This window comes from Eleutherodactylus coqui, chromosome 2 (genome assembly GCF_035609145.1).
Source record: "Eleutherodactylus coqui strain aEleCoq1 chromosome 2, aEleCoq1.hap1, whole genome shotgun sequence".
Taxonomy (NCBI): Eukaryota; Metazoa; Chordata; class Amphibia; order Anura; family Eleutherodactylidae; genus Eleutherodactylus; species Eleutherodactylus coqui.
This window is the reverse complement of record NC_089838.1, coordinates 24,520,349-24,592,437: the sequence shown is the minus strand read 5'-3', so window position 1 is coordinate 24,592,437 and position 72,089 is coordinate 24,520,349. Positions and strand designations below refer to the sequence as shown.

Sequence of the window (72,089 nt, the reverse complement as noted above, 5' to 3'; positions counted from 1 at the left end):
TATTCATAGTACTGGGCTCCCTATATGGAGAAGAGAGGCCTTATGGGCCCTTAAGGCTCTTGGGCCCGAGTGCAACCGCATCCTCTATAGTTACGCCCCTGGCTCCCAGTATTCTCCCTTTGGCAGTTGAAAGCCCACTACATTACACTCAGTATACGGCCACTACTGTGGCCCCCTGTACATGGGCGTTGCAATATCCTGCGGCAGATTGCCGCCGCCCAGGGGAAGGAGCCGGCAGACGGATCTCCGCTGTCAGCCTATCTGACAGATAGGCTGACCGCGGAGAATCGTGGCAATTCTGCAAATTGCCGGCTGCAAGCAGAGAATCGCAATGATTCTCCGCTCGTGAACAGGAGGCCGGCGCTTTCCATAGCAACGCTATGAAAAGCTTCAGAGAGCGTGATTCGCCGGTGATTTACCGCCGGCAGAATCACGCTCATGGACAGGGGGCCTAACACTGTGCATATACCGCAATTCCCACAGCACTGTCACAGTGTTCAGTGATGAGGGGACTCCCCACGGGGATGAAAGAATCCCCTGCCCTTTCCTACTACGTCCGGATACCCCACCCCAGCTGTCTAGCCCTAGTGTGTATGTTTTTCGTAGGTTCTAATAGAGTATCAATAGTGATCTTTTAACAAGTCTAATCTCTGAAGGGCTATTAATTACTATTTAGACTTTATGCAGAAGTATGAAACAGTCTGGGTCCAGGATTATACTGCCCACTGTCTTGCCAAAAGTATTTGGATACCCTTATCAGTAGAATGGATCATGTCTAACTATGGTGTCAGCCATAGTTTGTAACGGGAACTGCACACTATTAGAGATACGGGTTATGTCGTGGCACACAAACCGTCCATTACGAAGCACAATGCATGAGCCTGTCTACAATGGTGCATGGAGCGTCGTCATAGAATAGCTGAGTGATGGAAGAGCGTTCTATGGAGTGAAGGATCACACTACTCCATCTTCACATCGGATCGACGTACCTGGGTGTGGAGGATCCTGGGGAACACCTTCTGCCTGACTGTGTTGTGCCATCAGTTAAGTATGGCTGAGGTCTTGTTATGGTCTGGGGATATTTTACATGACATGGTCTTGGCCCATTGGATGTAGTGACAAGAACCATGAACACGGAGGTGTACCCTGACATTCTAGAAAATAATGTGCTGCAAACAATGTGGTTATACTCTGAGAATGGTCAGCCATACTTCCAACATGATGGATGTTCCATGATTGGACCGACTGCACAGAGTCCAACCTGAACCCTACTAACATCTTTGGGATGAACTGGAGCGTTGGATCAGGAATTATGAACAGCGTCCATCTTCTATGAGAGAACATGCCAGACATTTGCAGGATGACTGGAGGGAAATACCAGCTGAAGTGTATCACATGTTACTAGAAAGCAAACCACGGAGAGTATCCAATGTCATTCGGGCCAAAGGAGTAACATATGGAAATACAGTAAATACTACCTTTAATTCCTTCTTGGGTGCCTAATTATTTTTGGTAAGATAGTGTACATTTTACCTACACTGGCACACTGTACCAAACCATCCCATTGAATGTGCGCCATGTAATACATCATTTCTCCTGTAGAAAGAATGTGTGGATACCCACAGCTTCTCTCGGTGTTAATAAGTGATCGCCAACAGGTCATCCTTTAGAGAAGGGGGTTGTCCAGATGGGCCAATCCCTTTAATTCACTCATGCAAATTATTAATATGCACTCAAAAACATAGGCAATTAACCTCCGCAGGGTAGTTATACTCAGACTATATGATTTCATTATTCTTGAAGGTTTTGAGAGCTGATTTCATTAGTTATGTTACCTGTCCTCTTGGCGGAGAGAATACGGCTCCATGTTGTTGTTTACTGATTGTCATGGGCTTAGCGAGGAAACAGATGGCCATGTAGTAATGATGAACCCTCCCTAGATGACTGCAATCCACTGAAGCCCCTTTGTCATGCACGTAATTTTGATAAATGAGGCGAGCAGCAAGTGGGGAATAAATATCTGATGCTGAACAAATCACTGGGGTTACTAAAAAGAATGTCCAGACTGCAAATTTGGTGCAGGTTGGAACTAAAATGTAATTGGATTTCACTAAGTAAATGAAACAAGGAGTCTGTATGGACCAAGGTAATTAGAAGGAAAAAAAAGCATTGCAAATAAATGCTAGAACAAAGTGAACTGAGACAAGGAAGGAATATTAATTGGGGAGGGTCAATACACAATTGTATATGCTCCGTGGATGCAATGAGAACCTAATCTCAGAGTGATTAGAAAAATATTAGCTAGAATTAATGGCTTGCAGTACAGTCTTCTAACCACTAGATGGTGCTGCAGGAAACAAATAACTATCATCATTGTAGAAGACAGCACCATCTGTTGGACATCGTTGGGTATTGCATTCTATTACTTGCAATTTGCCATAAAATTTTATTAAAGGGGGCAAAAAATGTTGATGACCTATCCGCAGGATAAGTCATCAAGAGTTAATTGCCGGGAACAAGTTGCTCGGGATCACCTGATTGCCGGGACCGCTGTTGGTAAATTGGGTTAGAGGTGCATCATAGGAAACGAAGGTAGAAGTAGCCTAGCTGGTCTCACTCCCATTGAAATCAATGGCGGGTGAAGCGGCTATTACACTTCCGCTACTTCCACCTTCGACATTGGGGACGGGCGTGGAAGTGTAATAGTGGCTTCAGCTACTATTGATTTCAATGGGAGTGAAACCACAAGGGCACTTCCACTCCCATTTCCTGTGATGCACATCAGGCCCCCTGGACTGAGGGCAGGCTAGGTGATCAGCTCACCACCAGGGATCTCAAGTGGTTAGTCCCCAGTGATTAACTATCGATGACCTATCCTGAGGATAAGTAACCCATAGTTGTTGTCCGGAAAAACCCTTTAACCCTTTCCAATCCACTGTCTGACGTCTAAAGACATACTGATTGAAGGCTGTACAGCTCTCATGTCGGAAGACGTCCGGCAGGGTATACTTACTGTATATTACTGGCCGCTCTGTTGTCGGGGGCCTCTCCAGCATGTCCAATACCACAGTACTGGCTCTAGCCAGCAGATGGCGCCTTTGTATAATGGCAGAAAGCGAAAACACCCTAGGAAACCCTGAATCCAAAATTGGATTGCAAAGGGTTAAAGTTTGATTAGTGGCAGGTGTGACTGAACAAGGTAAAGCCAATAACACTAAAGGCCTATTCATACGGGAGTATTTGCTATCTGTATTCAGTCCATTTTTTCACAGACTGAATACGGACACACACGGACCCATTGAATTAATTTGGTATTTTCAGATGTGCATTTTTTGGGTTTTTTTGCGGACTGATGTCATGCGTAAAAAAATTGCAGCATGTCCTATATTGGTTATGACCAAAATCGCCCAAGTCTATGAATGTGTTATAAAAAAAAAAAACTTAGTGAATATACATTAGCATCCGTGGGGTTTTATTGCGCACCTTGTTTTCTGTGGGATGTGACAAAACTGGCATTACTTGGGCATTCTTGCGTTTCTTTATGCATCTGTGAAAAACGTATCTCATGAAGGGTAGTGTTTCTCCTTGAGGAGAGCACTAAAGGAATCAATTCTATGATTCAGGCTTCTTTCCCACGAGCATATATCGTCCGGCGTTTTCATGGTCGGACGATATACGCTACCATCTGAGGCGTAGAAGCTCGTGAATACGGCATGGGCCCTGGCACATATACGCGAAGTTACCATGCCGTCGCCCCTTTCCCCTCCCTCACCCTCGCAGGCTCACCTCTGCTCTCCTCCCCGCTCTTTCTTTGCAGTGGGAGGGGGCAGAGCTAAGCTCCGCCCCATCCCACCTTCTCCCATTGCTGGCTGTGGACAAGGGGCGGGGACGGGGCAGGGCCTAGCTCTGCCCCTGTTCAGCCCCCTCCCATTGCAAAGAGCCAGCGGGGAGGAGAGCAGAGGTGAGCCTGCACCTCTATCTTTTGGGCCCAATGTAAAAACACCCGGTGCTCTATTGGCCGGCCGGGCACTTTTACATCTCAGGGATACAGCCATGTGATCTGATGCATTGGATTCCAATGCATCAGATCACAGCGTATATCGGCCGGCCGTGAACACGGCCGACTGATATACGCTCGTGGGAAAAAGGCCTTAAAAGGCGAGTAAGGAGACTTATAAGGTCATTAATGCTCCTCTGGGAAATATGCAAATAGAGAAGATGAAACAATACTTGTGCTTGGTAGCCTGGCTTTTTTTTTACAATTTCAAGTCATTGTTATAAGGCTTGTATAAAGAGTCTGACATTGACTTACAGGAATGCTGCCTTCCAATAGGTGCCGCTGCAGAGGTAATGTTCCAGTTTCCCTATTTGAAAAATGTATTACACACAGATGGACATAAAAACCTGCACATACATAGCAACATGGACATAAAAACCTGCACATACATAGCAACATGGACATAAAAACCTGCACATACATAGCAACATGGACATAAAAACCTGCACATACATAGCAACATGAACATAAAAACCTGCACATACATAGTAACATGGACATAAAAACCTGCACATACATAGCAAAAATGCATGTAACGTGCATGCACACAGAAAAAACAGTGTGTTTTCTATGAACTGAAATTGCATACCCCTGTGTGAATGAGCGCTTAAAGGGTTTTTTTAAGTTTTCTGCACGAAAAATCCTAATCCTTACATAATGGAAAGTTATGACACTTTCTAATGTAGATTTAAAATAAGTTCTCTGCTTGTTGCCATTGAGTGGAAACATCCTCAAGGACATTAAGAGACTGAAGACCTGACGTACTCCCATTTCAGTACAATGGATAAGATTTATATCAGTGGAGGCAATCGTCCACAAACTGAACACAACAGCATCACAAATCTCTCTCCTACCTGTACTGTAACTTCCGGCTGATAGAATTTATCACAGTAGGGCAAAGCGAACAAGTTCTCTGCTGTATGAGCATGACTAGCTCAGGAGGGTTTTCTGACACCATATCAAGTTAAGCAAACATTTTCTAATCTTCAACAGCAAGCAGAGATCTTGACAATAAAAGCTCATTTAAAGTAGATTAGAGTCAGAAACCTACAATGTACAATGATCAAAGGCTTTATTCCTTAAATTACCATATATATTCAGGCATAAGCCAAGGCACCTAATTTTACCACAAAAAACTTGGAAAACTAGGTGCCTCGAGTATAAGCCTAGCTAGACTAGGTAAAAAAAAGAAAACACAATACTAACCTCCCAGTCGGCGTCTGTGTCCCCGGCACGATGGTATCCCCGGCGGTGCGGCAAGCTGCTATGTAAATCTCCCCGCTGTCATCTCTCTACTCGGCTTTGAATTTCCTCGCCGTCAGCAAGTAAGTGCTGTGATTGGATCGAGCGCCAGCCAATCACAGCTGGCGCTCGATGAACCAATCACAGCCATTCAGTGATGTAATTCAGCTGTTCTCTGAGCCAATGCCCTCATGCAATGAGCTGATTTCTGCAGGAAGCAGACAGCTCCGTTCTCACTGCAGTGGCCAAGCTTGCTAATGCAGGCCAAGTTCCCAATGAATGGGCACTTCGCTTGCAATTCCAAGCCAGACCACTGCACTGGGAACAGAGCTATCTGCTTCTGGCAGAAATGATCTCAGTGCACAAGCACACTGGATTGGGAAGAGAAGAGGGGTGGGGGGAAGAAACCTGCTGATCTACTGTTGATGACCTATCCTAAGGATAGGCCATCAGTAATTTGCCAATGGACAACCCTTTAAAGAGTAGTGGATGTTAACAGGCTGACTTTTTCTATCATTTTTTGATGTGTACACTGTGGCTAGGTCACCAGTCATTACATCATAATCAGGGGGTAGATTACTATGCAAGACCACATAACGTAAATATACTTCATGCAATCGTGAAGGAAGTATTGAGCAGTCTCCTTATCCGTCGGCTGTCAGCTGTTTTTGACAGCTGATAGCCTCGAGCAACTGCCCTGATCAGAGTTAACTGTAATCCTGGCAATTAACAGTTTAAATGCTGACCGTACATCCAAACAGTCAATGTGGGAAACCCATCCTTGCTTCCTTTTGGCACCTCCTGCAATGCGATTGGGGGCATCCGATGGGCTAGCATAGCTTGCATGCATAGACACCTATCAAGCCCTTCCCGTGGCAGGACTTCATTAGCAACATGAAAGAACATTATGTACTGCAGTACTAAAGTATTGCAGTATATAGTACAAGTAATCAGATGATCACAAGTTCAAGTCCCCTGTGGTCTAAATAAACTAAATAAATCTTTTAATAACGTTTTTTTAACAGTAAAATAATGTTTAAAAATATTAAAAGTTAAAAAAAAAACCTTTTCCTATTTTCTCTATAAAAAATCTAAACAATTAAAAAACCCCTATATATCACTGCATACTTAAAAATCTGAAAAATAAAAATATCACAATATTTGCTGCAATGTTAAAGGCTGTTAAATAATAAAAGATGGAGTTCCAGAATTGCAGGGGGGGGGGGTTGCTACCTGGGCACCCAAAAATTTGAATAAAAAGTGATCAAAAAGATGTATGTTTCCCTATGTGGTACTAATACAAACTACAGCTCACTATTGCAGAAAAAAAACTCAGCCCAATTGACAAAAAATGTTTAAAAACTTACGTGCCTCTGAATATGGCAACGGAAAGCAATTTTTGTTTAAAAAAATGTGTTTTCTTTTTAAAATTAGAACATTAAAAAAAACTATATACTTTTGGTATCACCATAATCGTACTGAGCCATAGAACAAAGTTCATATGTAGAGATGAGCGAGTATACTCGCTAAGGCACATTACTCGGCGAGCGGCGGGGGAGAGCGGGGAGGAACGGAGGGGAGATCTCTCCCTCCCTCTCTCCCCCTCCCCCCCCCCCCACTCCCCGCCGCAACTCACCTGTCACTCGCGCCGGCCCCCGAAGCTCGAGTAATGTGCCTTAGCGAGTATACTCGCTCATCTCTATTCATATGCCATTTTCACTGCATTATGAATGCTATAAAAGCTAACCCCCCTTATCCACCCCCTTCCCCCCCAAAAAATGAGGCAATTACATTTATTTGGTGCACCTGTAAATGAGGGCTAGACCTATACATCGGAGCCGCAGCAAGAGCCATACAGCCTGGAAAATCTTCAGCACAGTGACTTCTCTTTTAGGCGATACGCATGGGGTTTCCTGCTATGGGATTTATGTAGCTGCTTCAAGCTGGGTTTTGGGTTCTCCGTTAGTTATATATCTTTCCCGTTTTGAGAATTGGACCTTGCATGTACTGTTCTGGAACTTTCTTCTGGTTATCTCATCCCGTGTCTATTCCTGAATACCCCATCATTTTGGTTTATTATATATTGTTCTTGTTTGCATCGGCACTTTCTATTAACAGATTCGCACTATGTATGCTGCGGCTCTGAGTTATAGTTCTTGCCCTCATCCACAGGTGTACCTGCAGCGACCATTCATCTAATTATGATGGCTGCTCTGTTTTCTACTCTGTCTTTGCGTGAAGCCGGTGTCTTGTATGCTCTAATAAAATCTCATATTTGCTCTCTATTTGTATTATTATGTGATTATTATATGTGATCCCTTGTTTTGCCTTGTAATTTATCTTAATTGGGTTCACAATTATTCGCACCCTATTTACAAGCCCATGGTGCCCATTGGACTTGAATTTGGAGATCATTGATAGAAGAAGCTGCTTAATTTAGAGAAACTCAACAGTAATGGTCAGTCAATCAGTAGTCTGCATATCCACACGTGTAACACTATGCTCATTGTCTTAAAGGTTATGGACCCCTTTGGGACGTCATTCATTGTTTTAAAGGTTATGGACCCCTTTGGGACGTCATTCATTGTTTTAAAGGCTATGGACCCCTTTGGGACGTCATTTATCTCCTGTCCAAAGGCTAGGGAATAACTTGCTGATCAGGTAAGGGTATCATTGCTAAGACTGCCACCGATCTTGAGAATGGGGTTTTACCCTCCCTGTCCTCCTTACTGCGGGATTACTGCAACCCCGAAGTGAGAAGGAGACTGAATGTAGTGCGGGGCACTCAAGCACACTTACGCTCCATTCACTTTCAATGGGATCACAGATGGCACTTCATCAGGTGATGCTCGGCTCTTTCTGTCAGCCACATTGAGGGCTGACCGTGCATGCTCGGTCAGGGCTCCATTCACAGTGACATCTCTGTGTGTGGAGAAGTGACCCCGCAGTGATGGGCAAATGGGACACGGGAGTCCCGTTCTCAAGATTGGCAGAGGTTTCTGTGGTAAGACCCCTACCGATCAGCATGTTATACCCTATCATTTAGAGAAGGGAATAAATTGTAATTGTGGTATAAGCCCAATAAATGCAGATATTTGGGGCTGACAAACATTTTTGCAGTAGGGTTGAGTTAGAAATTTTGCACCATTTGTCTTCTGCAGCTTCTACATATCACTGTGTATTAACACTGCAGTCCAAGTAACAATAGGAGATCCGTCTGTGAAGCTGAAATGAGGGCTTAGTTTTCATTCCTTATCTTTCCTCTTCTGCACCTGATAAAAACTTGCAGGACAGGAGAGAGTAGAGGAAAACTAGTTCTTCAGTCCAGCATCACAGATAGATCTCCTATTGAGACTCAGACTGCAGTGTCTATACACAGTGATATGTTGAAGCTGCAGAAGACAAACGGTGCAAAATTTCTAACTCAACCCTACTGCAAAAATGTTTGTCAGCCCAAAATATATGCATTTATAACTACAATACAAATTTCCCACCCTTCCCCCAAAGGTGTCAATCGCATTTAAGCTTTAGCTTTATGGGGACTGAGATCTTTTAACCCCTTAGTGACCACGCCTGTTTGCGCCTTAATGACCAAGCCAAATTTTGGAAATCTAACATGTGTCACTTTAACATAGAATAACTCCGTAAAGGTTTTGCATATACAAGTGATTCTGACGTTGTTTTTTCGCCACATGTTGTACTTCCTTTAGGTGGTAAAAATAGACTCATATAATTTGTGTATATTTATTAAAAGTGCCAAACTTAGGAAAATTTTGAAAAAATTGTCATTTTTTTCCACATTTTGAATTGCAATCTCAAATATCTCACATTTTTGCTAACATATATATTTCCATCTGTTTACTTTATTCTGGACGCACATTTGAAAAACTTTAGTTTTTTGGGTTTTTTTTAAACCATTTAGGAGACGTAGAAATTTAACATTGATTATCAGCATTTTGAGGAACATTTTGTTTTCCTGCACCAAGCCAAGATTGCAAAGGCTCATAGGTGTCAGAATGATAGATACCCCCACAAATGACCTCATTTTAAAAACTACACCCCTTAATCTACTCACTGAGGGGTTTCATCAGTATTTTGACCCTACAGCTTTTTTTCAGGAGTTAATGCAATTTAGAGGAGAAAAAAATAAAATTTCATATTTTTGCAAATTTGTCATTTTAAAGGCAGGATTTTTCTATAGTGCACATTAGATGAGCACCCAAAAATGGATACCCCTGTTTGTCCTGTGTTCAGAAACATACCCATTGTGGCCCTAATCTTATGTTGTATGCATAATGGGGCCCAAAATGAAAGCAGCAGCCAGTGGCTTTCAGAACAGAAATTTAGCTCAAAGGCATTTTAGGCCCCATTGCCCACTTGTAGAGCCCTTGAGCCGTCAAAATGATGGAGAACCCCCATAAATGACCCCATTTTGAAAACTAGACCCCCTAACTAATTCATCTAGGGGTGTACTGCATATTTTGACCCCCCAGTTTTTGAATGAATCTTAGCAAAGCAGAAGGAAAATATTACGATTTTCATTTGTTTGGCAATTGTGTCATTTTAAAAACAGTTGTTTTTTTTTGTACAGCACACATATGAATGAACACTTGCACTCCAAAATGGATCCCCCTGTTTGTCCCGTGTTCAGAAACACACCCATTGTAGCCCCAATCTGCTTACTGGACACATGGATAGGCCTGTAATGGAGGGAACACCCGTTGGCTTTCAGGGCACAACTGAATAAATTCCAGGCCCCATTGCTCACTTGTGCAGAAAAAAAATTTACTCCCTAAAAATAATCTGAAAATCTAACTTTTTAAAACTTTTTATTTACATTTATGTGATCTGCGTTATCCATTGGATAGCGCCGATCACCTTACCGGGGGGAGGGGCTTCCTGCAGTCCCCCCATGACAGCTCCAGCACACGCCCACAGCCTGCAGGGCTTTAACCCCCAGAGGCAGCGTGTTTTTACATCCCTGGGGATTAAAGCCCAGCAAAGCAGGAAGTAAAAAAGGTAATGGTGTGGTCACTAAGGGAATAATGTATTCTTTTCATTCATATTATGGGTAGATCTACCAAAAAAAATTCTAAAATCTCTATCAAAGTCTTAGAAACGTTTTGCTGCTTGATCTTTCCCAGTATAATATCGTTTTTCCACTGATAATGCGGAGTCTTATAAACTACGCGGACGCACTTTTCCCTGTCAATCCTCTCTTTGTCTTCGAGTAGCGTAGACTTTATTATTTTGGTTTCTAGTGACAAGAGACAACCTCCCCCCCATGCAATCTGCTGAAGGATCCTATTGATACATTGTTCCTAAGATCTTATCACCTGTAACTTGACAGCTTATTCTAGAAATGAAATATGTCAGCAGACTACAGAACCAGCGGCGGCACAATAGGATCCTTCCTGCGAGGCGGTCGAGGCGAGACAGCTATTCTTTTACTTTTCATTGTTGTTGGTTGGTATTAATATCCAGGAGAGAAAAAAAGTCTTGCACTATGGCTGCTCCAGCGGTTCCTCCAGTGATAGTGCCCGTCCTGCTGGAGGACATCTGGAGAGCCTTACATCTCTTCACATGCGATAGGTAATTGGGATTATTAATTAAAATGATGCCGGCCTTAATGAAGCTTCCTTTCTGATCTGACAAGTGGTAATTGTTATTGTACTTACTGATTAATGATGGATCTATAAGAGAGTGAAGGGGATATTACACCGAAGGAATTTACTTGGCGAAGGAGCATTAGTCGGAAATGCACGTTATTGTAAAAAAAAAAGTCCTATAGGAGATAATTAGCAGATCTATGTATGTCACCTTATCTTTAGGGGAACCCCACAATTTTGTAAGGGTTTTTGACATTAAACGCTCTTATTCTGAATTATTGATGGCCTATCCTCAGAATAGGTCATCAATATTTGATCAGTAGGCTGTATGGAGCTGTTATGTTGCTAGAAACACACAGCTCCATACACCTTGAAGAGGCCCAGAATGGTATTGCAAATAATGTTTCCATTCAAGTGAAGGGAAACTTTGCCTGCTATACCATTCTGGGCCACTGCATGGTGTATGGAGTTCTGTACTTCCTGCAAAACATCAACTCCATACACTATTGTAGTGATCTGGTAATCAGTTGATCAGACAGGGTTCTGGGTGGCAGACCCACGCAAATCATCTATTGATTACTTATCCTGAGAATAAAGGGTCAATTACCCACACTGATTATCACTCAAAAGATGTCTTTTGAGCGACTTTTGAGCGACAATTGTTGTGTCATTTACAGCGCAAGATGATGGCTCAAGATGAGCGATCACCTTGCGCTGCGAGCGGAGGATGCAGAAGACAAGCGGGGTGTCCCCACTTGTCTTCTGCATCCAGCTGTTTTCTGCACTGAGCCCCTGGCTGTTATACAGTCGAGCGCTCCGAGTGGGGTTTGGAGAACACAGCTGGACCGCTCTGTTCTTAATACCCAGCCTGTGATCAGGGAGCGGGATACAGCTGAAACAATAGTATCAGCTGTATCCCGCTGTGAATCCCCGATAAGGCTCATCGTTGTCTTTCAACATGCTGAAAGACAACGATGAGCGACAGCATAACGAAAAATGCACGATGTCAGTGCAGTTAGACACAACGATTATCGCTCAAAAGACGGCTTTTGAGCGAATTTTGAGCGATAATCGTTGTGTCTAAATGGGCCTTAAGCCATCAATAATTATGAATTGAAAGCTGGAAGACCCCTTTAAGCTCCTATGTGCCACTACAGAGGGTCGACCTGTAAGAGCAGCTCTACTCCCATGGACCCAGAGTGTTATTTCACTACATGAATGACTGCTTCAGGGAAAATGTATGATAAACTTTATAGAAACTGAATTATTAATGATCAGCTGATCAGCACTGTGGCTTTATTTAAAGGGGTTTTGTTTGCAAATATGACCCCTTTTATGAACAATTTTAGGGAAAATTGGGGTAAAGCTTATCTGGAAGGCCCATACATATGGTTGCAGTACAGGTTGGTTTTATGGTGCTCATAGTCTACTAAGGTCTTATACTGCACCTGTAGCATTATTTGATAGTACACAGGGATTCATCTCCTGGATTCTGTATTACGGAGGCACTATAGAGCAGCTTGCAGAGCACCTATGGATCCGTAATACAGAACCATACAGACATAGTTCACCACACAGACATGGCCATGGGCATGAACACTAAAAGTTTTCATACACACTTATCATAAGTCTGTCCAGGAGAGTAGGGCGCAGTTTTTTATTTACTCTTGCATGATAAAAGTACAATGAGAAATGCTCTGGGCATTGGCATAGCCGTAAGGGTGCAGAAGCTACAACCACATTGGGGTCTCCATGCGCAGTGGCTCCAAATGGCTTTCTGCTACAAAAAAAGATGAACCCTTTCCAATCCAATTTGTATCCTGGTTTTCCTAGGGGGCTCATTCTTTTTCTGCCATTATAAAACGGTGCTATCTGCTGGCTAAAGTCAGTACTGCATGAGGTGACACGTTGGATAGGCTCTGACAGCAGAGAGGGTGGCAATATACAGTAAGAGAACCCCAACGGACTTCTTCCAACATCGGAGCTGTACAGCCTTAAATCATAATGTCTTTAGACATCAGACAGTGGATTGGAAAGGGTTAATTCTGCAATGATATCTCCCATTAATGCTGGCAGATCCAACTCATTAGATAGATGAACACTTCACTTTCCAAACAGTGTAGAAGTATTACAGATAAGTGCTATATAAAGCAAACATAAGTAAGTGTGGCTGTCTCCTAAAGTGTGCTGTTTCTTAAGTGTGTGACTTGAGATTAGTGACTTTGGATTCAGGGACTTTGGAAGAGTCACTTGTATTTATTTACTGTTTATCTATTTGCATTTTTGCATATATTACTTTCATCTAATCTATCTGTATGATTCCCAGTTAGCATGTGCTCCATGATTGATAATGCCATCCACTGTACATCTTGTACCATGTATGCAGTCCTTGAACAGCCATTCGAGGGTGCATACTGCTGTACAAAATGTGATTGTGTTACGTATTTGGAAATCCAGATCCTGGACCTAAAAGTGCAGCTTGTAACACTGAGATCCATTGTCACACCCCAACAAGTTGGCAAAGTTTGCAAATGAGGGGGATGTCATTACAGGATTAGCATTGCTACAGCACATCATAGCCTCTGCCCGCCAGGGGGATGTCTGCTCCAGTAAGAAGGGGAATAGGAGCACAAGATAGGCTAGACAGGTCCGGGTAGTGGGGCAGACAGGGCAATCTGCCATAATCTGCCTGGCGCTTGAGTTTGACACATTGCAGATCAAGTTCACAGATTTCTGGGAGGGGCTGTGAGGTAGAAAGCTAGAGGTAGGTGTAGGGTCCTTAAAGACCATTTCAGGGAACTAGGATGTAAACTTAGGGCGAGGACCTCCAAAGTAGTATTTTCTGAATACTACCTGTACCACATGCCACACCAGAAAGGCAGCAGAAGATTAGGGAGGTAAATAAGTGTTTCAAGAGTTGGTGTAGGAAAGAGGAGTTTGGGTTCCTGAAGAACTGGGCTGACTTTGCTGTCGGCTACAGGCTCTACCGTAGGGACGGGCTGCATCTCAATGGGGAGTGTGCAGCTGTGCTGGGGGAGAAGATGTCTGTAAGATTGGAAGAGTGTTTAAACTAGGGAATAGGCGAAGGGCAACCAGAAAGACAGAGGGGGAGAAAGTGTAGACTGTGACCTGGGACTAAGTAATGGAAATGGGGGTGGAGCGATCGGAGGGGTTAGAACTAGCAGAACAGTTAATAGGGATGCAGTTAAAATAAAATAATACTCAAAACCTTCTTAACTATATGGTGACTAATGCTAGAAGCCTGACCCATAAAGGAGACAAACTGAAAGTAATAATGTCTGAGGAAAACTATGACATAGCAGGAATAACGGAGACCTGGTTGGATGAAAACTGTGACTGGGGGGTTAACCTACAGTGTTACAGTCTGTTCAAAAGGGATTGTAAACTCAATTTCAGAGGTCACTAACTCGATTAACGAAACATTCTACTTGGAAGAAATTTACTCCCATAGATACGCCACTAAACTGTCTTGGTCTGCATCCTGGGAAACATGGTTAGACTACATCTCATCAAGCTGCCAATAGTGAAAGCACATGGGTCTGGATGTAGCATCTGAGGCGGAGAAGGTGTGGCACTGGGTCTGTTGGACACAACTAGAGGAGAGCTCTACCCAATCAGCCCATGTACGATTCATTCTGAAACCCTACAGCCTTTCACAGAAACATTTTTACGAGTTTGACTCGGAGCTCAGCTAGAACTGAGTCAGAGGCAGACCAGCCTCCCTAAACACAAGCAAAGAGAGGAGCTGCCAGTCTTGATAATGTGGGTAAGAAGAGTCTGGCATGGTTCTCATCTTTGACACAGGAGCTCCAAGAACTTAGCTCAGAGTCAAACTTCTAAGTATGTTTTTCTGAAACACAGCAGCATTTCAGAATAAAGCACACATGGGCTGAATGGACATACCTGTGCCAGATTCATGTTGCCTGTGGTTAGGGCAGCATGTACCTGGTGACAGGTTCCCTTTAAGTAAGATGTCACAGCATTCAAGGTGTAAAAATTTAAAAGTCTTTATTCCTCCAAGGACGTAACTGCAACAATGTTTCGACCAGAAGGTCTTTGTCATATAATCATTTAAAGGCTCTGGTCTGTGGTCTGCACATATCCAGGGGGTCTGGTCTGTTATATGTTTAAGGGGTCTGGTCCATGGTCTGTTATATGTTTAAGGGGTCTGGTTTGGGTTCTCTATTTGTTTAGGGGGTCTGGCCTGGGGTCTGTATTCATTTTAAGTTTATGATGAAGGGGATAATGTGCACGTTGTATGTTTCAAATTCTGTAGGTATGTGTACCGCCATATAAATGGGAGGGGCATAAGATCAAAAATGATGCCACTCATTACACCACTTTTCAAAACTCTCTAAGGTCCCTTCTCAAAAGTTGTCAACTTTGTACTACATTAACTTTTAATTGGAACCCTATTGTCCATGCAGTCACATAGTTGAGATTTGTGTCATTGATCCCTTAAGTCATGGCTACTTAATGTCTTCCGTAGGTGCTGTGGACATACAGCTGAAGCTATGTAAATTCTGAATGATGGAGTGTTCATGGAAAGTCCTTGTGCTGTTAGTATTTACATCGCTGGGAATCCAGTACACGGCCATTAAGTCCCTAAGGATGACCATTACATCACCTTGCAGGAGCATGGCGGCTGAGAATCGCTGTGGACACATCAAAGGTGACAAAATCACTTGTTTTCTGTCTTATAACAATGATGTATAGCTCATTATTCTGCATCCAGTCATTGAGTTGACATTTCTCATTCTTTCAATACCAACAACTATGGTCTTAAATGGGTTGTCCGGGACTTTGGGCGTTTTTTCTATTGATGACCTCTCCTTAGAAGATGTTCCCACCCACAGATGATCGCTGAGGGTCTTCTGCTTGGGATCCATGACAATCAGCTGACTCTAGGTAGCGCTGTCAGCACACAGACAGCGCAGGAAGCAGACTGTACTATAAGTAGTGCAACGGCCTGGGTTGGTAGCGCAGGCATAACTCCCATTGAATTCACCGAGACCTGTGCCTGCAGTACCAAAGCGGGCCGCTGCAATGTTGTCAGTACTGTCTGCTTCCAGCACTGACCATACTGCAGTAGCACTAGAAATTGTATGATCAGCGGGGATCCTCAGGGGTGGACCCCCGACAACCATCTATTGATGACTTTTCCTAAGATAGGTCAATAGAAAAAATGCCTCGACAACCCCTTTAATCCCCTATGACGCTCTAGCTGCGGAGAAGCTACAACTCCCTGGCAACCAACCTCTGTCAGGACATGCTGAGAGTTGTAGTTTAGTCACTGAACCCAAAAGCAAAGCTTGAAATGGGATCCCACACCCCAACATGAACTATATATGCAATGTGGAGGTAATAAATTGGGACAGGTTAACATTGCTTCTTCCTGCACCCAAACTACTGGGCACCTCAGTAGCTCCTCGTACCCTATCTATACTCAGGACTGACACCTGCCCCCTAGCACACATACTTGTCACTTGTGTACCCAACTTACCCTACCATCTTGGTTAATCCTAATTCCCTATCTCTTACAACCAGGCCATGCCTTCCCCAACTTCCACAGGGTAGCACCCACCTGATGCCACTGCACCTTATAAATATGTAGAAAATGTGACAAAACATCATGCAATGAGCTGACACCGGGCTGCAGCAGCCACAATTAGAGATACCGTAGCTCTGGCTGTGGCTGTAAACCACTTAAATGTTGCTGTCAATTCTAAGAGCGGCATTTAAGTGTCCCAATCAGCATTTAAATGTCTTAAACAGCCCCTTCCTAGCAGTGGGATTGCAGGGTGTCGTTCAGATGTCTTGTCTTGTAGCCGTGTATTTCTGCCTATTAAAATGTGCCTGTGGCAGGGCCTTGCAGAATGCCTGCAGAAATTAAATATACTGCAATACTAGAGTATTGCAGTATATTATATTATAACTGATTCAATAATCGCTAGTTAAAGTCCCCTTGGGGCAGTGATGGCGAACCTTTTAGAGACCAAAAGACTGAGTGCCCAAACTGCAACCCAAAAACCACATATTTATCGCCATGTGCCAACATCTCAGGGGGCGGGGCTTATCTATTTTGAAACAGCCCTGCCCATTTCCACCACATGTAAACATACCCCAGCAGTAATAGTGACCAACCCCCCAGCGGTAATAGTGACACCACCCCAGTATAATAGTGACACCACCCCAGAATAATAGTGACACTCCTCTTCCCCCAGTATAATAGTGACATCCCACAGCAGCCCCCAGTATAATAGTGACACCCCACAGCAGCCCCCATTATAATAGTGACACCCCACAGTGGCCCCCAGTATATTAGTGAGACCCCACAACAGCCCCACTATATTAGTGAGACCCCACAGCAGCCCCCAGTGTAATAGTGAGACCCCACAGTGGCCCCAGTGTATTAGTGACACCCCACAGCGGCCCCAGTGTATTAGTTACACCCCACAGCAGCCCACAGTGTAATAGTGAAACCCCACAGCAGCCCCCAGTATATTAGTGACAACCCACAGCGGCCCCCAGTGTAAGAGTGAGACCCCATAGCAGCCCCCAGTGTAATAGTGAGACCCCACAGCGGCCTCCAGTATAATAGTGAGACCCCACAGTGGTCCTCCACCACCCACCCCCTCCGAGACCCACATACTTACCCCCTCCTCCTCCTGGGAGCTCCGCTCCTCTTCTGCTCGGTGATGATCCCGGCACACACTGTGATGTTAGTGTGCTGCCAGACGCCTCCTCCCCCTGCTCTCGCGGAACCTAAGAGGAGATGTCGAGGGAGGGGGGAGGAGGATCCCGGCTGCACACTGATGTCACAGTGTGCGCCGGGATCTGTGCAGCTAGCAGCGCAGTGAGTGAATACCGGCAGTGGAGCCACGGCCCCTGCTGGTATTCACTAGTGGTGAGCAGCCGATGGCGGCACGTGCCAGAAGGGAGGGCTCTGCGTGCCGCCTCTGGCTCGCGTGCCATAGGTTCACCATCACTGCCTTAGGGTCTTAAAAAGAAGGTAAAAAATAAGTGAAATAATGCTTTGTCAATAGTTACAAAAATATTAAAAGTCTACGAAGGTGATTTTCCCCATTTTTAAGATAAAAAATATATTTATTGGTATCACTGTATCTGTAAAAGTCCAGTATATTAAAATAACAACTTACTATATATACTTGGGTATAAGCCGAGATTTTCAGCAGAAAAAAAATGTGCTGAAAAAGCCCCCCTCTGCTTATACTCGAGTGAGGTAAAAAAAACCTCAATATTCACCTGTCAGCTGGCGTCTGTTTCCCCGGTGTGCTGCTGTCCCCGGCGGTGCGACCAGCTTCTGCAGTCTTCTCCCCGCTGTCTTCTCCCTGGCTTGCTTTTGAAATCCCCGCTGTCGGCGCTGTGATTGGCCAGCGCTCGATACAATCACAGCACTGACGGCAGGGATTTCAAAAGCAAGCCAGGGAGAGGACAGCGGAGGGAAGACTGCAACAGCTGGCCAACGGGGACAGCATCGCGCCGGGGACACAGACGCTGGCTGATAGGTGAGTTTTCCTTTTTTTTAACCTACTATATACTCTAGTATAGCTAGGCTTATACTCGAGTCAATAGGTTTTACCAATTTTTTTTGGTAAAACTTATGGATTCGGCTTATACTCGGGTCGGCTAATACTTGAGTATATACGGTATGTATTTTTCATGCCATCATAAAAAATACCACCTCAACTGCATGAAAAATGTAATAAATTGAGCAAAAAGATTGTTTGTACATAAAGGTACTAATAGAAAAAGATGCAAAAAGAGAAATAAACATACAACAAAATGATATACAGATTTGGTATTGCCATAATTGTACTGACCCACAGAATACAATTATCATGTCATTGTAGCTGCAGTGTGTATGTCGTAAAAAAAAATACCTTCAAAAATGACGCACTTGTGTGGTTTTTTTTTTCATTTCACTGCCTTTTTTTAATGTTTTTCAGTACACTGTATGTGACATTATTAGTAGCAGTAAAAAATACCGCCCATCTTGCGAAAAAGAGTAATTTCTGCCATCTGTGTTTTGGATTTCATCTTTCACCATACAAAATAAATAAGGTGATAACTCTGGGTCAGCTCGAGTCTGGCGATACCAAGTTTATACAGTTTTCTTAGGTTTTGTCATTTTTGTACATTAAAATACTATTTTTTTAAAGAAAGATTTGCTTTTATCTTGCCGCATATCGAAAGCCATAATATTTTTATTTTGCCATCGACGGAGCTCTACGAAGGCCTGTTTTTTGCTGGATGAACGAGTTGTATTTTTTAATGGTACCATTTCTTGATTCATACGATGTTCTGATTGCCTTCTATTCCGCTTTTTGAGGCGAGATAGGTAGAAATAGCTATTTTCGCCATGTATTTTGTTTTCTTTTTTTTTCCTATATAGTAAAGGGGGAAAGGTGGAGTTTTAATGTTTTTTATTTTTATTCTTTTTTGATTAGTTTAACTTTTTATTTTTGTCCTTCTAGGGGGCAATCACCATCTTTTATCATTCTTATAATACAATGCTATACTTCAGTATAGCAGTGTATTATAAAACCTGTGAAGCTCAGGCAGAGGCTGAGCCTTATAAGCCACCATAGCAAGCCACCCGGACCCCACGATCATATTGCAGGGGTCCGTTGGGTGACAGAGGGAGCCCCATCCCTCTGTCAGCCTTTTATATTCCATGGTTGCATTGAAAAAGGTTGGGTGCACGCGCTCTACCATATAGATAGGAGAGCACGCGCGCACATAGACCGTCCAAAAAGAGCTGCCCGTTCCCTCACATTTAAGCCTCCTAACATAGTTTGTGGTGCTCAAACATGATGACAAGTTCCCTTTAAGTTCTGGAGTTGACCATATAATTGGATTGAGTAGAATAAAACAGAAGCCACATCCTTGAGATTAGGAACACTCTTGTATTCATTTTACCCGTTCTAACAACATGCCCCTCAGTCCTGTCAAATCTGTAATATTTCCATAAAGCTTACGTCTCAGGATTTTGATGTCTTCTTCTGTCAGGGAGAGTCATTACTGTGTTTATTTGCATTGTGCTGCTGCACAAATGGCGCTTTTTGGCCATTATTCTCCTGATTCCTCGCTGTATTGTTGACCTTGCAGATCATTAAAATTTTATAGTCTGTAACTCCACAAACATCATTAATGCAGACCATAAATCCGGTCACATAAATTCTTGTAGGCTTCCTGGCCCCCTGCAGCGTTCTCCCTTTACAGTCATACTATTTATGCATTAAGTGTCGGCTCCCTTCCAATTATTATCAGCAGTTTCTTGGTTAATATTCTTATCATGATCATTTGCACAGGCAAGTTTAGCGCTTAGTACAAAATGAAGATTGTAAAAACCTGACATGAACGATGGGATTATTGAGGTGGAGGCACCATCCAAGGTAAGCTTGGGTGGTGTCTATCTCGTAAGGGTGCAGTAACATGAGCAAACCCAATGGTGGCACTTTATTGCATTGACTTGTCGAATAGAATTTAAGAATATTTTTATATATGAGCTTTCTTTTGTAGATAATGTTACAAGAGCTTTATGTGAAGACCTAAACGGACAGCAGGGCAGAAAACACCTCCTAATACTCGCATCTGCCAGGAGTGGATCTTCATTTCTTGGGCAACTTTTCAACCAAAACTCTGACGTCTTCTATCTATTTGAGCCCCTTTACCATGTACAGAGTATGTTTACCAATGCCAATGGGCTGCCTACAATCGACAGGAGATCTCTTCTTGGTGCCTATAGAGACCTGCTGCATAATCTCTATGATTGTGACTTCTATCTTCTGGAAAACTACATCAAGCCGGCGCCTAAAGATCACGTTACGTCTTCTTTTTTCCGAAGGGGTGCAAGTAAAGCTTTATGTTCTCCTCCTGTATGCAACCAGTTAGAGGAACTCCAAGAAAACCAATGTTTAAAAACATGTCGAAAGATTAACTTGACTTTGGCCTCCACAACCTGTCGATCTTACAAAACCATGGCCATAAAGACCATCAGAATTCCTGAGATCAACCATATGAGGACTCTAGTGGAAGATCCGAGACTGAATCTTAAAATAATTCACCTTGTCAGGGACCCCAGGGCTGTTCTGGCCTCACGAATAAGCACTTTTGTAGACCAGTATAGATCTTACCAAATCTGGAACTCATCAGGTCGAAAACCTCATAATATAGACCTCTTAATGATCAGGAACATGTGTATGGATTACAGTAATTCACTGGAGACTGCTTTCAGTAGACCTCCTTGGCTGAGAGGGAAGTATATGCTGGTACGGTATGAAGATCTCGCGAAGGATCCTATCAAGAAAGCCAATGAAATCTACAATTTTGTAGGTCTTCAATGGAAGGAAGGTCTTTCATCGTGGATTGAGGAGAATACAAATGCAACGGTTTCCCCTAATTCCAGTAAATTTGCAACCATCAGGAAATCATCAGAGACTGTCGAGAAGTGGAGGCTACACTTACATTTCAGTATAGTTCAAACCGTACAAGATGTATGCAACACCACCCTGTTCCAACTTGGTTATCAAGTGGTGGATTCCATTCAGCATCTGAAGAACTTATCTCAGAGCCTTTTGGAACCGAGAGTGTTTTTGCCATTTATCTAATAAAAAAAAGCAAAAACGAGCGAAATTCTTGGTGTCAGCGACAATTTCGAACCCGCAGACATTAATGGGATATCACAATGTTCAAGTCTGAACAGGTTCATAACAGCAAATGACAAGATATAAGATGAAGAAGCCTACGTGGCTCCAGGAACATTAATTCTAAAATGATGTTCTGTTCCTTTCAAGTCAGAAAAAAAATCAATCATTTTAGTAAAAGTAACATTACTTTTTTTATTAAATTTTTTTTCCTATTCTAGTTTTAAATGTGTTTTTTTCTAGATGATATATGTAGAGTACATCAATTTGATGCAGATATTACAAAATGGGTTCAATCAGGAGACTTTTTTCAGCTATCATCATATTTTACAGCACAGCAAAGAGAGCACATACCTCAGGTTTCTCGAAAGAGTCGGTATGAGATTTGGAAAAAAAAAGGGTAATTTTTACCCCAGAAACAATGCCACCTTTTTTAAAGGTTGTGTCTGGTATTACATTCACTTGAATAAAGCTAAGCTGCAGTACCAGATCCCGCCTGTGGACATGTACAGCGCTGTTTCCTGGGAGAAAAAAAGCATTCTGTTTTTTCTCTCAGCCAATCAGTCAAAAGGGGCGTGTTGATTACAATACAGGGCATGCTTTCGTGCCCCTTAGCTAACAGATGCCCTAGTTTAAAAGGGGTCTCTAACCAGAATAATTTTTCACTTATAAATAAGATCTGAATGTTGGGACCCCCAAAGACCACAAGAACAGTGCACTCCAAGTGCCCCATAGTGAATGGAGTGCACATGTGACCACTACCACATTCATTTTCTATGGAGATAGCCGAGTGATGCAGAAATAGTCATATCCCTTTAAAGTGAAGTTCTGCCTTTGACTAGTCAGTGACTATACAGTTTTGCGGTTCTAAAAACAGGGTGTCGACTGAAGTAAGTCCAACTTTAATAAATGTATTACTGAGCAGCCAATGTACATGTGAAGCTGGCTTCTGATTTATATGACGTACAAGGGTCCCAGGTTTTATCCGCAATACATGGATTCATTGTAAATAAGGAAGATGGAACAATATCTCTGCAGCGCCACCTATTGGATGGCAGCATTCCTGCAAATCAATGTCCGATCCTTTATATAGGTCTTAACAAAGATTTGGAATTGAAAACCAAGCCAGAATCCATACACAGACAGCTGTTTCGGGGGGTTTGTCTCTCATTAGTGGCTTGGTTGGTGAGAGGTCTACATTGTCCTTGATGTAGCCCCACAAGTAAATATTGCACAGAGTTAAGTCTGGCGATTACAGGGGCCACTGCATGAGGACCTGGTTTAAACTTTTGCTACCTTTTATTTTTTCTAATTGCTAAAAAATGTTTTTAACTTATTTTTACGTTTTTTTTGGTCTCCATAGGGGGGCTTGAATTTGCAATTATTTGATCGCTCCTGCAATATAATCTAATATCATAATATTACATATACCGCATTTTGACAAGCCACGCCACAGGCATCGTGGGCAGGAATGTGGGGGTGGGGGGGCCTCCAATCAAGACATTTAAATATTGCCATCACCTGTAGAGTTACAGGCGCGGCTGTTGCTGGCAAGTGTCAGCTGTCAGAAATAACCGGCCTTTGCCCTGTATATAGCAGGATTGGCTGCTTATCCCGCTCCATACAATCCCCGATGCTGGAGGGCATACATGTACACCCAAAAGCATCAAAGAGGTAAACCAGTTTTCCAGCAAGACCGGTTACAAAGAGCGGGCGGCCCGTACAGTGTGCAGCGAGACAGAAGACATTCCATTTCGGCGAGTCACGCTCATGCTCAAGCATGGCATGGTGAACCTCGGTTCCCCAAATTCACCGGCGGGGTTCACATTGAATTGCCGTTAATGTGGATAAAAGCTTGTGCTTCATATATAAATCACAAGACAGCCTCTCATGTACATTGGTTACTGAGTAACAAATTATTAACCCCTTAGCGACCAGCCTATTTTGTGCCTTAATTACCAATCGACTTTCATAGTCACATTGCAAGAGCCATAACTTGTTGACGTACTCATATGAGGGATTGCTTTTTTTTTTTTTTTTGGACGAGTTGTGTATTTTAATGGCACCATCTGGGGTACATATAATATGTTGTAGGTGGGGGCAGATTGGGAAAAACAAGAAATTCCACCTTGGTTTTTGGGTTTTGTCCTCACAACTTTCAGTGATCGGTAAAAATGACATACCGTATATACTCGAGTATAAGCCGAGTTTTTCAGCACAAAAAAAACGTGCTGAAAAAGACCACCCTGGCTTATACTCGAGTGAGGTTAAAAAAAACTAACAAAAAAACTCAATACTCACCTATCAGCCGGGGTCTATGTCATTCTGAATGGCTGTGATTGGTTTATCGAGCGGCAGCTGTGATTGGCCAGCACTCGATCCAATCACAACGCTGACGGCGGGGATTTCAAAAGCAAGCCGGGGAGAAGACTGCAGCAGCTGGCCGAACCGCCGGGGAGAGCATCACGCCGGGGACACAGACGCCTGCTGGGAGGTGAGTACTGCATTTTTTTTACCTACTATATACTCGAGTATAGCTAGGCTTATACTCAAGTCAATAAATTCTACCAATTTTTTGTGGTAAAAGTTATTGACTCGGCTTATACTTGGGTCGGCTAATACTCGAGTATATACGGTAACTTGAATATACAATTGAATGTGCCTCGCCACATACTAAGACTAGTGATGAGTGAGCATACTCGCTAAGGGCAATTGCTCGAGCGAGCAATGCCCTTAGCGAGTACCTGCCTGCGCGAGATAAAAGGTTCGGGTGCCGGCGGCAGACAGGGAGCGGCGGGGGAGAGCGGGGAGGAACGGAGGGGAGATCTCTCTCTCTCTCCCCCCTGCTCACCCCTGCTGACTGCCGCAACTCTCCGCTCCCCCGCGCCGGCACCGATCCTTGTCTCTCGAGCGGGCAGGTACTCACTAAGGGCAATGCTCACTTGAGCAACTGCCCTTAGCAAGTATACTCGCTCATCTCTAACTAAGACCCATAACATTTTTAGTTTTCTGATAGATTTCAGTGATTGCTTCTTTGTTTGTTTGTTTTTTTGCAGAAAGAGTTGTCATTTTTAGGGCTCCTGCACACTTGCGTTTTTCTTGCGCGTTTTTTTCACGCGATTATCAATGGGACTTTCTAATGTTAAAAACCGCATCGCAAGTTGGCGCTTTGCAATTTTTGTGCGATGCATTTTTAACATTAGAAAGTCCCATTGACAATCGCGTGAAAAAAACGCGCAAGAAAAACGCAAGTGTGCAGGAGCCCTTATTGGTACCATTTCCAGGTACATGTGACTTTTGCGAGGCAAACAAAAAAAAAATAGCAATTCTGACATTACTTTTTAAAATTATTTTCGAGGCATTCACAATGCAAAACACATAACAAAATATTTGAGTTGGTTGGGTTCCTACAAATGCAGTAATTCCTATTATTATGTTTTGGGTTTAACTGCATTTTTTTGTGGCATGGGTAAGGGAGTTTCTGATATTTTAGGTTTAGTCTCCATAGATGCTGTTGTTATGACTACAGCAATGGGCAATTACTACCCAGTTTATTTGGGTGTTTTTAGAAATGTCAAATAAAGGTTATATGTTACTGGGACACAACCCCATTTATCTATAAGCCTTTGGCAAGGTTTGGGACTTAGTTCCTACTAATAGAGGGTAGGACCCTGGGGCTCAGCTTTGCTTTTTTGCTAATAGCTTTTCATCTTGACCCAACCCCTTTACTAAGGCTATGTTCTTCTGCTTTATTAGCTCATGTAGCTCCTCTGTCCTATACACATACTTGTAAAAATCTTGGCTGCCCCTTTTCACCACTAGGGGGCTGTTCTGTATGCAGTTCCCATCCTGGCCAATAGAAACTATATACGAGAGTCGTACTGAAAGTAATGCAAAAGTGATCATAACTTCTTTATTAACGGATGTAGATCATTCAAATTGCACATGTAGCGGGAGTGACTCTTCCTCTATATAAATTTCCTACTCAATATAGTCTCCATTAAAAATGATGCATTTGCGTCACCTATCGCTCGCTGCTGAAGGTACCGCTTCATTCCAGACAATCGAGAATGATGCCCTTATCATCCCAAAGACCAGTCGCCATGACTTGCAGTGCTGTCCTGGCTCTTGACCTTTTTAAGCCTTGGAGAAGAAGGGTGCCACCATGTTTCCGGATTATAAGGATACTCCCATGTTTCATCTCCTGTCACCAGATTGAATGCTTCAAGCTGATCACAGGAGACTTCCACCCTTGGAATCCATTATTTACCAGCAAGGAAGAAAAAAATTCTGAAGCACCGGTATAGAGGAAGAGTCACTCCAACTACATGTGCCATATGAACATCAGTTAATAAAGAAGTTATGACTAGAGATGAGCGAGTATACTCGCTAAGGAACATTACCCGAGCGAGTAGTGCCTTAGCCGAGTATCTCCCCGCTCGTCTCCAAAGATTCGGGGGCCGGCGTGGGTGACAGGTGAGTTGCGGCGGGGAACGAGGGGGGGGGGGGGGAGAGAGAGATCTCCCCTCCGTTCCTCCCCGCTCTACCCCGCCGCTGGCCCCCGAATCTTTAGAGACAAGCGGGGAGATACTCGGCTAAGGCACTACTCGCTCGAGTAATGTGCCTTAGCGAATATACTCGCTCATCTCTAGTTATTACCACTTTTGCATTACTTTCGGTCCGACCCTCGTATATACACAAGTCAGTGCCCTAATGGAAGCTATAGCCAGCCCAAGTTTTTATAAGGCCTACAGCACACTAGCATTTTTTCGTCTGTGAGAAGTGCATTTGAAAAATGGACAATACATACGGTATACAGACCCATATTACTCAACATGGCAGCACACACTTAGGCTAGTTTCACACGGTGTAACTCAGCCTGATACTGCGCATGTGATGTACCCCCGGGATGCAAGACATCGGAGTCAAAAACACCTGCCATCACTTCAGTACACTTATGATACAGTTGAGGATAGTCTTCATTGGGAAACCTCACAAGGCACGCCATGCAGCGTGTTTTCCGGCCCCACCGAAAACAATAGATAGACCGCCCAAAGACGGGACATGCTGCGATTTTTGCCGGGAAAAGAGTGTGAGGCAATGGAGAAACTTTGTATTAAAGGCAACCTGTCATTACCTATGAGCCCCAAAAACTGCAGTATGAGGCTCAAAGACCAGGAAACCCTATCCAGGAATGCTTGGCAGTGTGCTTTGGTCTCCGGGTGCCCTATTTGCCCCATCCCTGAAGTCTATACACCAGCAGTGTGATTTGTTTCAGTCTGCCCTTTGCGCACACTGGCCCATTAATCTTTATGGGAAGCTGTGCGCATACACCGGTCCGAAAAGAGTCACGCTGCAGGCACATGGCCTTTCAGGGGTGGGGTGGCAGAAGAACGGGGCACCCGCTGATCATAGCACAGCCCAAGGGTTCCCTGACCTTTTGCACAGCATAATCTATGTTATGGGGCTCAAGGCCATGACAGGTTCCCTTTCAAGAAATGACGCCTCGAGTTATAAAAAAAAATTAGGAAACTCTCCAAATCCTTTGCACTGCTGGTTTGTTATAATGTGACAAATCAAATGGCAATATTAGATACAAACACATGGATTGATTATGGAACGTCCATACACATCTAAAGACCCACACCGTATCTCCTCATATCTCTCCATTATGGAAATGCCCATGCATCTAGGTCATTGATGTGATTGGTTGAAGAAAGGAGGGGGGGGGGGGAATATATATATATATATATATATATATATATATATATATATATATGAAACCTGTTAACGGGTGGTAAGATATAAGGGACCAAGAGCTAACATGAAGCCTTTACCGCTGGCCACCAATGGTCATGATCGGTTTATGGATCGGACCACCATGAGGGAATTACTTACCATCATGTATTCTATTCAGCTGGCTGATGAAGAGGTCTGCATAACTCTAAGATGCGTTACCTGCCAGCTCTACATAAAGCATTCTCCCTTTGATTTACATTATTGGCTTCGCTCCTTTTTAAACAACCTACCAACAGTTTGTGCCTGAGGCTTAGTGCCTTCTTTTTTTCACACTTCTACCACCTTTAGTGTACTAAGCCAGCAGCACCTTATTGCCCGATCTGCAGAAGGCCCTTTCTTAACCACTACACAGCTGTACTACACAGCTGCGCTCCCCTTCTGTCCGCACTTCCCTGTATTATTGGTGCTCTACCTAGTTTTTCCCCAACAGTACCGGATCAGTAAATAGCTGCTTGTTTATGATTTCCAGGTATAACAGTAGCTTCTACACTGCAAGTTAGTCAATAGGGAAAAAAGGTCAAGAAATACCAAACAAGATAGATTTAACCCCTTAGTGATGGAGCTTTTTTGCTTTTTTCCATTTTTTGTTTTTTCCTACTCCCTTTTAAAAAATCGTAGCTCCTTTATTTATCCATCGACGTCGCTGTATGAGGGCTTGTTTTTTGCGGGATGAGTTGTATTTTTCAATGGCACTATTTATTGTACCATATAATTTACTGAAAAACTTTTAAAAATTCTTAGCGGAGAGAAATGGAAAAAAAACGACATTTCACCATCTTTCGGTGCGTCCTGTTTCTACAGCACACAAATTGCAACAAAAACGACCTGATATTTTTATTCTATGGGTCAGTACGATTACTACGATACCAAACTTGTATAGTTTTTTTTTGCTGTAGTACTTTTATTTTTTTTTTAAGATATTTAATTTTTTTCAATTATTTTCTGCGGTCATTTTGTGCGCGCGATACCTTTTTTATTTTTTCGGCGACGTAGTTGTGCAAGGGCTCATTTTTTGCGGGATGTCCTGAAGTTTCCGGTAGTATCAATTTGGAACACATATGACTTTTTGATCACTTTTTTATTGCGTTTTTTCTGGGAGACAGGGTAACTAAAAAAGTGTATTTCTGGCGTTCTTTATTTTTTTTTTCACACGACGTTCACCGTGCAGGAAAAATAATGCACTACTTTGATAGTTCGGACTTTTACGGACGCGGCGATATCAATTACATATTTTTATTTTATGATTTTGATTTTTTAATAATGGATATGGCAAAAGGGGGGTGATTTAAACTTTTATAACTTTTTTTTTTTTTAGCAATTAAAAAAACTTTATTGATCTTTTTTTTTTTTACTTTACTTTGAAGTCCCCCTGGGGGACTTTAACATGCGATGCTTTGATCGCTCCTGCAGTATGACGTAATGCTATAGCATTACGTCATACTGCTTTTTTACAGGCAGTCTATGAAGCCACCCTGTGTGGATGGCTTGATAGGCAGTCTGCTAAGGCAGCCCTGGGGCCATTCATTAGGCCCCCGGCTGCCATGACACCTGCACGGATCCGCCGATCTCACCGCGGAGGGGCCGTGCGGGACCCCCAAACAGCTTTCGGGGGATTTAAATGCCGCTGTCAGAATTGACAGCGGCATTTAAAGGGTTAAATAGCCGTGAACGGCCGAGCGCAGCTATTGCCCGCGGGTGTCAGCTGTAATAAACAGCTGATGCCCGCGCTGTATGGAGGGAGATAGCGGCGCTACCGCCCTCCATACACGTCCTGCAACAGCAGGACGTATTTTCCCGATGGGGCGGTCGTTAAGGGGTTAAGAGTGATAGAATGAATGGCAGATCTAATCCCAGTTTTCTTTTGCTCTCTTCCCCTGATAGGCCACTATATAATGTATCAGGCCGGCTTTGTATTAGTGAAATTATCTTGTAATCTCCAGCAATGTCTAGTATTTGCTGCGGACAGCAGGAATGCTGCTTGTCAGTCATATTAATGGTGGTTTCCACCTCCAGATGACTGCGATGCCAAACCTGTACCCCTTGTGGGAAGGCCAGCACAGCCGCCGCATGTACCACAGGAATGAGAAGATATCTGATCACGCAAGACAGAAGGTTATTGGAAAGAGGATTACCAAGAGCTGAAAAAGGGAGAACAAAAAGGAGGATTTCAGAGAATGTACGATGGCCGGTAACTCGGTACGGAAGCCTGCTTGCTTTTGGACAAGACGTTCCAGTTTCTACATACGTAACATTTAAGCTGGATTCACACTAGCATTTAACCCTTTCCACCCCACTGTCTGACCTCTAAAGCCATTATGATTTAAGGCTCTACAGCTCCGATGTTGGAAGACGTCCGTCGGGGTTCTCTTACTGTATATTGCCAGCCTCTCTGCTGTTGGAGACTATCCAACGTGTAATCTCATGCAGTACTGGCTTCAGCCAGCAGATAGCACCGTTGTACAACGGCAGAAAAAGAGTAAGCCCCCTAGGAAAACCAGGATACAAATTGGATTGGAAAGGGTTAATGGCATTTTGGCTTTACATCTCTAATCTCCTCTCTGCCCCAAAAACAGAACAAAAAAGGATCACTTTTTACTATTAGTTTCAATTTTATGTTTTCTGTAAATTGAAAGTAGACAAAGCTTTTCATGCCATTAACTGAGTAGTGCTGCAGACTGTCCCATTGAGGAAAAAAGGCGCAAACAGAAACCGGTTTTGTTTTTTTTTTAAACTTATTAAATCAGTGGTGGCAAAACCATGTTTAATACTAATCCCACTGCTCCAAAACAAAAAGGAACAGACGGAAAGCTAAAACAAAAGTGTTAGACACTAGTGTAAGTTAACCTTTAACCCCTTAGTGACCACACTTTGCTTTCCCCCCCCCCCCCCCCCCCCCATTTTCGTTTTTTCCTCCACCTTTTTTAAAAATCGTAAGACATTCCGCCATCTTTTGGTGCGTACTTTTTCTACGGCGCACATACTGGAGCAAAAATGACATAACTTTATTCTATGGGTCAGCACAATTACGATAGACTTCTATAGTTTTTTTTTTTTTTTGCTGTACTAAATTATTTTCTGTGTCCATCTTCTGCGCACAATAACTTTATTTATCTGCCGACGTTGTTGTGTGAGGGCTCATTTTGTGCGGGGTGTCCTGTAGTTTCCGTTGGTACCATTTTTTTTTTATTTTTTAAATGGATACAACTTTTTATTAGTTTTCTTGGAACCAGGGTGACCAAAAAAAGCAGCACATTTCTGGCATTTCTCCCCCTCCCCCAGACGTCGTTCACCGTAAGGGGTAATTCATGCAGTACTTTGATAGATCGGACTTTTGCGGACACAGTGATATCAAATGTGTCAATTTTATTTAGATTTTTTTATTGTAAATATGGCAAAAAGGGAAGTTTTTTTGAACTTCCATAATTTTTTTTAATTATTTAAATTGTTCTTATTTGTACATTTTATTTTAGCCCCGAAGGGGCACCCCAACATGCGATGCTTTGAGTGCGCCTGCAGTATGATGTGATGCTATAACATTACATAATACTGCATTCTGACAGGCAGCCTATCAAGCCACCCCACGCCCCCAGCTGCCATGACAGCCGCACGGCTCCTCAGATCTCACCTCGGCGCCATTTGGGACCCCTGAACCTTGTTCGGGGGATTTAAATGCCGTGGTCAGATTTGACAGCATTTAAAGGGTTAACAGCCCCAAGCGCCCGAACGGGGCTGTTGCCTGCAGGTGTCAGCTGTAATAAACAGCTGAAACCTGCGATGTATGGAGGGAGATAGCAACGCTCTATCCCTCCATACACGTTATGTATGTATGTATGTATGTATGTATGTATGTATGTAAAAAAAAAAACACAACACCACGAAAGGATGGTCACTAAGGGGTTAAATTAGGCCTTCACAACTTGGCATAGTTAGGGGGTAAAATTAAAATCTCTTGGGGCTGCAGACAGTCGTTTAGCAGTTTACTTTGTAAGTCAACCACTAAACATCTATCTATTCTATGGTTAACTAAATAGTTAAACAAGTAACAATATTTACAATATACCCAAAAGGCCTAATGCACACGGGCGCTGCAGGATCTGGGGCAGCCGTTCACCTCCGGATCCTGCAGCAGATACTGCCCATAGATCTGCTATTCCATGCCCATGAGCGGAAATCAACTGCAATTTTACGCTCGCAGGTGGAAAGTCGCAGCATGTCCTATTCTAGGTCGAGCCTCGCACGGATGGCTTCCATTGCCATCGATGGAGGCGATTTGCCGTGGATCCACATCACCATGTCATTCTCTGCTCTGCACACGTGCTGCAGCCGACACAGCAAAGAAGTCTACTGACAGGTACGTGGGGGGGGGGGGGGGGGGGGGTGTCTTGTGTGGTAATCAAGCTACTCTATGCGATGTGCCACCAAAAACACTGGTACTATAAGTTTAAAAATTACTAGTGTTTACACTAGAGAACAATGCAATCTGCCAACACCTGCAAGCAGAACAATGCAGCTGTTTGCACAGCTAGGTGTGTTCAAAAACATGCTGGGCTCTGCAAACAATTCCTGAAGGCCCTTTTACATGCAAATGGTAAAGTGTTAATGGCAATTAATACTTTATGCAAATAGATTGTCAAAAGATTATATTTGTGTGTAAAATGGCCTTTACCTGCAACACACCTACTACAGCATATACATACAGCTCCAAATACTGTAGGTTGAAAGATTCTGCTGCACTGACAGTCATGTAACCGGCCATACTGGCTAATGTTATAAACTTAGGCCAAGACTCTAGAGTGAAGAGAGCCACACAGCAATGAGTCTTGGCACCCATGTTCCCGGTTGTCCTTACTTGGGCCACTTTTGGTAGGTACTAACCATTGCATGCCAGGAAGACACCACAAGACCTGCCATTTTCATGTTTTGGATATTCAGTGTAAAATAAAGATCTACAAGATTATAGCAATGGGATACTGGATAGAAATATTTAGGCACAAAGTTTATTTTTTGTCTCTTACCATAATTCACAGTTCAGGTGGGCGACTAACTACATATCTGAAAGGGATATTAAAAAGATACATAGGCGTGGGATGTAGAGAAAGAAAAGGGACCAAAAGAAAAAAAAAAAAAATTTACAGAAAACTGCAATTAGCACAGATTTCTTACATACAGGACCGGTGTAGCATTCATATCTTACCAAAGATACAGCAAGCAAGTTACACAGCAAACAATTGTACTCTTATAGAAAATAAGCTTCTTGCAATGTATAAAAATATGTAAACTACCACTTTTAGAGTTCTGTCGGGAGGAGGGGGGGGGGGGGGGGGAACAAACACAAATGCACCATGAAGGGAGTGTCAACCATGTGCAGAGGCTGAAGCAATGGTGAGCTTTAAAACCGTAGACTTCTATGGTGTGCTCTATAAAATAGTGCGGATGGTAGTCGAATCCACATTTATATCGTGTACCTGAGGGCAATCTGTAAGGCACTAAGAAGAGGAGTGGAAGGGACAATTAAGCTTAAATACATTTAAATTATTACTTACCTACCCTCAAACTAATGCTGGAGGTGATCCATACAACACTCACATATAATGACAGAGCACAAAAAAAAACAAAAAACACCTACATTATGTGGGGGGGGGAGACATACACCAAAAAAACAAAAACAAAACGCATTCTTGGGAGGTGTTAAGCAGAAAATGGCTGAAATTTTAGGACACGCAAAAAGAAGAGTTTAGCTTGGCTTGTTTGCACCTTTCTATTCCACCAGCTGATGACAAATTGCATTGATATATTAGAGGTGATGGCCATAGGATAAGATACCGTGTAATATACAAGCTCTGTACCAGGCTGCAAATCTATGTGCTGTGAATTTATATATAAAACCTAAAGAAAAACACACAAATGGAACACATGATTAGGTGTAATAAAATGTAACATCTGTGCTGCAGTTTCAATGAACCCTTCATAGTCCGTGTTCACCGCATGACTGCTGCAATCCCCGTCTGCTTGCTCAATGGACCGTGCCGGCGCTACAGAAACAAGTGTCTTGTGTGGTGTGCTCTTTGATCGGACCGTTCTGCAGCCACCAAAATCACTGCTGGGTCAGTTCTTGTAGAAAAGGAAAAATATATATATAAATATTGGCTCAGTCAGATTTATCCTTCTTCTTGCCAGAGACTTTACTGGAGACAACAGACCCAACGGCGGCCACGCTCCCGGTGACTGCCGACACGCCACCTTTCACGATGCCGACTCCTATGCTAGGCACTGACGTGACTGCCGTTTTTGTCACTTCGAAACTCTTGCCTCCGATCCAGGCCACTCCACCTATGGTGGCTCCAACGGCGCCTTTGGTCATGCTGAAGATGCCCCCCGTTACACGAGAGAGCATGCCGGGCTGGGCTTGAGGGTGGTCTTTAACGGTGTCTGTAAAGAGAAGAAATAATTAAGTTTCCAGGTCATTTGGCTTGTCAGATATGAGCTCTAATATAAGCACAAGGGTGTAATATTGGTGAGCAATCAGAATCAAACCAAGTCCGAGTGCATTGCAAGGCAGTTTACTCTGCGTGACTTTGCAGCCATGTTTGTGTATTCCTCCTACAGACAGAATTGGGTCGTTACCGACTATATACAATAAATATAAAATCTGGGATCCACTGGTTTTATTTTAAAAATGATTTTTTTTTGCTGTAAACGAAAGACAAATTAAATTGATGCTTAGAATCTGCATGAAGTGCTGCGTACGGAGCGGCGGTCTCCAACCAGTGGACCTAGGACTCCCTTGATGTTCTAGCATCACATGGTTGTAAAGTCATAGAGTCAGTTGCCTTGCATTAAAAGCCGGCGTCTGGGTTTTCTGGAATTATTGATGACCTTTCCTCAGTTATCAGATTTGGGGGGTGATTTCCGGCTCCCCCACCAATGCTGGAGCCTCTTCAGACAACTGATTGGTGCGGGTGCCAGGATCTAATAACGCATCAGTATTTTCGCCCCAGGAAAACCCCATTAAACAGATAAGACAATATTCCTTTGTGTTAAAAGAACACTTCAGGCAAGATTGATACCCGTGTTAGGTCTATGGCAGGACCTAAGGGGGCGGAGCACAAAACAGGGGTGGGGGACCCCACAACCCATAAATCTTGGCTATACAGTTAAATACTATCATATACAGGACAAGCAGTACCATTAGAATAGTTTAGTGCTGCCCAACTCTGCAGGGAACTGCAGCCAGCCCCATTTACTTTAAGGTAGCCAAAGAGCCGGAGTACATGCCCAGAGCAGTGAGGAGGACAGTACTAATCCAGCGCTCAGGATCAGTGGGCACATCATCTAGCAATATGCCATCACTTTAGAATCTTATAATGTTATATACTGCAGTCACCACTAGGGGGAGCTTACAAAAAGGATTTACTGCCAGTTTCAGTGGGAGCAAGTTAGCACAGAATTCCAGGCCTGGAAGTGAAAAGACGAGGCCAAAATAAAAAGTGCTAAATAAAACTTTACTAGAAAGGAAGAAAAAAAAAAAACCCCACACAACCAACAAACCCCCACACTAGAGGAAAATCAAGTAGAACAAGTAGAAGAATAAACATCCGGCTCACTTCCCTATAGCCCCAGCTCTCAGTGTGACAAGATCACATTTTGCAGATTTCTAAACACTTCATTAGAAGTGGAGGACAAACCCCTGGTAACGTGAAAGCCTTGTGTGTAGCTGGAGACGCCGGCTGCTCCTCTTACTACGGCGGTCTTCCTCAGCTCATCAGTCGCCTCCAGCTCTTCCCACAAACTTTCATTTCCAGTTCAATCACCGGCGTCTCAGAGGCCGCCTCGCTCAACATCTGTGAGCAGAACGCACCGCTTCTCAAAGTAGGTCTGCATCTGCCACATCAACACGACAGCCGGCACCCGCCGCTGATCTGTGATGGGGGAGGGTCTCGCAGACAGCGGCAGGTGCAGCAGCTCCAACCTGAGTGCAGCTGTTGTGGAGTGGGGCACCTGACGGCTCTGCCTTCACCACCATGGCTTCACAACAAGCTCAGCTCTTAGGCAACCTTCAGCTAAAATAAAGTCAGACTTGGGCTTCATTCACACGAGTGTATATGAGCTGTGCTTACACACCCGGCCGATATACACTGCCCATTTGATACATTGGTTTACAATGCATCAGTTCAGATGGGTGTATTCCCGCAGCATAAAAGCGCACAGCCAAGGTGGCGCATACGGAGCACATGGTGGCCGGGCATTTTTATGCCAGCCAGGAAAGATAGTTCAGGAACCATCTTTCAACCAGAATATGGCGGTGGCTCCCATAATCTCCTATGGGAGCCTATGACAGCTGCCATAGAAGGGAGGTGGGAGGGAGTTTAGCAGTGTGTCTGCTAAACTCCCACCCCCTCCTCTCCGCCCTTTGCCGGCTGTCTGCAATGGGAGGGGGCGGTAGCTAGTGTGCCAAACTCCCGCCCCCTCCCATTGCGGGCAGCCGACAAAGGGCGGAGAGGGAGCTTAGCACTCTAGCTCCCGCCACCTCTCCTTGCCAAGAGCCAGCAAGGGGGCAGAAAGGCAGTTTAGCACAGCTAAACTGCCCTCTCCCGCCCTACGGCAATCCGGGCTCAATGTCTATGCGCCAGACACGGGCCGTCTGAATGGGCGCACAAACGGCAGTTCTGACCTCCCATCAGCGCAATGCAAGGAGTTTGGATTCATCTGACCAGGAGAGGTCTCTCTGCCGCTCAGTGATCCCATTATGCACTCTTTTGCTCCCTGCAGTTGTGTTAGTTTTTCTTAGTCTCCATTCACACTGGGCAGTTCGGTTGCAATTAAAACCACACAAAAAAGTGCATTTTTAAGCCACATTTTACTAGACCTCTGTCAAAAACACAAGTTTTACCGATGCACTTTTTGGTGCGATTTTAATTGCAACCAAACTGCCCCGTATAAATGGAGCTGGAACTGGTCTGCTGTTAAAGCCCCTCTATATTAAGCGACAATGATTTGTGCATTAAGACATGGAGTATCAGTGTTGTATTTAGTTGCAATTTGCACCACCCGTCTGTCAGAACAATTCTTGACATCCTCCTCTGACCCCATTCTTCGATCACACCATTCTCAGTCTACTCCACAATGCTGTACAAGAAAACACATGCCTGTCAATGTATGAAGCTTTGGCCACAGCTAATGTAGCGCCGATTAGCTCATTGGAAGTTCAGGTTGCTGGATTTTTCTATCTAATGTGCATTAATACTGAAACTGATCCACGGAAAACATGTCACTTGATTTTATGCTGCACTCCGGGGTCTGACTTCTATACAGGGAGGCTCCAATTGTGATTGGGTCAGGGTCTCTAATCAAGTGGCCCATCAGTGTAGATTCAAGCATAGTGACAAAGGGAGAAGACAGGCGACAAAAGCCACATGTGAGCTAATAAGGCCGTCAGACAAGTTCTGCCTGTCCCAGAAACAGGAGAAGCGTAGAGCTGCTGAGTACCTGCATGGTGCCAAGTCTCAGGCAGTAGTAGCCCTGATCATGCACAGGCAAGGAATCTCAAAGACCCCATGGTTGGGCTGATCTGCACCCGCTAATGGGACGGCAACAAAAGCCCAAGTAACCTGCAATGTCTTGCAGACCGTGCGCTGAATACAGCAGTGATGCAGCCAGCCGCACTCCAGAGACTCATCCAGTAAGTTACGGTGCCCAGAATAGGCCTGTCACAGGGATCACCATCACACCTGATACCGTATCTCTGCTCGCCGGCAACTGGAACAGTTTGACGTTTATGTAAACACAGATTTTCATATTCCAGACATGTCAACATGAGGCCAGACAGTCCTGCATCCAGGCCTAGGAAGGGCAGGCAGTATACGGGGTCAGGAGCCGTACGGACAGGTGACATTGTGCAATGCACAGTGGATAAGACATTGCAGACCAGGTTAATACCCAAAAAGAAAGGTTGGGGGATGGTGGAAGGCTGAACACACAGCAGTGATGGGGAACATAGGGCAGCGTTTGTCCACACGCCATATAGACAGCTATGGAGGGAGGACAGTACAGACATTGATCCCTATGTGTCTACATGGACAGGGGCACAAAAACAAACAGTCTCTTTACCTTGCCAAGTATGACAACATCTAATGCTTGCTCACCTTAACCCTTTACGTTAAAAGGGTCCCAAGAGTCCTCTTACACTGCCAATATAGGGCGAGAATGTTCCTCTGAGCAGTCGTTTGCCCATCAACAGACCCATGTAAAATGGCAAAGATTCTGACAAACGTGCTGCAGATCGTTGATTGTCAGCCGGCTGCACATCTCCCCGTGTGAACAAAGATGTCTGGCAGGCCTATGAGAACGAACAATCTCACTAGCGATTGGTAGTCCCCATAAGCAGATTCACAAGCAGCCAGTGCAAAGAGAGCTTGAGGCCGAATGCACACGGATCCCGCATGGGGAATCCGCCCATGCCCCAGGGACCCTGCATACCTGTCCATGTCTTTTTTTTTTTCCTGTACTGCGGATGTGCCGGCCGTTGCACATGCGCAGTACAGATTTTTCCCGTGCCGTCGCTAGGCGATGATGTGGAATCCTTGACCTTACCGGGATTGTCATTCTGGATAGGCCGTGGATCGGACGGCTTCCACTGACTTCAATGGAAGCAGTGCGTGTGGAAAACGCTGCAATTTATCCTCCGCGTGCGTGGAACAATCACTTTTGCATTGCATCCTATGGATAGACATTGCTACAGAAGCTGTGGGCAGACACCCGCCACGGCTTCTGCAGCAAGAATCTGCCCGTGTGCATTGGGCCCAAGAGAGCAAGTCCTACTCTGGTCAATTTAATGTCTGACAAAATTTGTGCTATGAAGCCATCAGATCTGCTGTTATTTACCTTACTGTTCCACAACCATGTCCATAAAATGCAAAAACCCAATAACAGCCCTTTGAAGGCTTATTTGATTAGATGCAAAGTAGTCTTCAATGGTTTTCAGATTTTACAATAGAAGACACTTCAGAAATGTTGCTTTACTAACACACAGAATCATTTGGGCTCGTTAGATCGAGAGGTCTGCACAATTGCAGAGTAAGAATTTTGTGGCAAAAATTAAATTGTAAGTAAATTGTGTGATTTTTGAGCAATGCGAGACGCAGAATTCTGAAACTTAGGCTTTTCAATGCCTTCATTCCCATCTGCGATGTTTTCTATCATGTTATTTGGCGAGATTTGGAAATCGCTGACTGCCCCATCTTTCTGCGTTTTGCGATTTTTTTCCCTAACTCATGCTCCCCTGTGTAGCCTACAATTTATTACATTGCAACGCATGAACTTGTGTTGCGCTTCTAACATTAGCCACACCTGTTATCTACATGCAAGAAGAAAAAAAATGCAGGTTGCTGCGATTCGCAATGTTTTTCTAGGAAAAAGCATTTCATGAACAAAATGGTGATATTGCTGAGATTTTTTCATGGCGATATCGCAGTCACCAAAATGAAGATCGAAAGGCGCTTTCCCACTACAGAAGTTTATCCCCCTATCCACAGAATTAAGGGTTACATTTCTGGTCTCTGGGAACCCCACTACTCCTAAGACCAGCGCACTCCACACGCTTTATTTGAATGGAGTGGTGATCTGCACACGAGACCACCACTGCATTCACTTCTACAAGATAGAGGGATATAGCCAAACGCATTGATGTGCCTCGTTTGAGTAGAAGCAAGCAGAACGATGGTCACACATGCGCACCACTACTCCATTCACATTGGGCATTCAGCATGCGCCATTCTAGTGATCAGCGAGGGTTCCTGGTGATCAGACATTTTTTCCCTATTCTGCGGATAGGGGATACTTCTCTTTAGTGAGAAAACCCATTTAAGCGATTTACTCCTATTCTGAAAACGGATGAAGGGTACTACTACACAATCACTGTTAATGCTCAGGTAATCGCGGTAATTGCCGGCTACATCTTAGTTTGCAGGTTCAGCCCAGCAATTGTAGGTTAAACGCAAGCACTAGATGTAGCCACTGGCGCTTATGTAATCGCTCCCTAGCACAGCTCAAACTAAGCCAACGGAGGAGTACAGAAACTGCACTCATGTAAATGGCCTTCACACAGGCAGAGTCGGACTGTAAGCGGGATGAACGATCATTCATACAATCCTTTGTCCCCCATAGGTCATCATACGCTGCTGACAGCAATTATTTATGTGATCGCAAGATACCCAGGGGGGTGGGGGGGTGAACACATAGTTCATCAAATCAGCATGTGTAACGGATTGTGGATCTGCACATAAATAAGGCCTCATGTCCACGGGCAGAAGCCCGCAGTAGAATCCCGCCCTGCCTATGGCAAGAGGACACTGCTTAGCTATTTTGCTTTAAATCTCCCGCTCTCCCATGGGATCTGTGGCATGTCCGCAGTGTCAGCTGCGGACGGCTTCCATTGATTTCAATGGAAGTCACTCATGTGGGACCGACAAAAAAAGAGCATGCTGCGATTTTTCCTGCGCGTGCGATCCACAAGTTGGGAAAAATGACATCCGCGGGTATTTAATTACCTATGGATGCCCAATGATTGTGTATGGGCTGATTGAACTGCTAATCGCATGTGCGGGTGACACGCGGATTCAGCAATTCCATTATGCCCGTGGACATGAGGCCTAAGATGTTGGAAGTGTCATATATATACTGCCTCCACCCGAGGTAAGGAGATGTGACCGCCAGGATCTCTTCTGGGTTCCTCGTCCTATACATTTAAGTTCCATCTAGAAAACAAGAGATTTATCACCACCTTCCAAGAGAAGATGACAATCCCTTAGAGTAAATGGGTAATTACCCTCGGGCGTCTCCTCCCGTAGATATGCAGGGACGTCGTCTTCTGTCTTTTCTGCGTGGTTCATTGTGCCTGAGAAACAGAACATGTTTATTAAAGTTGTGCACAAGAATAAATCACCAGCTGACGTAGATCTAAACGGAGAATCGCTGAACCGCAGAGCAACATTATGCAAACACTTGCAAGAATGAGATGTGACGAGCTTACTGCCTGCAGATCGGGCCCCCCCTACCCCAGAGACAGAACACAACCTGTGCAGACATGGAAGCGAGCCGCAGACTATTACAGTGACAATTACCAAGATGTTACCGACCATCTCAGTTAAAGCCATTATCTGGGAATTAAAGGTCATTTCAGGGGTCATTCACTACTGATAGCTTATCTCCAGGACAGATCATTAGAAGATTGTGGGGTCTGTCACCAAGGTCTCCCACTGATCAGCTGTTCTCCGAGTCAGTGTGCTTGTGCAAGACTCCCATTCATTTCAATGAGAGCCTAGCCTACAATACCATGTCTGGCCACCGCAATGAGAGCGGAGCTGCCTACTTCCTATCCAGTGACGTGGCACAGACTTAAACCTGATCCCTGCGAGCTCCGCCACGCTTTACAGAGGCAACACTTCCATGTCACCCCGGGGGGGGGGGGGGGGGGGGGGGGGGGGGGGGAAGGAGAAGAAGTCATTCACCTCTGTCTATGGACACCAAGCCTATAAGGTAGTCTCCACCCTGCCCCAGAAAGATGGCTTTAAACCCCCCAGGTATTCCAGTGCTGGGATTTAACCCCTTAGCTACTGCAGAAGTTTACAAGAAACTTTTCTGGGTGCATCTTAACAAGTTGTAACACCCATAATCAATTGGGAGTCCATTCCAAACGGTGTGCCTCGGTCTGGATCACCCCCCCCCCCCCCCCCATCCCTTTAAATCCTATCCAATCGGTGCCAGCTGCTAAAAGTAGTACTCCAGCGCCAGATGAGTCACACCCCGAGGCAAGAGGGAAAGTGTGTTATTCTGGTCACATAACCGCATTGGGTGCCGCTGTGTTTCAGGCTGTGGCATAATGGCTTGGTCTTGGTGCAGCTGGCATTTACTGGTAAACATGCGAGGTTACCCGCGGCCATGAAATTACACAGAACTCCGCGTCAACTTTTTTTTTTAATCCCACGTAGCTCCGTCAGGCAAACACATTGCATAAAATGTAACCGTGGTGCGACAACTCCCGAGGCACCCGCCCCAAGACAGAAGTTGTCAACCGCCATACGGATCAAAGGCTAATCCAACCCGGTCGTAACGCGACCGCATTTTAGCGACTGTATTATGGTCACAATTAGCATCCATCTCAGGATCTGAACTCGGAGCATCGTGTATGCCTATGCTGCTGTAAGCTCAGGTCATGAGATCCGCGGTCATCTGAACGAGCCCAAGGGAGGAGCGAGCCACAGGGTGGTTTTACAGGCCGGCACAGAAGGGGTTAGGCATATACGTCATACAAGCCCCGTGTGTGTACATATGGCACAATAAACACATCAGCTGACACGTGTGTCTCAGATGTCGGTGCTGCGCCACAGCATGTATTATTAGTGCCTAATATCACCGTTCAGATCGTTCTTAGGAAGAGATCATCAATATAACCGTGCGTGAAATCCTTAGCGGAGCTGTGATGCCTCCATGACCAAGATCTCCTGGAGTTCTACTGAAGCGGACTCTTCACTAGACTGCTGGATGAGGATCCAAGTCCGCTCCAGTAGAACCCCGCCTCACCAATCTGCAACAGATTTCACTGCCTCAACTTGAATTAGGGCTGATGCCCACAAATGGATTTGTACCGCGGTTCCCGTGGTGGTATAACGCTAATAGCTTCTATTGACCCCAATAGCTTTTCTGCGGGTCGATGCGTTATATTACCGCGGATTTACGTGAGCGATTAAAAAAAAAAAAGTGCCATGTTCTATTTTCCGCGGATTTACCCCGCAGGTTATCTCTAGCAACATAGCATTGATGGAGACTGCGGAAAAACGTGCGATTTCCCGTGATCAGCAGCCGCAGTTTGTCTACAATCGCAGAACTCCCGCGGCGTAAAACTGCCGGCGTACCCCGCTCTGTCCGTGGCCGCGAGCCCGTAAACTGCAAGGTTGAAATCTGTAACAAAACCCCCACCATTGCGGATTTGCATTGCGTAACCCGAAACGGCGTCCGCCTCTGCGTTCCGCAAATTCCAGCCATAGCGTGCAATGGAAAAGCGATTTTTTTTCCGGCACACAAACAGAAATCAATGGCGAATTTCCGCTGATGGAGGAAAAGTCGCAGCACGCGCCATCTTTAGGTGGGCTCGACGCTGCCGCAGCCTGTCCGCAGTCATCATTGTAGAAAGGTTGCGGGATCCGCGTCATCGCGGCAAAATCCTTACAACGCACGTGTGCCCATCCGCAGCACAGATGGAGCCTGTGGACAGGTATGCGGGCCGGGCTGCGGGGTCCGATCCGTCCGTGTGCAGGCGGCCGAAACCAGCAATGTGCGCATATCAGCTCAGTATGTGTTATGGAGGACTGGAATACGGAGGCGAATACAAGCGGCCGCCATCAGTAATACGGATCGGTTACATCACAGGGGTTTGGGATCCCGCAAACCATTTTGGCCATCGGCGCAGCTAATAATGTGTATAGCGGTTACCGCGAACGGTCAGCGAAGCAGGTTTTTTTGGTAACAGGTAGATTGTCGCGGCGGGCGCTTTTTACCTCAGAATACACGCGCCAAACAACAAGTTTTTTTTTAAAGGGCTGACGCCCACGGCCCTGATGGACTCCGCCAGCAGATTATGGCAGTGGAGTCTGTCACGGCGCCCCCCGAAGGACCCCATACTCACCTCCCAGATCCGCTATGTGCGTCCCGTTTGACGCGCCAATGCGATACTGACTACAATGGAAGTCGGCTGTATGTATTCCCACAGCAAATAGAACGCGCCGCAATCTATTTCACGCTGTGGGATTCCGCAGCGTCAACATTGCGCTACACAGCTGCGGCGTAACATGACGGATACCCGGCCGCGGGCATTAGCCCTCAGGGGTAAAGCCACCTGGGACGGGGCAATAGGGCAGCAACAAAAACTGCTAACCAAAATATAGTGCGACAGATACCATCATAGACCCCCCCCATTGGTCACCTCAGTCAGCTTTACCCTTCAGCATCCTATATGGGCTCTGCTACTCCCAAGCAGCCCCTACATAGTCCCCTCTGCTCACCCCGAGTGACAGCCCAGTTTTCCGCCTCCCTGTTACCGCACACGGCAGCTCATACCGGCACAGCGCGGCTCTTACCGACAAATATCACGTATCTCGCAGAGCCGTATCACACACCTTTTCCTCACGGCTGGTGTCTCCCTCCGCCGCTTGCTGCGCGTTACCTCTCGGCGCTCTCACTTCACTCTGTGGCCGCTGCAGACGTGGCGCCTGACGCATCCTTCCGCTCAGCCAATGGGAACGCTTTAAAGCGTCGACCAATCAGCTGCGAGCTCCTGCAAGTCAGTGACGTGGAACTGCCCAGATGTGGTGGATGTGGGAAGCGGGCGACGGGCTCAACGTGCTGGGGCGCCCCCTCAGGGCAGGCTGTGTGTAACGACACGGCGGCCACGTTTTGTGCCCACAGTTACTGCTAAAAGTAGTGAGCGGGAAAGGGCTGTAGTTACCCATAGCAACCGAAGAGAAGCTGGACTCTGGTTGCTATGGGCAACTGCTTCCTATTTCTCTTGCACTAGATGTGATAAAGCTCCCTCTGTGGTCTGTGAAGGGAACTGCATAAACAAGAATTACCTCATGTGCTTCTCTGTATAGAACACAAGCATATAAACGGCGCTCTATTTGGGTTCATTCACATGAGCGTATATCGGCTGCCGATATACACGACCATCTGAGGCATTGGTTTCCGATGCATTCGTTCACGTGGGCGAATTTAGGGCGCACCCTAAAAAATAGAACATGCGCATCAGAAATCGGCGCCCGCTATTATACGAATGGCTTGCAATGCTTAACCCCTTAATGACGCAGCCCCCTTTTTCTTTTTCCATTTTCGTTTTTTTCTCCCCCCTTCAAAAAAATTGTAACTCCTCTATTTATCCATCACCGTCGCTGTATGAGGGCTCGTTGTTGTTTGCGGGACGAGTTGTATTTTTCCATGGTGCTAAATGTTCCATATAATGTACTGAAAAATGTTTAAAAAATTCTAAGTAGAGTGAAATTGAAAAAAAAACCAACATCTCGCCGTCATTCCGTGCGCCTTGTTTCTACAGCGCACAAACTGGGTCGGTACGATTACTACGATACCAAACTTGTATAGGTTTTTTCTTACTATGCTACGCTTTTTATTTTTCAAAGACATTTAATTTTTTGCAATTATTTTCTGCCGCCAATTTGTGTGCGCAATAACTATTTTATTTTTCCGTTGACGTAGTTGAGCGAGGGCTCATTTTTTGCGGGGTGTCCTGTAGTTTCTGGTAGTACCAATTTGGAATACATGCGACTTTTTGATCGCTTTTTATTGCGTTTTTTCTGGGAGGCAGGGTAACTAAAAAAGTGCATTTCTGGCGTTCTTTTTTTTTTTTCGGACGACATTCACCGTGCGGGAAAAATAAAGCGCTACTTTGATAGATCGGACTTTTACGGATGCGGTGATACCAAATATGTATTTTTATTTTATGATTTTGATTTTTTAATAATAGATATGGCAAAAGGGGGGGTGATTTAAACTTTTATAACTTTTTTTTTTTTTTTACAATTAGAAAAACTTTATTGATTTTTTTTTTTTTACTTTATTTTAAAGTCCCCCTGGGGGACTACAATATGTGATGCTTTGATCGCTCCTGCAGTATGACGTAATGCTATAGCTGTATGGGACCCCCGAACATATTTCGGGGGATTTAAATGTCGCTGTCAGAACTGAGATTTAAATGTCGTTGTCAGAACTGACAGCGGCATTTAAATGGTTAATAGCTGCGATCGTCCGAACGGCCGATTGCGGCTATTGCCCGCGGGTGTCAGCTGTAATAAACAGCTGATGCCCGCACTGTATGAAAAGAGGTCGCCCCGCGACCTCTCTTCATGCATACCCCGCCGCTCCATGACGTACCCTTACGCCATGGAGCGGGAAGGGGTTAAATAGAGCCAGCTGTAATCATTTCCAAGCACTGGCCGCTGCTAAACTCTCTCTCCCCTCCCTTTTTTTTAGCTCCCATAGAAGTCTATGGGAGCCTGTAGCATATTGCGTCAAAAGATAGGGCAAGACCAATCTCTTCAGGCGCCAAATAAAATCAGTCTCCGATGTCCTATTATTCCGGACGCAATTTTATTTTTATGCGGCTAAGAATCGCTCATCTGAATCAATACATTGGAATCCAAGGCTTCAGATGGGCGCCATTTTTTGGCGTGGCTACATTACAAGCGTATATACGATCGTGTCCATAAGGCCGAAGTGAGTACGATCGGTGTTTAAACCCAGCGATTAGTGAACGAGGCAACAATGATTTGTAGTCGTGCATAGCATGAGCGATGAACAAAAAGGGAGCGATCATCATTCGCCGTTCGGTCGTTGGCTGCGGTCAGACTGATTAGCATTCACTTTTGTATGTCTGAACGCTAATCGTTCCATATAAAAGGGTCGTAAACAAAGATAATTACTTACGGGCGCTAACACGAAGCACTCGCCCTGAACAATCTTTTTCCATATACCTGAGGGCTCTTTCACACGGCCGTATGCGTTTTTACGTACTCTCTGCCGCACTATAAAATTGCATGAACGGCCGTTTCTCCGCGTTCACGGCCAGCGTTCTCTTGCCATTCACACGACTGGGAGCAACATTTTTAGCAAAAAAATACGTAGCACCCCTGAAATCCCTCGCTCTGCAAAAATCCTTCCAATGCCTACATAGAGGCACCTGTAAGCGTTTCCCTGCGTTGGACTCTGCTAAACTGCCTCCCCCCTCCCTTTTTTCCAGCTCCCATAGGAGTCTATAGGAGCCGTATATCAGGCAAAAGATAGTTCCGGAACTATCTTTGTAGCCACCATATATGCCGGCTGTATTTCGGTCGTGTATGTGACATTTTTGATGGTCCGACGTATTTATGCGTCACATATTCACCCATGTGGAAACCAATCCCTCAGATGGTCGTATATATCGATCGGGGGTGTAAAAACGTAGCCGTTTATGCGCTCATGTGAACGAAGCTTGAGGCCTCTTTCACACAAGCGTATATCGGCCGCCGTTTTCAAGGCCAGCCGATATACGTTACGATCTGAGGCATTGGAAACCAATCCCTCAGACGGTCGCGTATATATCGATCAGGGGCGTAAAAACGTTGCTGTTTGTGCGCTCGCGTGAATGAAGCTTGAGGCCTCTTTCACACGAGCGTACTGTATATCGGGCGCTGTTTTCAGGGCCGTCTAATATACGCTACGATCTGATGCATTGGAATCCACTGCATCAGATCACACAGACGTATTCCTGCGGCTAGCAAAGATAATCCTGGAACTATCTTTCGGGCTGGAATACGTTGGCCGCTACTTGGGCTCCTATGGGAGCCAATGACCGCAGGTGGAGAAGGGAGGGGGGAGAGAGTTTAGCAGCGTGACTAAGCTTATCTCCGCCCCCTCCCCTACCGTTGCACACAGTCGGACGGAAGGAGAGAGGATGCCCAACAGCATTGCGGTCTCGGCGTGTATGCATCGGGGCCCGTGCTGTATGAACAGGCGCACAAATGTTAGATTTGCGCGCCCGTTCACGTGTTTTTACGGTACCGATGGGCGTACTTAAAAACCCCTACAGCGACGTGAAAGAGCCCTGAGACTCGCGGCACTAGCTGTAAGCGCTTCTTCTGACGACTGCATTTTTGCTCACAGAAAAATCCTGGATGCAAAATGCGCCAAATATAAAAAATTGATTTCAATGGGTTCATGCCCATTTCTTTTTTTCTTTTGCGAGCTCAAAAAAATAGGACCTGCTCTATGTTGTGCGCATTTCAAACCCGCGCACCGCGGCGCCTCATTTGGCTTAATAGCCATTTATATGAGGGCGGGGTGATTCCCCTGCCCATGTGAACTAGCAGTGCCTGGGCATAACATAGTATTGTGTGCAGGCATGCGCACAAAGTACACTTGTTCACTGCACAAAAAGTTGCGCAGGAGCGAGCGGATTTTGCAATATGCGGTGTCAATGCTTTGTGCGGTACATTAACCCCTTAATGACGTAGCCTCTTTTTTTTCCATTTTCGTTTTTTCCTCCCCCCTTTTAAAAAATCGTAACTCCTTTATTTATCCATCGCCGTCGCTGTATGAGGGCTTGTTGTTTTTTGCGGGACGAGTTGTATTTTTCATTGGTGCTATTTATAGTACCATATAATGTACTGAAAAACTTTAAAAAAATTCTAAGTGGAGTAAAATGAAAAAAAAATGACATTCCGCCATCTTTCGGTGCGTCTTGTTTCTACGGCGCACAAACTGCATCAAAAATGACATGATAACTTTATTCTATGGGTCGTACGATTACTACGATACCAAACTTGTAGAGTTTATTTTTTACTATACTACTCTTTTTTTTTTCAAAGACATTTAATTTTTTTAAATCATTTTCTGCCGCCATCTTCTGCGCACAATAACTTTCTTATTTTTCTGTCGACTTAGTTGTGCGAGAGCTCGGTTTTTGCGGGACGTCCTGTAGTTTGCATTACTACCAATTCGGAATACATACATTTTTGATTGCTTTTTATTGCTTTCTGGGAGACAGGGTAACTAAAAAAAGTGCATTCCTGGCAGTTTTTTTTTTCAGACGACGTTCACCGTGCGGGGTAGATAATATGCTACTTTGATAGTTCAGACTTTTGCGGACGCGGCGATACCAAATATGCATTTTTTTCATTCTATAGATTTTTTTTATTATAGATATGGCAAAAGGGGGTGGTTCAAACTTTTATTACTTTTTTTTAATAAAACTTTATTGATCTCACTTTCACTTTTTCTTAAGCAATGCTTTGATCGCTCCTGCAGTATGACATACTGCATTCTGACAGGCAGCCTATCAAGCCACCCCACGGGGATGGCTTGATAGGCTGTCACCCAAAGCAGCCCTGGGGCCTTCAGGCCCCCGGCTGCCATGACACCTGCACGGCTCCCCCGATCTCACCGCTGCCCTTTTTCAGTGGAATTCTCGTGGTTTTTCGGTGCAGCCATTCCGTGAGAATTCTGTTAGAATTCCGTCCCATGTGACCCCAGCCTGAGGGCTCTTTCACACGAGCATATATCTGCCGCTGTTTTTACGGCCGGCCGATATATACTACGATGTGATGTTACGATCGTGTGGGCAAACTAAGCACAGCGCCCACACGATCGTGACCAAAGAGTGAGATGCACACACACGGGTTTCAGGCAACTGACCCTGTGCTACAAGGGGGATGACATGGCCCTACCTAAGCGGGGACATTGCCCCAATAAAGGGCGGCTCAGTGGTCTTCGGATCTGAGCCCTAGCTGATCCTAGGAACCACGCCACCAGAACAGGACGCATTCACATGCCACATAACAGGGATAGAACAACAGGATACATAGAGCCAGAAAACACAGCATACAGCAGCCACAATGCAAACACTAATAACAGATGGTAAACCTGAATATAAATGCGAGGTGTTAGTTCGTACATTGGCCAATGAACTTAAGCTGCAAGCCCCGGCAAGGCCCCTCGTGTCTTGCAGTACCTACACTAGCAAGACACATCTACTAGAGGACCCTAGGGGCCAACCTAGCGCAGACATAGCAAACAAACTCAGCAGACCAAACTGATACAAAACAAACGGACATGAACCAGCAAGACACCAAACAAACACCACCAGGAGCTGGGTTTATATGGGAGCAAAGACCCAGGGGATTGGCTAGCAGGAAGTACCACACCCAGCCAGCTCAATCATTCAACACCTGTGAGTTCTGCTGCTAGAAACCCTAGTACTACAGGTCCCAGCAGCACAACGTAACATCTGAGTTGTCTATTCCCTTCCCTCCCTTCCCCCTTGTCCCCCCCCCCCTCACCCTCACTCTTGCCCTCCCTCATCCCCTCCCCCTCTCTCTACCTCTCTCCTCCCCTACGGCTGTTTGCAATGAAAGGGGGCGGAGTGGAGCGGAGCAAAGCTAAGCTCCACCCTACCCCACCCTCTCCCATGACAAGGGGATGGGTGGGAGCTTAGCGTCGGCCAATATACGCTCCTGTGAATAAGTCAAAACTGTCCTATTTGAGCAACTTGAGGAATAATTTGCATGCAGATCCCTCTATAAACTCAGCAAACTACTAATGACCAATCAGCACTCTTTATAAAAGAAAACCAAACTCTGTGGTTCGTACGCTTCAACGACTTTTCTGAGTGACTAGTTGGTCAGTGTGAAGGCTTAAAAAGACGGGCACATGCGCAAACACGCTCAACGCTACGGAGCGCAAGAGCACGTCAACCAGTCAAAATCCTTTTTTTCAAGCTAATTCACGCTATTGTGTGCTGGTAGGGAGGTCCTGCCCTATCTTTTCTAACATATAGAAAAACTACGTGCGAGAAAGATAGGGCAAGTTCTATCTTTTCTCTCGCTTAGTAAGAATCACACTAGTCAAAACGAAACCATTGAAATCAATGGTTTTAATTAGTCAAAATCACGGTCGTCTGTTGAAGCCCTTAAGGTACCTTAAAGGGGTTGTCTCATGAAACCAAGTGGGTCTATACACTTCTGTATGGCCATATTAATGCACTTTGTAATATACATCGTGCATTAAATATGAGCCACACAGAAGTTATTCACTTACCTGCTCCGTTACTAGCGTCCTCGTCGCCATGGATCCATCTAAATTCGCTGTCTTCTGGCGATTTTAGACGCGCTTGCAATGTGCGGTTCTCCGTGGTGAATGGGGCCGCTCGTGCCAGAGAGCTGGTCCTCGTAGCTCCGCCCCGTCACGTGTGCCGATTCCAGCCAATCAGGAGGCTGGAATCGGCAATGGACCGCACAGAGCCCACGGTGCACCATGGGAGAGGACCTGCGGTGCATCGTGGGTGAAGATCCCGGCGGCCATCTTGGTAAGGTAAGTAAGAAGTCGCCGCAGAGCGGGGATTCGGGTAAGTACTAAACGTTTTTGTTTTTTTTAACCCATCCCTTGTGTATGTCTCGCGCCGACCGGGGGGCCTATTGAAAAAAAAAAAAAAACGTTTCGGCGTGAGACAACCCCTTTAAAGGCTTCTTCTCACAACCATATTTGCGCTTGTTTTTCTGTGCATGAAATACGCGCACGCAAAGCACAGAGAGTAGAACCCGTTAATTGCAATATGTTGGTTCATGAGCGTGTTGTACGCTTGCATAAAACTCTATTTTCCTACATTTTGCTCATAGAAGTCTATGGGAGGTGCATAAATACGCAAGAGGATGTGTTAAACACTCCTCAAAACTGTGAAAAGAAGAGCACATCTGGACGTCATTAGGCTAAATAGCCATTTAACCCCTTAGTGACCAAGCCTGTTTGCATCTTAATGACCAGGCCAAATTTTGGAAATCTGACATGTGTCAATTTGAGGGTGGATTCAGACAAACGTATATCGGCTGGGTTTTCACACCCAGCCGGTATACGTCGTCTCTCTCTGCAGGGGGGGGAGGCTGGAAGAGCCAGGAGCAGTGCACTGAGCTCCCGCCCCCTCTCTGCCTCCTCTCCGCCCCTCTGCACTATTTGCAATCGGGAGAGGCGGGACAGGGCAGGGCTAATTATCGGAACTTAGCCCCCCCCCCGTCCCGCCTCCTTTCATTGCAAATAGTGCAGAGGGGCGGAGAGGGGGTGGAGAGGGGGTGGAGAGGTGGCAGAAAGGGGACGGGAGCTCAGTTCCTGCTCCTGGCTCTTCCATCCTCCCCCCCTGCAGATGAGGACACCGTATATCGGCTCGGCATGAAAACCGAGCAGATATACGTTCGTCTGAATCCAGCCTAACATAGAATAACTCCATAAAGGTTTTGCATATCCAAGTGATTCTGGCAGTGTTTTTTCGCCACATGTTGTACTTCATGTAGGTGGTAAAAATAGACTGATAGAATTTGTGTTTTTTTTAAAAGCACCAAAATTGGGGAAATTTTGAAATTTTTTTAATTTTTTCACATTTTCAACTGTAATATCTCAAATATGTGGAAACAGACTGTACACATTTTTGAGGAGGTATATATTTCTATCTGTTTGCTTTATTCTGGAAGCACATTGGGAAAACTTCAGCTTTTTTTAACCATTTAAGAGACGTACAAATTTAACATTGCTTAATATTTTGAAGAACACTTTATTTCCCTGCACCAAGCCAAGATTGCAAAGGCTCATAGGTGTCAGAATGATAGATCCCCCCACAAATGACCACATTGTAAAAACTATACCCCTTAATGTATTCACTGAGGCGGGTCAGGAGTATTTTTACCCCACAGTTTCTTATCAGGAATTAAGGCAATTTAGAGGAGAAAAAAATAAAATTTTATGTCATTTTAAAGACAGGATTTTTTTCCATATTGCACATGAAAATGAGGATTTGCACCCCAAAATAGATCCCCCAGTTTGTCCCGTGTTCAGAAACGTACCCACTGTGGCCCTAATCTTCTGTCTGTCTGCATAACGGGGCCCAAACCAAAAGGAGCAGCCGTTGGCTTTCAGAACAGAAATTTTGCTTGAAGCTGATTTAGGCCCCATTGCCCAGTTGTAGAGCCCTTGAGTGGCCAAAATGATGGAGAACCCCCACAAATGACCCCATTTTGAAAACTAGACACCTTAACAAATTCATCTAGGGGTGTACTGCGTATTTTGACCGCACAGTTTTTGAATGAATCTAAGCAAAGCAGAAGGAAAAAAATTAAGATTTTTGTTTTTTTGCCAATTGTGTCATTTTAAAAACAGTTATTTTTTGTACAGCACACATAGGAATGAATACTTGCACCCCACAATGGATCCCCCTGTTTGTCTTGTGTTCAGAAACATACCCATTGTGGTCCTAATCTTCTGTCTGTATGTACAATGAGGCCTAAACCGAAAGGAGTTCGCACTTCAACTGTTTTTAAACTTTTACGTGGTCGCCATTAACCGTCGGTCACTGCTGCAGGCTCTCAGCTACCTTTAGTAGCCAGGAGCAAGGAGATTTTAAATTTCCCGGGTCCTCCCTAGCTTCTTTACTTGGGTCCACCGTTTTGGCGACGGGCGCATGCGCCAAAGCTGGGGAAAAGTCCGCGGATAAGGATCCTGTCGGGGGATATCGCCAGAGGCCTAAGGTAAGTAATTTCACCTCCGCTCATGGTTCAGATCTGTGACGGGAGCTGAAACGTTTTTTAACTTTTTTTCCTTGATCGCAGAACCAAGAACCGCGTATCGTGGCCCCCCATGAGATGTCCAGGCTCTCAGCTACGTTTAGTTGCCAGGAGCAGGAGATTTTAAATTACCGCAGTAGTCCATGGCTTTTGCGCATGAGTCTGCCATTTTGGCAGCGGGCACGTGCACAGAAGCTGCGGTAAGGTCTGCCTATAAATCTGGGGACCTTAGGTATGTAATTCCATCTCCCCTCACGGAAACAGCGGCTCCCAGTGATCTGTCTCTGCTCTTGGCTACACATGGCAGCCGGGAGCAGAGGGATTTTAAATTTGTATGACGTCCGGCATGCATGCGCAGAAGGGGATGTGGGGTCCTGGAAGGACCAGAATGTCGCGGGACATCGTGGAGGACGGATGTGAGTACTTTCAGCTCCCCTCATGGATCCTATCCATGAGCGGAGCTGAATCTTTAACTTTTATTTACTTTTTTTACACTTTTTTTAAGGGATCGCCGGTATCGCTAGATCGGGGGAAACCTCCCATGAGGACCCTCTCCAAGTTATCAGCTAGCCAACAGCATGGAGCTGTCACGTCCACAGCTCATGTGGCTTTAATTCCCAGAGCAAGCGTGTTTTTACAGCCCTGGGGATTAAAGCCCACTAAACCAGGACGTAAAAACACTATGGAGTGGTTACTAAAGGGTTAATCCACAGAAAGGGTGCGTCGCGCATGTGTAAACTGGCCCTGCGTGCGCAAAAAGTACAGTACTATGCGCAGACACGCTCGCAAATGTACCTCATCCAACCTCAATCATGTGCAAATATTTTGCACTTGGGTGGGCATTTTTGCAGGTAAGCTCATGTGAAGAAGACCTAAGACTGGCCTTTTTCTATTACCTTAAGGCCTCATGTCCACGGGCAAAAGAAGAATTAAAATCCGCAGCAGATTTTAACTCTTCTTCTGCCCGCGGATCCGCATACCATAGGGATGCATTGACCACCCGCGGGTAGATAAATACCAATAAAAGTGATTTTAAAAAAAACGGAGCATGAAAAAATCTGGACCATGCTCCATTTTCGTGCGGGTCTCCCGTGGGGACGGCTCCCGCGGGCTTCTATTGAAGCCTATGGAAGCCGTCCGGATCCGCGGGAGACAAAAATCGGAATTTACTCACCCGCTCCGGATCTTCCCTTCGCCGTGGCTCCATCTTCTCTCCGTCGCAGCCAGATCTTTTTTCTTCGGGCCAACGCATGCGCGGGACACGCAACCGATGTGCCCTGCGCATCCGCCGGGCCGAAGAAAGAAGATCCGGCCGCGACGGAGAGAAGATGAAGCCGCGGCGAAGGGAGGATCCGGAGCGGGCGAGAGGTGAGTTAATTCTTATTTTTATGTCTCATATCCGCGGGGCAGGAGGGACCCGCTACGGATTCTCCATGGAGAATCTACAGGGCTCCTTCACACGCGCGTATTTTTCATCAGTATTTTGTGAGCTAAAACTAGGAGTCGGTCGAAAATACGTAAGAAATGCAAATATCTGCATTATACTTTCTCTCCACTAAGGCTCCGTCATACGTGGCAGAAATTTCCACGGCAAAATCACACCATTAGTGCAGATTTTCAATCGGCATCAGCTGTGAATGCGCAGCTCATTTCAGTCTGCACAAAAGCCTACTCTCACACACTGCCAGTCCCAAAAGCGTAGTGCGCACAGGTACCCCATACTGTTACTGAGCGCCCCCGCTGCTGCTGGTCAGGTGATGCCACTTCCTCATCACCTGACCAGTGGCAACGGTAGTGCTCAGTAGTGGTGTGGGTGACACTACGTGCTGCACTTCTGGGACTGCCTGCATGCAAAATTTCTAAGGCCCCCTGTCCACAGCCGTGATTTCGCAAGCGGTAAATCGCCGGCAAATCATGCCGTCTGGTGCTTTCCACAGCATGCTGCGAATTGCCCCGATTCTCCGCGGTCAGCTTATCTAGCAGATTAGGCTGACAGCGGAGATCCGTCAGCGGCTCCTGCTCCCAGGCGGCGGCTCCGCAACGGGATACCGCAACGCCCGTGGACAGGGGGCCTAAGGCCTCCTTGACACATGCCTCAAAAAATTGCATCTAATAGCAGCGTAAAAAAGATAGGACATCAATAGCAAAATTCAGCTATTTAAATTCCCTGCTGCGTGAAAAAATAGGCCTTGAGCTATCTTGTTGCAGAAAGTTGCAGAAGTCTCCATAGACTCCTATGGGAGACTATGCGAGGCGGCCTGCAAAGGGTGATTCCCCAGCAGCAGTGAGACTGGAGTTTCCCTGCAGGGGAGAAGAAGGAATCCTCCAGTTTCGGTGAGACCCCTGGGGAATTTCTTCTTTTCTCTGCAGGGAAACAGCGGTCGCCCCGCTGCAGGGGAACTCTTTCTTCTCCCCTGTGAGGAAACCACAGTCTCGCTGCTGCTGGGAGATTCCTTCTTCTCCCCTGCGGTTGAACCCTGGTTTCGTAGTTGCTGCGGGTTTCTGAGATGAAGGGAAGCCCTGCGGAGAAGGAGGTTCCCCCCAGGGCTTTCCTTCACCTCTCTCTCCTCCCGGAGCTGCAGCACTTTTTTGCTGTAACACGCAGCTCCCAATCATGTGAATGGGCAATTTCACCACTTATTAGGGACTTGATAGCGGGAAATCGTCAATTCACACGATTTTCTGTTGTGTTAGCTGCTATTTTTTAGCAAAGCTAACTTTTGCGTGATTGTGTAGCCCATGTGAAGGCCTAAGGCCTCATGTCCACGGGGAAAATCAGTCCCACTACGGATTCTCCATGGAGAATCCGTAGCGGGTCCTTCCTGCCCCGCGGACATGAGGGCTGAAAATCAGAATAAACTTACCCGCAGCGGACCGGGCAGGTCTTCTCTTCTTCGCGGCCGGATCTTCTTTCATCGGCCAGCAGATGTGCTCGGCACGCAGGCTGCGTGCCAGGTGCATCCGCCGAGCCGAAGAATGAAGATCCGGCTGCGAAGAAGAGAAGACCTGCACGTTCCGCTGCGGGTAAGTTTATTCTGATTTTAGGTCTCCCGCGGATCCGGACGGCTTCCATAGGCTTCAATAGAAGCCTGCGGGAGCCGTCCCCGCGGGAGACCCGCATGAAAATGGAGCATGTCCATTTTTTTTCATGCTCCAGAATTTTTTAATTCCCTTTTATTGACCATCCGCAGGTATTTATCTACCCGCGGGTGGTCAATGCATCCCTATGGGGTGCGGATCCGCGTGCAGGTGATCCGCTGCGGATTTAAAATCTTCTTTTCCCAGTGGACATGAGGCCTAAATGTGATCAGTCATTTGTCCACAAATGATTCCAAGTCAAAATCCACACGAATGGTGCAGATTTTGACATGACGTTTGATGTGCAAATGCTGTAGATTGCTCAGCGGAACATTCCACGGCGGACAATCCACAAGATTTCTGCCACCTGTGAACGCACCCTAAGGCTAGGTTTCGATGAGGCAGAAATCTTGCAGAATGTCCGCTGCAGGACTGCACAGAAATTTGGCGTGGGTTTGCAGTGGCTTGTCCGCCTGTATTCCTCTGTAGAAATCTCTTCCCATAGAGAGAAGAGAGACTGCAGCAGGCTGTCCGCAGCGTGTGGAAGAGATTTTTGCAAATCTTGTCCACCTTGTTGCTTAGGCTTTACAATGCATGCAGAATTTCCTTACAAAAGGCCACATGGAAATCCTGCTGCAATTTCCCCCCATGTGAACCCAGCCTTAAGGGGCTTTCCGGGCAAATTCTATTGATGACCTGTCTTCTAAATAGACCATCGATAGTTGATCTTCCAGGGTCCACCTCTCGGGACCCTGGCCAATCAGCTGATCAGCATCACAGCACACGGGGTGCAGAGCGGAAGCCATTATCTCCGACCCCCGTGCAGTGGCCGGCGCTGGTAATTGCAGGTGCAGCTCTCATTAAAATTAATGAGCGCTGTGCCCGTAATTATGTGGCATAGGTTCCACTAGGTTTGGAAATTGTTCAGCTACTACAAGGAGGAGCTTATTACATACTATTTCCATAACAATCTCAATGTATAATCAGTATGCAGCTAAGCTCCCCCTAGTGGTGGTATAATTCAGCCAGAACTGTATTATCTAACTACGTCTATACAGTTTATATACAATAGTAAGAAATACCCAGCACAGAATTTGGGGCCTAAAAACTGCCTGGTTTTAAATAAAGGACATTCCATTGAAATCACAATGAAAGTCAGTGAGATCGCCCACAGCCGGTTTTCTTGCTGCTTGGATGAAGTAGACAGGAAGGTTGGATCAGTGACACAGAGCTCAGAACACTATCCACGCATGGCAACGCTGAAGAACATTCTGTCTGCAGCAAGTCAGGTGAATCACGGAACATAAAAGACGTTTTCTGAAGTCTTTTTCCAGAGGACAATGTAATCTGGAAGTAAATAACAGGCAGATAAATCACCTTTAGGGTGTTTTCTTAGCACTTTGCTTCTATTTAGAGCATCTGTAAGGCAATAAAAGGGGGGGGGGGTTCAAATGCAAACAAAAATGTGTCTAATCCGATCTATTTCATTATTATTAATTTAGTATTCAAAGGGTTTTCCCTGTTATTTAAAATCCAGCACTACCTGCTATAGAACAAGAAATAGTCACATACTCACCCCTCCACGCTCCCTGCATCTCCCGTGCCGACGCTTGGTCCTCGAGTTCGCTGTTTGTTTACAGTCTGCAATCCCGCCTGCTTTTGGAACTTCACAGGAGCTGCAGCCAATGACAGAGCTCAGCTCTCCATTGCTGAGCTCTGTCATTGGCTGGAGTGCTTGTGACTTCCTGTAAACATACTGAGGCGGCCTATAAATACGTCATCAGAGGGGAGACTCGGAGCAGCGCGTGAGACACAGTGGAGAGCAGGAGGAGGTGAATATATGCCTATTTCTTTTATGGCAGGGGGAGCTGGAATTTTATTGGGAAACCCCTCTAAGCACACTATGTAAGATATCTGCTGAAATAAAGTGTTTAGTGAGACTACTTGTGTATATACTGTGTTTCCCCGAAAATAAGACAGTGTCTTATATTATTTTTTGTTCAAAAAGGTTTAACTTTTTTACATGTATAGCTGCCTGGACACTATTTAAATTGACTTTTTTAATTAACTGTTAGCAGGGCTTAATTTTGGAGAAGGGCTTATATTTCAAGCATCCTCAAAAAGCCTGAAAAATCATTTTGCATCCTCAAAAATTTTGGAAAATCATGCTATGTCTTATTTTCAGGGTATGTCTTATTTTTAGGGAAACAGGGTATACACACACATATTATATATATATGCACACACACACACACAATTCTGCACGAATACAAGTTATAAAAAACAAAACAAAGCACTCTCCTGCTCTCTGCACTTTCCATTACAAAATAATACAAACCAGGCCGTGTTTGCACAGGTATTTGCGCACACTAAAGCTGCATGCGCTAAACATAGAGAATAGAACCCATTGATTTCAATGGGTTCGTTCTCATAAGCACGTTTTAGGGCCTGCTCTATTTTCCTGTATTTTGTGCAGTAAAAGTCCCATAGAAGTCTATGGCAGGTGGGAAAATACGCAAAATGCAGAAAAAAAGACATCTGAACTTTATTAGGCTTAAATAGCCAGTAGATTCCACGGAAAGGGTGTGTAATGCTCATCTGTGAATATGCTCGTGAGTAATATGCGCAGACACGTGTGCAACACCCTAATTATGTTCCTCTTAAAACCTTGTTGATGCGCAAATACACTGTGCTGCGGCGAGCGTATTCGTGCATACCTTAATGTAAAGCTGTCCTCAGGCACATAATTGGTAACCCTATCAGGGTTCATTCACACCTGTCAGACTTAATTGACAGGGATTTTGGCACAGATTTAGGGCTGTCTCAGACGAGTGCGTGCGCAAATATAAACGCCGCTATGGAGCGTATTTGCGCATGAACAGTCGAAAGTCCTTTTTTTAGACAGACAAGAAATATATATATATATATATATATATAAGTAAACAGACATTATAGAAAGATAGATAGAAAGGAAGATAGAAAGATAGATAGATAGATAGAAAGATAGATAGTAAGATAGATAGATAGAAATATAGATAGAAAGATAGATAGATAGAAAGATAGATAGATAGATAGAAAGATAGAAAGATAGATAGAAAGATAGAAAGATAGATAGAAAGATAGATAGAAAGATAGATAGAAAGATAGATAGAAAGATAGACAGAAAGATAGATAGATAGAAAGATAGATAGAAAGATAGATAGAAATATAGATAGAAAGATAGATAGAAAGATAGAAATATAGATAGAAAGATAGATAGAAAGATAGATAGAAAGATAGATAGAAAGATAGATCGATAGAAAGATAGATAGATAGATAGAAAGATAGATAGATATGCAACCCCACTAGAAGAGGCGCTACATAGATTAGTGTAACGGGGCAGTGAACACTGTGGACTTGGCCAGAGGCCTAGTCCTTGTCACGGTGTAACCGAGTGGTAAACACTGGGGGACTGCCTATGAGAGTCTATATGTATATCACGTCGTGACGCCACAGTTCCCACACCGTTATTCTATGTGGCGGAGTAATAAACACTGGACAAGTGTATCGTACCTCGGGTCCTCAGGAACGGTTGAAGCCTGGTAAAACTTTACTTGAATAAACTTTGCAAGCAGGTAATTACAGGTAGATTGATGGCAGCAGTTACAGGCAGAAGCTCAGAGGTTGGGAGGAGAAATACACAGGAACAATACGGCCCTATAGTCCACGTTATCTATATGTCACCGGTCCTGGAAATTGGAAATACTCCGGAGGAGGTAAAAGACAGTATCCTCTCCACACACTCTCTGTCAAGGAAACTCCTTAAAAGAAGACTCAGCTTTGGTGCACCCCGCACTTCATCCGCGTGGGTGTCAAAATCACGTACCTCCGTGTGGTGATCCTATTGGCGGACGGCCACACAGGAAAATAATGTCTGAAGTGTGAATGAGTACCTGGTTCGTGTGTGGTAGAATGTTGGAGGTTGTGCGCTCTCTCTCTTTCTCCGAACTGGACTTACTCCAATTACATCCACTCTCCATATGCTACGTGAAGTCGTTCTTCCTCTTCCATCTTCGCCAACATGGAAGCTGATGGTGCTTCCATGCTGCTCTACGTTAGCACTCCAGGTCAAGAAACCCAAAGAACTCCTCTCTCCCTCTCAAGCACTCACATTTATAACCTCACTTGTCCCACATGACAGAGTAGGATAGATACATTCAGCAGCAGAGCTGACAGGCAATGATTTTAAGGGAGTTAACCCTTTAGACGCTACAGCTGTACAACATACATACAGAAAATTGGCATGACAGTTTTGCACAGTGCATCCACATGAGACAGAATATTTATGACAATTATGGAGGGGTCCAGGATGTTGTTCTGGGACACTGCAGAAAAAGAAGGAAGGAAGAAAAAGAAAGATGAATGATACATTTATCCATGATAGATAGATAGATAGATAGATAGATAGATAGATAGATAGATAGATAGATAGATAGAATTAGACAAGAAAGAAGCAAAGATACAAACAAGCGAAAGAAAGAAAGAAAGAAAGAAGGAAAGAAAGAAAGAAAGAAAGAAAGAAAGAAAGAAAAGAAAGAGGACATAGGACGCAGGCATAGGGTGGAATATCACAATAAAAAATGTCTGAGCTAATCCCTCTATAAATATATGACTTTGTGGAAATAGACTGAATGATTTGTTATTGCACAGTAAGCAATGAGATTTATCAGACCCGAATGACTATTTCCCAACTTGGGCTCTGGCCTCGCAGCGCCGTGTGTAATCTTACAGCATTATGTCACAAAGTTCAGTGTTGTGTCAAAGACAATTGAGACTTTTCACCATGGGGCAAAAGCCAACTGAGGAAGATAGACAGTAATTAGCTGTCTCATACGAGTTCATAAGGCCACGTTCACACTAGCAATTTTTCGAATCATCCAGTTGTACTGAAAACAGCAAAATGGAAGTGAAATGGAAAGCGTTCCTTCCATTTTGGGCAGATTCATTAAATAGATCTGTCAAATTAAACAGGTAGATTGTTTTCCATTTCACAGCATTGAAGATAGATCTGTTTTCTTGTGCGGCCTACTAGAGAACAACAATGGATCCTGCCCTTCTGCACCCCAGGAGGTTTTGGTGCTCCCCTTAGGAAACCTGCATGGTGGTTCCTCTTCACTGACTGTTGCCTTGCAGTGCTTGGGGTCCTAGGTTAAAATCTCACCAAAGACAACATCTGCTTGGACTTTGAAAAAATCCATACAGATGTTGCCCTTGGTCAAATTTGACCCTAGAACTCTGGTGCTGCAAGGCAACAGTGGTAGTCGCTAAGCTTTTTTTTTGCTTTTTTACGCTTCCTTTGGAGGAAGAGAAATGGGAGGGGGAAGGAAAAGAGAGAGATGATCTCCTTGCCCTCTTTCTCCTGCTCCTTCACTTTACTACTTCTCCTTCTAGAGGAGGAGGAAGAAGGTGAAGAAGAAGGGATAAGCTGGGTGGCTCAGTTATTAGCACTGTTGCCTTGCAGTGTGGTAGTTCTAGGTTCCAATCTGACCAAAGACAACATCTATATGGAGTTCATGCAGAGATCTGAATCTAGTTTTCTTGCATGGCACTGCGATGCGGGAAACAAATCGCAACATATTCTATCTTGCTGCCTGCTCTCGCATCGCCATGCCCATTTTGTTGAATGGGACCGGTGGCAGCATTGTTCCCTCCTGCAAGATGCGCACGATGTGAGGTCTCCCATTGAAAACAATAGGAGAAACTTAACAATCCTTGGCTTTTCATACCCAAAGTGATGCAATACTGTTTTGACATGAGAACACCTCGCATCCTCACAGAATTCACATGGATGGGGGGGGCATTCACTGCCCTATACGACGATTGCCCGTGTGTAGTTAGACTTAGGGTATGTTCACACTTTGCTAAGTTGCTGCATATTTTGGTGCAGATCTGCAGCTAATTTCATCTTTTAAATTGCATTTAAATTGAAGGGGAGAAATTTACTGCAGATCTGTGACAAAATCTGCAGCAAATCCGTACCAAAAATCTGTGTTGAAATCCACACATTTTGATTCAGATCTTGGCACAAATTTTGGTGCGGATCCGCAACAGAATTCACATTTCATTTGAAGGTGTGAAGTCTTGTGGATACGCATCAAAATATGCATCAAAATCCTGCTGAAATGGTGCAAAATGGCGCTTTCAGCAACGCCTGTGTGATAGAGGCCTATGGGCCCATTTAGACACAACGATTATCGCTCAAAAGCCATCTTTTAAGCTGTGTCTAAACGTGCGCCCATCGTGCACTGTTCGCTCATCGCTGACCAGCTTGAAGTCAGCTATGTGTCTTATCCGACCGCATGGCGAATTCTCCGCGGGATAGCGCTAATAGCATTCTTTTAGCTGCAATCCCACTCGAGAACAAAGCAGCTGTATGCAGATAACAGACCTCCAGCTGTTATCTACATTCAGCGAAAGGCTTCATTTACACCCTAATAAGCTAGTAAATTGCCAAGTAGCTACTTAGTAGTTTATGCAAAATGATCGCTCAAAACTGCCGTTCACGTTATCTTTTGAACGCATTTTTAGCAATCATCTTTCCATGTAAATGGACCCTAATTCTTTATGAATTCCCCTTTTGCCTAATGTAAAGTGCATGTGAGCACCCAGGAAAATGACTACTCCGCCTAAAACTGTACACAAACCAAGTAAACATTGAACGCTACAATGCATACAAGATAAAAAAAAACTGGAGGAACCTGCTGGTGACAATCACCAGTCATACTGTAGTCTTTGGATGGATGATGAACACTGATCCGTGGCTCCAAGTACATGTCAGGACAGTGTCCGGGATATGGAGGTCCCTGAGATATCCCGCAACCCCTGTCCCTGCCTACTTGCCCCCCTGGGCTAACCCCCAGGGCGACAACTGGGCGACGGTCCCTACCCTCACTAGGGAAGCGGGACACGGGAGACAAACAGACACTGAGACAAGCAACGGTAGAATGGTCAGACAATCCGGGTAGGCAACAAGAGGGTACGCAGTACGGAGGGGTCAGGCAAAAACGTAGTCAAGTCCAAAAGCAGGTGTCAGAAAAGCCGAGGTCACAAGAGCAGTCAGGATAAACGCGGGTGCAGCTGGAGAACCAAACTAACACTGGCGAGGCCTGAGAGGAAAACACACCTATTTAAATGCTGTCAGCGCTCCCGCCCCAGAAGCTGATTGGGGCGGGAGCCTGACAGCAGCAGGGCTAATCAGGGCGGTGCTGGGGACACGCCCCCAGTCTAGCTGCACAGACAGTTACTAGGGAAGCCAGCCTGGTAGTCAGGACACTAGAAGCACCAGCTGCCTCCCTAGCAACCCGGCGGCGACCAGTCTTACAGCGGCCCGGGGAGATCACAAGAACCGGGGTACCTCTGCGCCGCGCTCCTGTACCCCGGGTGGCCGGACCGGTGGTGCGGGCACGGCGGCCCCGAGAGTTGCCGGTTCTGACAGTACCCCCCCTTCTACGGGGGTACACCGGACCCCCATGGCCAGGTGCGGGCTTAAGCGGGAAAGCCCTGTGGAATGCCTGGACTAGGCGTGGCGCATGAACGTCCCTGGCAGGGACCCACGTCCTATCCTCAGGGCCAAATCCTCTCCAGTGGACCAGGTACTGCAGCCCACCTCTAACCCGTCGGGCATCCACAAGCCTTTCTACTTCATACTCCAGTTCCCCCTGTACCAGAGAGGGAGGAGGCGGGTTCTGGGTGGGGAGAACTGGAGTCACATACTTCTTAAGCAAGTTCTTGTGAAAAACCTTGTGGACCTTCCAGGGGTCAGGAAGTGCCAACTTATATGACACCGGGTTGATAACCTGAGAAACCGTAAATGGGCCAATGAACCGAGGAGCAAGTTTCAGGGAGGGAACCTTAAGTCTCAGATTCTTAGATGATAATAAAACCTGCTCCCCGACCACAAAAGGTGCAGAGATAGTACGTCTTTTATTTGCGTATTTACGCAGTTTCTCTTGGGAACCCTGAAGGTTCTTACGAACCTGGGCCCAAACTGTGCACAGTTCTTCGGCGGATATGTCGGCGGCCGGATTGTTCGAGACCAAAGGAGTAGAAAGCGAGAACCGGGGATGGAACCCATAGTTACAAAAAAAAGGTGACAGTTGGGTCGACGAGTTACCATGGTTGTTAATAGCAAATTCGGCGAGAGGTAAGTAGTTGGCCCACTGATGCTGGTTATCAGAGACAAACAGTCGCAGATACTGGATAAGTTCTTGGTTCATCCGTTCCGTTTGTCCGTTACTCTCGGGATGGAAAGCGGAGGAAAAGGACAAATTAACGTTTAGATTTTTACAGAAGGCTCGCCAGAAGCGAGCGACGAACTGAACCCCTCTATCAGACACAATATCCTCGGGGATGCCATGTAACCGAACAATCTCCTTGATGAACATCTCAGACAAAAGTTTGGCGTTAGGCAACTTGCCAAGTGGAACAAAATGAGACATTTTGGAGAAACGGTCAACTATTACCCAAATGACCGTATTCCCCAGCGAGGATGGCAGATCAGTAATAAAATCCATGGACAAATGGGACCATGGCCTGGACGGAATGGGCAAGGGCAGAAGAGGCCCCTCAGGACGTCTCCTGAGGTTCTTCCCCCTTGCGCAAACCGGGCACGCGGACACAAATACCCGTACATCCTTGGCCATGTGCGGCCACCAATAGAGTCTGGCCGCTAACTCCAGAGTACCCCTGATACCGGGGTGTCCAGCTAGGACTGAAGCATGTGTCTCCTCTAACACTTTCAATCTCAGTGACAACGGGACAAATAATTTGCCTTCCGGAAGGGCTTCAGGAGCAGATTGTTGAGCGGCGTGAATGAGAGGTGAAAGGTCGGAGGAGACAGCAGCGAGGACCACCCCGGGGGAGAGAATGCTCTCAGGCTCCGGCTCGGAAGGTTCCGGAGAACCAAAACTCCTAGACAGGGCATCAGCCTTGACATTCTTAGAACCGGGTCTATAGGTAACAACAAAATTGAACCGAGAGAAAAACAAGGCCCAGCGGGCTTGCCGAGCATTTAACCTCTTAGCGGAATCTAGATAAGTGAGGTTTTTATGGTCAGTGAGTACCGTAATCTGGTGATGGGCTCCTTCCAAAAAATGCCTCCACTCTTCGAAAGCCCACTTAATCGCCAGCAATTCCCGGTTGCCTATATCATAGTTCCGTTCGGTGGACGAAAACTTCCTAGAAAAATAGGCACACGGTCTAAGGTTGGTGAGAGTGGAGGGACCTTGGGACAGTACCGCTCCCACACCAAACTCAGAGGCATCTACCTCCACCACAAAAGGACTGGACAGATCCGGTTGTACTAGGACAGGTGCAGACGAGAACGCCGCCTTTAGGGTATTGAAGGCCCTCAGAGCCTCCGAAGACCAGGTCCTCACATCTGCCCCCTTTCTGGTGAGGTCCGTTAGAGGTTTAGCCACCACGGAGAAGTCTTTAATGAATTTGCGATAGTAGTTGGCGAAGCCGAGGAAGCGTTGAAGGGCTTTCAACGACCCTGGCTGAGCCCACTCCGTGATGGCCTTCACCTTTTCAGGATCCATCTGGAAGTCGCATGGCGTGATGATATACCCCAAAAATGATATCTTTTGTACCCCGAAAACACATTTCTCGAGTTTAGCAAACAGCTTGTTGTGTCTGAGTCGAGCTAGCACAGTCTGAACGTGAGTATGGTGACTCGGCAGGTCGGAGGAAAAAATCAAAATGTCGTCTAGATATACAACCACGAACACCCCCATGATATCCTGAAACACTGAGTTCATGTACCCCTGAAAAATGGCGGGGGCGTTACACAATCCAAAAGGCATAACTAGGTATTCAAAATGCCCGAGGGGCGTATTGAAGGCGGTTTTCCACTCATCCCCCTCCCGAATGCGGATGAGGTTGTATGCTCCCCTGAGATCAAGTTTAGAAAACCATCGGGCACCAGCGACCTGGTTGAGGAGGTCAGGAATGAGTGGAAGAGCATACTGGTTTCGGACTGTGATTTTATTTAGCTCTCTATAGTCAATACAGGGCCGGAGACCCCCATCCTTCTTCTCAACGAAGAAAAACCCGGCACCCACCGGGGATTCTGAGGGCCGGATGTGCCCCTTGGCCAGGCTGTCCTGGATGTAGTCCTTCATGGATTCTCTCTCTGGAACCGTAACGTTATAAATGCGGCCCTTAGGAAGTTTGGCCCCAGGAATCAAGTCTATTTTACAGTCCCATTCCCTATGAGGGGGCAGAGCTTCAGATAATTGTTTGGAGAACACGTCAGAAAACTCGGAGAGGTATTCTGGTAGGGGGCTCCCCTCGCAGGTGGAGATTCCCACCTTCACCGCACAAAGGTGGTTGGCACAGCGGGGACCCCACTTTACCAGTTCCAACGTGTCCCAATTTACTACCGGGTTGTGCTCCCGGAGCCAGGGGAGGCCTAGGACGACGTCCACAGACAAATCTCTCATCACTAGAAAGGTGCAGGTTTCCACGTGTAAGGCTCCTATAGTAAACCTTACTTCAGGGGTTACCAGATTAACCACCCCTGCTTGCAAAGGAGTGGAGTCCACTCCTGAAACCAGAATCGGAGTTTCTAAACGTAACAAAACCCCGGACAGTTGAGCAACGAAATTAAAGTTAACGAAATTAGCCGCAGCCCCCGAATCAACAAAGGCTTGCCCAGTACGGTGGAAAGCATGAAATTCTAGGGTGCAAGGCACTAACATTTTGGACAACACAGGGAGTACCTTGGCTCCTAGACAGTCCCCCCGATAACTGCCTAGGAGCGGGAGTTCTTCCTGCCGTGGCTTCTTAGCGCAGGTAGCAATGCGGTGACCCGGCTCCCCACAGTAGAAGCAGAGGTTCTTCTTCAGGCGGTGTTCCCGTCGTTGCTCGGGGTTCACGTTTTCCAGCTCCATGGCCTCGGTGGTGGGAGGGTAAACGGTCGGGCCAGTCGAAGAAGTAGACGTGGGGAGTGGGGTGGTCCGAGCGGCGTGTCTGGCCCTCAAACGTCGGTCGGCTCGAATAGCCAGCGACATGGCTTGCTCCAGGGTTTTAGGCTCTGGGTGGGCCACAAGTAGGTCCTTGAGACCCTCAGACAGACCGGTCAAAAATAAGTCTTTTAGGGCGGCATCGTTCCACCGGGATTCCGTACAATGTTGACGGAATTGGGAACAGTAGTCCTCCGCCATCTTACAACCCTGGCGCAGGGCCAGAAGTTTGGAGACTGCGTAGCCCGCCCGGTCGGGTTCGTCATAAATTTGACCCAGGGCGAAAAAAAAGGCGTCAAGGGATAGTCGGGCTGGAGAGCCAGCTGGTAGCGAGAAAGCCCAATTCTGGGGCTCTCCCCTCAGGCGGGTAATTACGATTCCCACTTTCTGGTATTCAGTACCAGAGGAGTGGGGGCGGAGATCAAAGTAGAGCTTGCAGCTTTCTCTAAATGCAAAAAACTGATCTCTCTCTCCGGAGAAGCAATCCGGAAGCGTGGCTCGAGGTTCTGACATCGTTCCTGGAGCGGACGAGGGCTGCATGGGACCTGCAGCTGCCACTTGTTCCCGTGGCTGCAAGCGGGCTGTTAGGTCCTGGGCAAGGGTCGTAAGGACCTGGACCTGGTTCGCTACAGCCGCCACGGCCTCCATCGAGGGGCTCAAAGTTGCCGGGCGGATGCAAGGGTCTGACCTTAGTTCGGCCAGTGTTACTGTCAGGACAGTGTCCGGGATATGGAGGTCCCTGAGATATCCCGCAACCCCTGTCCCTGCCTACTTGCCCCCCTGGGCTAACCCCCAGGGCGACAACTGGGCGACGGTCCCTACCCTCACTAGGGAAGCGGGACACGGGAGACAAACAGACACTGAGACAAGCAACGGTAGAATGGTCAGACAATCCGGGTAGGCAACAAGAGGGTACGCAGTACGGAGGGGTCAGGCAAAAACGTAGTCAAGTCCAAAAGCAGGTGTCAGAAAAGCCGAGGTCACAAGAGCAGTCAGGATAAACGCGGGTGCAGCTGGAGAACCAAACTAACACTGGCGAGGCCTGAGAGGAAAACACACCTATTTAAATGCTGTCAGCGCTCCCGCCCCAGAAGCTGATTGGGGCGGGGAGCCTGACAGCAGCAGGGCTAATCAGGGCGGTGCTGGGGACACGCCCCCAGTCTAGCTGCACAGACAGTTACTAGGGAAGCCAGCCTGGTAGTCAGGACACTAGAAGCACCAGCTGCCTCCCTAGCAACCCGGCGGCGACCAGTCTTACAGCGGCCCGGGGAGATCACAAGAACCGGGGTACCTCTGCGCCGCGCTCCTGTACCCCGGGTGGCCGGACCGGTGGTGCGGGCACGGCGGCCCCGAGAGTTGCCGGTTCTGACAGTACAAAGTCACAAAGAAGAAAGTAAATACAGACTGGTATTAACTTCTAGGAAAACAAATTCGGTGTCTTGCAAAAAACTGCATCTCACCGTAGTGCACAATGTCAAGCAGCTGCTGCAACAGCTCTAAAAATGTATTCAACTTCCTTCAGACAGCTTTCTTGTGCTAGTTTTCTAGATTAATAAAATCTGCTGCGAATTTGGTGCATTTTGTAAAAGTTTTTAGTGTTTTTCTTAAACACACATGCTTTTTTCATCTTTTTTTATCTTATAGATAAGTCTATGGGAAAACGAACATGCTAAGTTTGAAAAATAGTCACCTTAAACCGCAAAATATGTACTGTAACAGGGTGAGAGGTGTGGTCTGGAGTGGAAGGTATGTGTCACAGAGGTTATTAGCCTCTGATGTAGACCGGTCCTCTTTTACTCCAGGCCAGATCTTATAACTCAACCAGCATGCTATTTAAGGAGACAGTTGAAAGTGAGAGGCAGGTGTGTGTGTCTGGGAGATCCAGGCTCAGTTGAAACGTGACTTCTCTTGTGAGCAGAGAGGCGCTGTGGACGAGGCGCTACGTGGTTCCAGCAAGACCCCTGGGGTACGCCTGCCCTTGGACTAAGGGTCTGAAGATACTAAAGACTTAAGGACCAGCTGCGCTCTGGACATCCACAGGTCTGGGCAAACCAACGGACTTGTTATTGTTTCCTCAGCTGAGGATTTACTTGCTCCTCCTGCGGACTGTGGAGGGTTAAAAATTGAAAAGAGACTTTGTTGTTGCAAACATTTATTATTTCTCTGGAGACCCAGTCGTCTTTGTTTCTGCTAAAGATTGTGTGAATAAACCAACCAAGAAGCAAAAGTGACCGTTTGGCATGCTCTTTAACCCCCGTATTGCTACAGTACCCAAGATGAGGAAGAACACCATGAAAAAGACCAAACAATATTAGAGTGTTTCATAACTTCTTATTGACCTGCAGCTAACATCCCCCTGTGGCGTTGGGAAGAAGGCTGCATTCTTTACTCCCTCATTTGAATAGGTGAAATCCACACGAAAGTCCGCTGCTATAATTGACATGCTACGAAATTCGCAACACATGTCAATTTCCATAGCAGATTTCTTCCACAGCGTGTTAACAAGACTGAGAAAATCTCATGCACTTTGCTGCTACTGTAAAATCCATGGCAAATCCATAAAAACACAATACACGAAAATCGGAAGTTCGTGCTCTGGGAGATTTTAAAAAATCGCTAAACGCAAAAATAAGACAATCTGCAATTTTTGTTTCACTCCATGTCCCAAATGGGAATGAAGCCATTGAAATCATTGATTTCATAATCCAGCGTTTTCACTCCCTCTCGCATCGCGCGAAAATCGCATGATTTTATCACAAGTGTGAAGGCGCCCTTGCTCGCATGATTTGCGCAAGAACAAGGTATAACTCTAAAAAATACATACGAGAAAGATGGCAAGGCCAACTTTTCTCAATCATGAGAACGAAGCCATTGAAATACATGTCTTCACTTCATCACATTTGCCGTCCGTGATCTCCATGCATGCAAACACGTTCGTCTGTTTGAGCCCTGAGGGACTTTTCACACAGAGTTGCAGAATATGCCCTCCTGCCGAATATTCAGCACCACAAGCCACACTGCTAACATGATGTGGAATTGAAAAAAGCTGAATTTTTTCTGCAATTCCACCATTAGGGCAAAATCAGACTGGCGCATGCGCTAATACGTTAGCCGCTACGGAGCGTATTAGCACATTAACCAGTTTTTTTTTCCTTCGGACTATTCAAACTCCGCGCTATATCGCACAAGTTTGAATAATAAAGTGGGAAGATACGTCCTATCCAGGGCAAATCCGATCTTTTCTCACGCATAGTATTAACGCGCAAGAATCCCGATAATGAAAACAAAACCACTGAAATCAATGATTTTCACAGTCGCATTACGGGACTTAAACACGTCTAAAGCCCGGTTTAGACACAATGGGCTCTACAGACTGGTATTAACTTCTAGGAAAACAAATTTGGCGTCTTGCAAAAAACTGCATCTCACTGTGTGCTTTACAGCGCAAGGTAATCGTTCAAAGGTTGAGCGATCACCTTGCGCTCCGAGCGGAGGATGCAGAGGACAAGCAGGCTGACCCCGCTTGTGTTCTGCATCTAGCTGTTTTCTGCCCGGAGCGCCCGGCTGTTATACAGCCGAGTGCTCCGAGTGGAGGATGCTGAAGACAAGCGGGCTGGCCCCGCTTATCTTTTGCATCCAGCTGTTTTCTGCACAGAGTGCCCGGCTGTTATACAGCCGAGTGCTCCGAGTGGAGGATGCTGAAGACAAGCAGGGTCTCCCCGCTCGTCTTCTGCATCCAGCTGTTTTCTGCACGGAGCGCCCGGCTGTTATACAGCTGAGTGCTCTGAACGGGGGATGAAGAAGACAAGCGGGGTGGCCTCGCTTGTTTTTTGTATCCAGCTGTTTTCTGCTCGGAGCGCCCGGCTGTTATACAGCCGAGCGCTCCGAGCGATTGATGCAGAACACAGCTGGACAGCTGTGTTCTTCATACTCCGCCTGTTTTCAGGGCGAAACAATAGTATCAGCTGTATCCCGCTGTGAATTCTTGATAACTGATAACTGATCGCTGATCTTTCAGCATGCTGAAAGATCAGCGACGGCTTAACGAACACTGCACGATGTCAGTGAAGTTAGACACAATGATTATCGCTCAAAAGATGGCTTTGCGCGATTTTTGAGCGAAAATCGTTGTGTCTAAATCAGCCTTAACTGCTTAAGCCCTCAGCTGTGCAAGTTTGGGTGCAGAATTCAGGGACTTCATAATATTCCTGTTTAAGGTTCCTTAGGGTAAGCGCACGAGACAGAATTCAGAGCTAGCATATTCCGCAACGCTATTGTGGAATATTCCATCCAGTGTGCGAGGTCCCTGAGGCCTCTGGCACTATCCGGTTTTTATCTATGTGTAGTCCATTAACCCCTTAGTGACATGGCCTATTTTGGACCTTAGAACACACCGATTTTTGGGGGGATTGTATCACCAATTTTTGAAAATCCATAACTTTTATTTTTGCATGGACATGGCCTTATGAGTGCTACTGCTTACTTTTTCTGTGGCGAGTTGTAGTTTTTATTAGTCCGATGTTTTAGGTGCATATAATGTATTACTTTTATTAACTCTTTTTGGAGGGGAGAGAGAAAAATATCAATTCTTCCATTTTTTCCATTAGTTATGCAGCCTAAGGGTGGATTCAGATGACCGTATATCGGCCCGGTTTTCACTCCGAGCCGATATATGGTGTCCTCATCTGCAGGGGGGGGGGATGGAAGAGCCAGGAGCAGGAACTGAGCTCCCGCCCCCTCTCTGCCTCCACTCCGCCCCTCTGCACTATTTGCAATGAAAGGAGGTGGGAGGGGCGGGGCTAAGTTCCCTGAATTAGCCCCCCCCCCCTCCGCCTCTCCTCATTGCAAATAGTGAAGAGGGGCGGAGAGGAGGCAGAGAAGGGGCGGGAGCTCAGTTCCTGCTCCTGGCTCTTCCATCCCCCCCCCCCCCTGCAGAGAGAGACGACGTATATCGGCTCGGCTTGAAAACCGAGCCGATATACGTTCGTCTGAATCCACCCTAAATCACATGCTACATTTTTTCTGTGGGCTGGTATAATTATGATGATACCTACAATTATATATTTTTTTTCAGGTATTCCTACTTTTTCCTGATAAAAAACCTTTTCTTCAAAAAAAAACAAAAAACTTTCAAAGTCCCATAACTTGTTTATTTTTCCATGGATGAAGCTCTGTCAGGGCTTGGTTTTTGCTGTGATGAGCTGTAGTTTGTATGGTTTTTTTGCACCATTTTAGGGTACATATGGCTTTTTTGATCACTTTTATTGCATTTTTTCGGAGGCAAAACAAACCAAGAAATTATTTTGTCATGCAAGATAAAAAAGTGTGTATAAAGAGGGCAAAGTGCTCAAATAAGGTTTTCTTTTCTCTTTGCAGTTTTTTTACATGTTTTATTACTATTTTTATGTCCCTGTAGGGGACTTGAATCTGCAATGCTATGAACACTTGATAATACATTGCAGTACTTCTGT

General features: G+C 45.6%; 2 protein-coding genes across 4 annotated transcripts; one reads left to right on the top strand and one right to left on the bottom strand.

Annotated features, from left to right (window-relative positions):
• Positions 1–15,435: 15,435 nt before the first annotated feature.
• Positions 15,436–21,650, top strand: LOC136610312 (carbohydrate sulfotransferase 1-like). Of its 2 annotated transcripts, XM_066589542.1 has the most exons (3): positions 15,436–15,586; positions 17,868–17,879; positions 20,476–21,650. In XM_066589542.1, the coding sequence occupies exons 1-3, from the start codon at positions 15,457–15,459 to the stop codon at positions 21,561–21,563; spliced, it is 1,230 nt and encodes a 409-aa protein (XP_066445639.1). In that variant the 5' UTR covers positions 15,436–15,456; the 3' UTR covers positions 21,564–21,650. The 2 variants fall into 2 exon arrangements, with proteins under 2 accessions (XP_066445639.1, XP_066445638.1); XM_066589541.1 differs by lacking the exon at positions 17,868–17,879 and having other exon boundaries at positions 15,436–15,601.
• Positions 21,651–32,366: 10,716 nt separating this feature from the next.
• Positions 32,367–43,683, bottom strand: TMEM263 (transmembrane protein 263). Of its 2 annotated transcripts, none has more exons than XM_066590495.1 (3): positions 43,568–43,683; positions 40,222–40,290; positions 32,367–33,827 (listed from the first exon to the last, which is right to left on the bottom strand). In XM_066590495.1, exons 2-3 carry the CDS (start codon positions 40,283–40,285, stop codon positions 33,547–33,549), a joined length of 345 nt encoding a protein of 114 aa, XP_066446592.1. In that variant the 5' UTR covers positions 40,286–40,290; positions 43,568–43,683; the 3' UTR covers positions 32,367–33,546. The 2 variants fall into 2 exon arrangements, with proteins under 2 accessions (XP_066446592.1, XP_066446591.1); XM_066590494.1 differs by having other exon boundaries at positions 43,529–43,672.
• Between the last annotated feature and the right edge of the window lie 28,406 nt (positions 43,684–72,089).

Bases quoted from the DNA above. Each gene is read 5' to 3' on its own strand.
- LOC136610312 (XM_066589541.1), top strand. From the start codon at position 15,457: ATGATGGAGTGTTCATGGAAAGTCCTTGTGCTGTTAGTATTTACATCG. The intron at 15,602-20,475 runs GTGACAAAATCA...TTTCTTTTGTAG, and splicing joins TCGCTGTGGACACATCAAAG to ATAATGTTACAAGAGCTTTA.
- TMEM263 (XM_066590495.1), bottom strand. From the start codon at position 40,285: ATGAACCACGCAGAAAAGACAGAAGACGACGTCCCTGCATATCTACGG. The intron at 33,828-40,221 runs GTAATTACCCAT...TTCTCTTTACAG, and splicing joins ACGGGAGGAGACGCCCGAGG to ACACCGTTAAAGACCACCCT.